Source organism: Xenopus tropicalis, chromosome 8, assembly GCF_000004195.4.
Source record: "Xenopus tropicalis strain Nigerian chromosome 8, UCB_Xtro_10.0, whole genome shotgun sequence".
Lineage (NCBI taxonomy): Eukaryota > Metazoa > Chordata > Amphibia > Anura > Pipidae > Xenopus > Xenopus tropicalis.
In genome coordinates this window covers 39,233,170-39,293,234 of record NC_030684.2, presented here as the reverse complement: position 1 = coordinate 39,293,234, position 60,065 = coordinate 39,233,170, and the positions used below count along the sequence as shown (strand labels likewise).

The following is a 60,065-nucleotide window of genomic DNA, read 5'->3' as shown; positions in this document are numbered from 1 at the left end:
CAATCAGAGGTCTGCTTTCATTGTTATACCTGCAGCTGTCTGGTTGCTATGGGTTACTGACCAGGTGTAACATTTGCCCAGTGTTAATAAATGAGTCAACTAGGTGCTTTATGTGCATGGTTAGTAACACAGGTAAATCAGTAACAGGGGTTTTTCTTATTGTCTCAGGAAAGGTAAAATGGGCTGTTGTGTAAAATTACATTACCTTTTTGGACCAAAGCATTGGAATGTCACCCAGATAAAGACCCAGTTATCACACAGAACTGCTGTTAATGGAAAAGGTGTAAATCAATAAGGGGTGCCAATGTATTTGGGCCTGAACCCTGGACCCCAGGCTGCTGCTACTCTTTGATACTGTTGTGAACTATTGTGTTTTTTTATCATAAAAAATGGACAATCAGTTTATTAACAATCAGGGTGTGCGATACTTTCCAGAGGGGTAACTACTGCTTGCACTGTGCCAGTCATCAATTTGCAGTCTCCTTTTCAACACAGAAGCTGCTTGTGCTCTGTCCATGGGCAAAATTGCACCTTGCAACCTCCGGGTTCTGTGTGACTTAGGTGCAATGCTTCTAATAGCTAGAACAGAGTGCAGAGATATGTGGCACAGACAGTGCATTCTGGATATGCGAGATGCATGAAGGGAGCCCTTTACTTGTTTGTGCCTGTCAGCACTGGCCTCCGTGCCTTGCACCAGATTAAAAATCAAGGCACACAGCATAGCGACACCAGCTATGGACAAAGATGGAAGTGCTAAGTGTATGGGCTCTAAGTAGCACAATTTTATGTCCCAGTTGAACAGCTGAATCACATGGTAAATTAGCCCTAGGATGTGCTGAGTGGCCTGCCCATGGCACCCTCACAAACTTAATGTTACTATTTATCATATTTTAAAAATTGTTTGTTTTTTAATTTTCCACATTGCATCATACACTCACAAAGTATACACAAAGACTAAACAAGATTAGAAATGAAAAAAAAAAAAAACAAGAATATGAAATAAGAATTATACAAAAACTGTACATTCTAATCTTATCTTCTTGACTTTTATTGCAGGTGATGATAAAGTCATACGTTAAAGTCAAACATTAGTCCAATAAAACACAGGGTGAGCATTTTGCTCTCTGCCGGCAGGGGGACAAAACACTCCAATTCAGCCCCTGTGCCATTGGCACAGGGTCAGCAGTTTGTGGGAAGCGCTACTTCTCTTTTATATGGAGGATGTATAGAGGAAATTATGTGATGCAACATGTAACAGGCCTAAAGGATAAAGGGGAGCAACCAAATTACATTTTTACATGCCAAACAGGGCTCATTATTAACAGTAAAGTTAGTAAAGTTTCTGAATGGGAACAAAAGCGAGAGTACATTGATGTCATAAAAACCTATGGCAAGCACCAGTGCACCCGTTTCGCTTGTTCTTATGAATGTGATATACACATGGAAACTGTGGAACTACTAACTAGGCCCCCCAGCAGGTTGCATCTCTGGGCTGACTTGTGTGCCAAGAGTGGTGCATCCCCACTCTAAAACCAAGTACTGCAACTCCATGCAAAGGGGCTGCTGATTTGCTTTTGCATTGGTACATCGTGTGCAAGTTGTAGCAGATGGAACTTAGTTAGTGGGCACCCAAAACTGTGCTGGAATTCTGGGGGGAAATGCTGCAATGAGGTTTAAACAAAATTTGCAATTTTGGATGTAGCACTTTGTACACCACCATACAAGGAAGAAGCACACCAGAATATCCCGGCAAATGCCTTTAACACATTTATTGCAGAAAGATTTGGCACAAGCCTTTGGGGAATACCCCCTTCTTCAGGTGAAATACACACATGTGAACAGGTTATTCATTAAATAACAAATCATGCATTACTGCCATGTGACCCATTAACCCCATCTCGGCCGCACTGTTCGGCCACGGTCCCACGCAACCATCTCACATAAAACATAATTTATAAAAAAAAAAAACATGAGCTAAAACTCTCATTTAAACCCTGAGGAGAAATAGAATCTAATTTTTAATCCAAACTGCCTCCCTTTTTAATAATTGCTGAGTAAGATTTCCACCCCTAGGTAGTTGGAAAAAGATATTGTCAACATAGCCCAATAATACAAAATACGTTCATTCCAAATCTTATTATTTAAAATAAATTTGTTCTCAAGCTCATACATGAATTAATGTGTTAAAGGCATTTGCCGGTATGCCCCTTCCTTGCATGGAGGTCTATGGATTTTGCCTGGAAGCACCTGAGGAATTGAATGCACCCTATGGAATTCTGTAAGGGGTGTGCCGAACTAATTACTGTTGCACTTTGTACAACATTCTGAAATGAGCCCTAACCGTTCTCAATACACAGAGTGAGAAAAAAGCCAAGGTTGTTTCTACTAACGTCTTTATTAATGAGCTAGTCTCCACCCAAACAGACAGTTCTTTAGCATACATTGGATATACTATAGAGTTTTTGAATACATTGAAAATGGATGATTTTATCTGAACATAGAGTATTTTGCTGCTATGTCGGGGGGGGGGGGCAAAACGGCGAATCGACTAAACAACCGTTATCGGAAAAGCTTTGTATATCGGCTGTCTCGTCGATTTTGATCCTTCGCCAATTTTGATTCAGCCCTATATCTGCATTTAGGGCTGAATTGGCAGGTGGACGTAGAATCGCTATTGTTTCTATCTCCATATCTGGCGATTCAGCCCTGAACATCAATGGAGGGAACAAATGATCTTGGTCCACCATTGGTTGCAGAAAAGATCAAAATTGGTACATTCATCTACGGCCATCTTAATTCACCCCATGTTCATACCCCACAACTGTCCCACTTTTCGCGGGACAGTCCCGCTTTTTATGGCGCATCAGGCTGTCCCGGATAGTTCCATGAATGTCCCGCATTGCGGGACATTCATTGAACTATCCATCACAGCAGGATGCGCTGGCTGAAGCCGGACATTCATGCTTCTCCTGTGGCTTCGTTATGCCTCTCCTTGTGCAGCGCGACAGGCCCTTTTATAAGGTTGCGCCTGTGGGTGTGACGTCATTACGTGCGGGGCGCAACCTTATAAAAGGGCCTGTCGCGCTGCACAAGGAGAGGCATAACGAAGCCGCAGACAAAAGCGGAGCACCTATGGGAGGTACTGCGTAAGCTGTATAGGGGGCACTGTGTATGGGGGGGCTACTGTGTATAGGGGACACTGTGTATTGGGGGGTACTGTGTATGGGGGGCTACTGTGTATTGGGGGGTACTGTGTATGGGGGGCTACTGTGTATAGGGGCACTGTGTATGGGGGGCACCTGTATATGGGGGGCTACTGTGTATTGGGGGTACTGTGTATTGGGGGCTACTGTGTATTGGGGGCTACTGTGTATAGGGGCACTGTGTATTGGGGGGCACTGTGTATAGGGGGTACTGTGTATTGGGGGGCTACTGTGTATGGGGGGGCAAAACTGGTACTTAGTTATAACTCACTTATAACTGACTGCCTTCTCTCTATATTTGTATTTTAATGTAGGAGTTGCTATATTGTTTTCCTTAGGTCATTCAGTATGAGGGTATAGCACATTTTCGTCTGCTCCCGCCATTTGATCTATATAAAAGGAGTATTTTTTTTTAATGGGGTGTGGTAATTGGGGCGTGGTCACAAAAGTGGGCGTGGTGAAAAAAATTGCCGCGCTGCGCGCGCGCCAAGCCTTTTTGTCCCTCTTTTCATTTTTCAAATGTTGGGAGGTATGCATGTGCAATTGGCTAAACTCAGATCCAGTATCCAACAGGCTGAATCCCCTGCAGATATCATTTTTGTGGACCACAACCCTATAGATTAGCTCAAGTGAGGCTTTTTCCCTACTAATACCTAGTGCTTACATACAAGGCAGCAATGTAATTAGGGAATTAAGCAGGGTTTGGCAAAACAGCAGGTAATTTAAATAGCTGTCAAATTCAACTGATCAACATGCCAATATGTTGTTTGCTTGTCGGGCATAAGCACAATGCAACTTCCTTGCATAAATGGTTCAGCTGGGATCATTTGAATGGAAGGGAACATACTGGAAGTGATTAACACTAAAAAAATAAAGGTGAAAATGTGCAGAATGAAATAACAGAATGTAAAGAAGAAAGCGGGAAAAAGAAGAAAAACAGAGGAGAAAAGGAACTAGCCATGCTCACTGGATCCCCATTTGGTTTGGGCCACAGTCAATGGTGTGAACACTATAAGGATAAGTTTTTGTTGGGAAATGACTCGCACCCCATTTAATAAGATACCCCATTCGAAACACAGGAAACACTGAAGGCAGGGAAGCACACACTCACCATAATACATGGGGTTTGTAAATGGCACACTACTAACATTAACTCATGGATTTGGTTATTCCTAGCCTACAGCTGGGTACTGTCGTTTTTCTTTTGCAGAACGAATAATTTGTGGTACTGTACATTCATACATTAATTTATTGCTTGGTTCTGTATCTGAGTCCTAAAAACAGAATGCTACAAGTGTTCACTTCCATCTTTTACCACATGGTGTCGCTGTAATTGAAAGAATACTACAGATCTAAGAACAGCCAATTATTACATACAGTAGCTGTGGTTTATAGCAAGCTGAAATTGGGATGATCACTATATATTACCTACTCTGTATCACCTTCTCTGCCAAGTTATAAGCACAGAAAAACTGGCACACAGACAAAACTGTGAGCCATAGTAAAGCTCTGTATATGCAAGAGATGCCCGGGCAGAAGGTTGCTTTGATCAGTTGGTGGATTGGGGCAATTAAAATGGCCATTGTGCATTGAGCTGCATATGTGATATTTATGCAACTTATTTTAGATGTGCTTTGCCAACATTAGTACATTGCCACATAGTAGGAGATAGGGGCTCCATACCTTTATCATGTGGGCACCGGCAGCCTTATTCTTGCTTATTATGGGCATTATTCAATTTCTCAGTGTGGCCTTGGTAACAGCACAGGGATTATATTAATGATTTCTTATGAGTTCAGATACGTAGTTTACATCTACAGTAATCTCTGTGGAGAGATTTCTAAAGTGATCAGCTAATCATCACAATGATGTTCCTGTTAAATGCAAAGTATAGCCCTGAATTCCCTGCTGTAGCTTTGTTGTTCCCATGTTAAGTAATACACTATACAGGTGATGCTATGTTGTGCCTAATCCTGTTCTTCCCCTCACTTTCACCTTGTTATGAACAAAGCTCTCTTCTTGAAGCTATTTAATATATCTGCCACTGAAGAATTCCACTGTATTTTTCACCTAAGAATTTTCCACTGTCAAGAATTATTTTTCACATGGTAAGATGGATCCTCTTTTCTTCTAACTGGAGTGGGTGCTCGTGTGTCTGCTGGAAGGACTCACTGGTAAATTAAGCATTAGAGAGATTATTATATGATCCAGGCAAGCGCATACCAGTTAAAGCACTGGAGACCAAAAGAGCACAGTATATTCTAGATATGGCCTTACCAGCGCTCTGTAAAGAGGAATAAATAGTGTATTAAAGGTATGGGATCTGTTAATCTGAAACCCTTAAGTGTATTGGTTTTTGCACATATTCTGCATTTACAACTGTCTGATTAAAAAGACTGCATTCAACTTGATTCTAATGAGACTAACAGGCACATCATGTGCTACTGATTCGAAAGCCACAAGTCAGCCCGAGAGTAAAACTTAATGGGGCTGGTCCCGTGTCAACTGATTTTAATGCAATTTCATAGATAAATGAGGGATATCATTTGATATGTAACCATGCACAGGTCACCAGCAATATGGTATAACACAGATGGATTGCATGGTATACATGAACATATGCAGTCATCAAAGGAACTTATTAAGGAATTAATGTTTCGTTTTTTTAATTGAAAAATGGAGATTTTATTCTTAATATGGTTTCACTGTGTTCTTAAATGTTATTTATACTCACTTATAAAGTAAGCTAGAATCTCAGCTATAACGTAAGGCAGAACTGCTAAGGAAACTTAATCTGAAACTTAAACTTTCATGTCAGCATGAAATCATTATTTTCAAACTGGAAGTAAATAACCTTCTCTCTAAACCTCGAAACATTAAATTTTTTTCATGGGCAAATATAAGTTCAAGGTTTCCACAGTGATTATATGCCATAAAATACACTTTGACTCCTGTTGACCATGTGGATAGAATTCTACCAGACCATTTTGTCTTGGGTTAGGATCTTCAGGCTTGTCAGTGGCATTAAAAGATGCCTATAAAATCTGTAGCCCTATGTCCATACTCTGTTCTTTATTTATGAACTTGTCTGATAATAGGGCCCCCTTAATATTTAAAGTTATACCTTGTGTGAGTGGTTTAAATAGGGAGGATGCAGTATAAATTATTGGAAGAAATTACTTAAAAAGCTAACATTATGGCATATGTGTCTCTGTAACTTGCAAGCTGCTGATCTGGCTGCTGGTAGCTCACATTACAGCACAGTTGGGAGGGGAAGAGAGAGATGATGGGAGGAGGAGAGAGGAGCAAACTAAGCAAACCGAGGGCAGTGCAGTGCCCTGAAGGATTTTTCTTGAGAAAAGGTATATCTGAGTTTGTTTGGAAGGGAAAAGACTATAAGCTGAAATGCACATGACTGAAGTAGAGTTACACAACAGAGAGTAACACAACAAATGTTCTTGCTTTTTATCAGGAAAGTATGAAGAATGCTGGACAGTCATGATGCAGTAGATGTGCTCTGCTTGGATTTAATGAAGGCTCTTAATACAATCACACATAATTAATAACTGTATAATGTCTATTGATTTTGGGAATTCTCTCTGCTGTTCTCTGTCTCTCTCTATATATTGTATAGGTAGAGATTTAGCTGAAGAATCATGTGCAGAGAGTAGCAGTGTACGACTGTATCAGTAGCCAGTGAAATTCAGTTCAGATAAATGCAAGGTTATCCATTTGCGATTTAAAAAAGTGCCTGCTATTTATATCCTTAACCAGTCAAAGTTCAGTGAATCATTGATGGGGAAGGATCTAATAGCATGTGTAAATAAAAGACTTTATTTCAGCAAGCATTGTTGATTTGCAGCAGCTAGGGCCAGCAAACAATTGCCTTGTAATGAAGGACAAGATCACTTTAAAACAAAATGCAAGTCTTATAGAAGAAATTGTAGAAAATTATAACATATTTATTGGTTTACTGAACACATTCCTACAAAGATCCATCCCATATTTCCCAGCAATTTACAATGGATAATTGGAACAATTTAGGGCACACATTTGATCCATCCAACCATGAATACAGACTTAATCCACCCTTCCCACTTTTAAATAATCACCACACATTTTGGGGTCCCTGATTTAGGTCAGTCTCTTGTATAAAGGAAGGTAAGTGTGGGCAGCTCTCTGGTGCTAGGATCCTCAATACTGGAATTCAGTATTTATTATTACCCACTTGTATACTTCTTGCACATGAGGCTGCCTGGGGTTATAATGCCTTGTATCGATCTTCTCCTTGGATACTGTGATTTGGCTACTTCACTCCCCACTAGCTAATATTTCACTATTGTGTTAGTGTGAGGTGCTCAACTAGGTGTGGCTGACATCTGAGTATAGCAGACTCCCAGAGAGTAAATGCCAGGGCAGCAAAAGCCTTTAAAAGAAAAATGTCTTTTTATTTAGCTGGCAGTAGTAGATGAAAAACAAAAGCAGTTTTCTTCCATAAACAGATCAGAAAAAAAGCTTCCAGCAACAGTAAACAGTTTACAGACCTTATGTTTGACAGCAATGTGCACAGGCTCATAGACTACTGTGTGTTTATTTCATAAACCATTCTTCTGTGTCTGTCTGACCAGCCAGGTTTTTAATGGCTACTGAATAGCCACCTGAGGATAATCTGACCCAACTGGTCAGCCTGTACCGAGCTCTAACACCCTTGCAATTGCAAGCAGGAATGAAAAAATTAAGCAAAAATCTATCGTATAATATAATAAAATAGGGTAGCTATTATTACCAATATAAGGCAGTCAGAAATCTGTCCCTATATAATTGTGAAAACGTCCCCTTTATGCCCCCAGGTTTAGATTTTAAAAATAAAATTTAGGGGGAATAATCAACACTTGATGAGATGTCTTCTTCCTGTCAGCATACAATTATGTGCCTATAAGAGACCATTATAGCACTGGCCTGAAAGGCAAAATAAACTAAATGAGCCAGTTTTAGAATTTCTTTACTATGTGGTTACGGTAGTTAATCAAGCTTGTAAAGTTCTAAATATACAAACAGAAATGTTACTCTAGCTGTGTAGTGCAGCAGTGCATAGCTCCCAAATGTTTTACTTTCACATGAAAGTGCATAATTGCAGCGCTGAATAGGCATGGGGTGTTACCGAATCAATCCTGGGCAGACTGGAATATGTCTAAAATGTCACATGTTTTATATCTTGTACAATAGAAGAGGCTAGCAGCAGACAACAATACAAGAAAAGTACTATGTGCATGTGTCCCCCGACAGACCATGTGGCAATAGAGAATATATGCACCACTACAGAAAAACACACATGCTTGCTCAGCTGGGGGTGGGTGGTTGTGTTATATCACTGACTGATTGATAGGCACTAAATGGGTTCTGCAACTGAACCCACTTAAGCTGGTCACAGATGATTTATGCTGCAGGATAGCTGTCCAATCATTCTACTGGACAACTGTAAATAGGCCACATTAGTTGCACTGATCCAAAGAACTGGCTAGTGTTTGGGTCCGCACAGTTCCAGGCTGATGACCCAATACATTTACCTACAAATGGATCATAAGTCAGTCTGATTTTGATTTCTGGACACTCAACTGTGGTGCAATTGCACCAGTTTTATTGCAAGGATCACTCAGCAGGGCCCCCGGTCGCCCACACTTCAAATCATAAAGTTCTTTTAGAATTTGTGAACGTGTGACCAATGGACTAACTGGGTGCAGTGTTGGTGTGCTAACAGGTGTGCTAGAGTATACCTAGTTACTGTGGAACTCCAAAGGGCACCATCATAAACCAACTTTTGTGAGTGTAACCTTAATCAGCTTGTCATACAGAACATTAGGAAATATTGTCTAATTCTTCCCAGAAATGCCTGGGCTGCCTGCAGTAGATGAGAACACGAGTGGGTATTAGATTTAAAATAGTACATAGTAACTGTTATGTGCACGGTTTTTTATAGTCCAGAAATAGAGCAGAGCAGAAGATTCTTATTAAACCAAGTGAACAAGCAATATAGTGCAATAGGTTGTGTGTATATTACCACAACCAGTAAATCAGTGCCAAACAGGCCTACACTTGCAGTCTGTGGGTTCTGGCAAATTCTGGAGGGGCTTGTGTAAGATGCTGCATAAATTCACTATTTATTAGGCTGGTCATGGGCTGTTTGTGCATCTTTGTACTGGAAAAGCCAGGGCCTTTTTTAAATCCCAGTCCAGACCTGATGCTAAATGTGAAAAATACCTAATGTGTATAATAACCCCAAACAGACCAGCAATACAGTGCTAAAGATATGCTGTAATAAATAATGTCACCTGCTTTCTGGAAACATACTGGCCTTTCTCTTTCTGCAACTTATTGTCAATATTAATACTTTTGGCTAGTAATATACTGGCCAGGGGGTGGCGTTTGTTATAACTAGACAGTTTCCTCACTGTTCACCCCTCTACCTTTCTCTTTCCATCCATGTTTAGAGGGTCTTTGTGAGACATCTGCAAGTAGCCTTGCTTGCTGAAAAGCTGGTGTGTGACTGGCATGTAATGAAGACCCAACTTTTGTCAACTACATGGGTGTCAGATGCCATTTTGTTACTTACAATTCTATTTCCTAACAGGAATGCAGGCTTTATGGAGACCTAATTTTCTCTGCATGGCTAAACCACGATGACAACTTGGAACAATACCATCTGGCCTGAAGCAGGGTCTGTTGACAGGAAAAAGTGACAAGAGTCAAGAACAGGAAGTATATTTTGGTTTGCTTTTAGTAAAACACTAGCAAGACCTTATGTTAAATATGCCGTAGAGTATTGGATTTCTACTCACATAAATGACATTATTAAAGGTCCATATTTGGAACTTAAAAGGAAATATTAAGGGAACAGGCAAACTCTGGGAACCATTCAATAACAGGTCTTCCCAGAGGACACAATGGTATCCTTTGTGATTGGCAGAAAGGAAACAGAATCTCCAGCTGTGAATGGGTCTTTACAGTGAGAGTATTAAAGCAGAGGAATGCACCCCCTAAAGAAGCTACACTGGCCAATCCAGTAGATAGTTTCATGAAAAAGCTGTATGCCTTTTATACAAACAAGCCATAGAAGGCTATTGGTGTTGACACATAGGGGCACATTTACAAAAGCACGAACGCACGAGCGTTCATGCGAGCGTATTTTCGCCGGTTTTTTCGGGCGTCCGCACAACTTTTTCGTACGCCGCACGACTTTTTCGGACGTTTGCACGAAAAAATCGGAAAGGTTTTACCGCTGTTTACAATTGTTCGGTACGAAAATTTCGGGACTTTCGGATCGCCGATACGATATTATCGTGACTAATACGATTTTTTCCTAAGCATTTTCGTGATATTTGCGATCTTACGAAATTTTTTTTTTCCAATACGATTTTTTCCCATTCGTGATTCGGATTCGTGGATTAGTAAATGTGCCCCATAGTGTTGATTTAACCACTTTATAGACAATCTGTGAGAAAAGGGTTGAGGCTACTGTATGTATTCAAACACAGTTACTGTTATTCACTTACCCAGTGGCCAGTACACTAAGCTGGTGTGCCTTTGGGTGGCCATACACGGCCCTTGTAGGGGCAGAAACTGTGGCCATACCCGACCGATATCTGGCCTGAAGATTAAAAGATTCAGATCCCTGTGCCATTGCCGCCATGAGAATTCAATCTTTTGGCCCCAGGGCCAAACTATCGAATTAGCCTACATTTTCCCAATATCGCCCACTCGTAGGTGGGGATATCGGTCGCCAAGCGAGCAGATCTTAACATGTATGTGCACCTTTATGGTCTAAAAAACTGTATTTTTTTTACTATGTACAGTAAAAGACATTTTGCACGTATAAAAAAGGTCAGCACAGTACATCATGTAAGCTCATGTAAGAATATGGCCAATAAAAAGCATGTTTCATGACTGGTTCCACTACAAGTGCCCCCCACAAATAGCAAACTACTAATAGGGTAAAAAACAAATATAATAAAACAGGGTAAATACAGTGGTTCACTCTGGTGCTCTGAATTTGATTCAGGCCTTGGCACTACCTGCAAGGAATTTCCTCTCATAATCCTAAAACAGAAAAAGCAGGTATAATTGACTTTTTCAAAAATATACCCTTTTGTGAATGTGATAGGTCCTTAGATTGTAATCTCTGCTGGAGCAGGGACCGATGTGAATGATAAATAATATCTGTAAAGCACTGTGGTAATATATTGGCATTGCTTAAAAAATGATGACAACCAGGGTTAGGTGAGCTGAGACCCTCCCTTCCAGTATGTCACCGCTAGGGGGAGAACCAAAGGGATTAAGCCATTAACAGAAAAGTGGGAAAGGCTCTGGTATTGGAACCCTCTTTGCAGTTCCCAGTAAGCTGATGCTAGGCACAGGGTGGATAAAAGGGTAGGCTAGACGATGAGATCTTGCATTCCACTGAAAAATCTAGTTTTGCAACTAGAAGGACCCACTTGGGTGAACTGTTGTGAGCTCTCTTAAATTCCCCATTGTCCCTAATGATATGCATGATAATTACATAAGCATATGTCCACTGAGCCACCATCGCATTAAATATCCAAATACAGGGTCAGCCCAGACCCGACCCTTGCCGGCGCACCCCCTCAGAGAATAGGAAAGCAGCCTACAGGAAGGGGAGAGAGATTTCAGTGATGTCACTGTAGTCTTCACACTGCTGTAGGCTGCCAGCACCATATCTCAGAGAAGCAAGCAGGGATCTGGGAATTTAGATATGCAGTAAGTACTTTGAAAGAATGCCTTTAGACTTACTTTTAATTTATATTAACCTTTCATTGTCCTTTAACAACACGTAGTGATGGTAAACCTAAGGAAGATAAGCAGCTGCAGACGAGGCAAAAGTGATACAAACCATTAGGGTCATTGTCACCATTTTGTCATATAATCCCACAGAAAGTCTCAGAGAGTCTCTGTCCAGAATCTGCCATATTTGCACAGACAAGAGGTGAACTTGTGGTGTAGGTCACTGATATTTTCTCCAATATTCCTACCTATAACCGCTGTTTTTTTGGGGTTGGGCCCAGGGCAGTCATCAGGAGTCATGGGGTCCCAATTATTAGCTCACAGGTCACCTAAGCCCCTGTGGTGGAAGACTCATCCAACAATGAGTGCAAATGTGCAAACATGACCAAGCCCCTGACCCACCTGCCCATAACCCACACACTTGGGGCCCCTGACGGCAGTACTGACTGTATCCCCCTGATGGCAGCCTCTGCTTGTAACTGCTTGGGGTGGTAGGAGCTGTACTTCAACAAGAGATCCATTGGTCAGGCACTAGTAAAAAAAATGGTAAAAAGCTAATTCAGGCATTACTGAGAAAAATATGCAAAAGTAAATTTGTGCTTATTATACACATTTTAAAAATCTGTTTAGCTTAGGGCATTTGGCGGAAACTGTTGGGAAGGCATGGTTTACAGCCAATACCTGCCACTTGCTATATTTATTTTTAGTATCTGGTCCCAGACTGAAGCACATTTATTGTGCTTGGTGCTGGAAGAACAAGGCTCCTGAACGAGACTGAACAGAGAGGGGCGAGAGTGCAGTCAAAGCATGACACTCTTTGTTCAACCTGGTTCATAAACCTCATCCAATAAGCACCAAGAATATCAAGCCAGCATTAATAAAGTTAATTATACCTCCTACACTGAGAATGTGCCAATGGTATGTTGGGCACTGAATGACACAGAACTCATATGTGCTCAGAGGACCACCATTCATTTTGAAATTCTGCATCTTGACTAAAAAAGGGGTGGTTAACTTAACTTTTATTATGTTATGGAACGACCAGTTCTAAGCAACTTTTTGACTGTCCTTCAGAAACCCCTTTTCTGTTGTTTTTAATCTTTTGCCTTTTTTGCTGACTCTATGCAGCTTTCAAATGGGGGCCAAAAACTATTGCTCTATGAGGTTACAGTTTTGTTGTTGGTACAAGAAGATCTCCCAGTGGGCCAAGACCTTAGACTATGACAATTCCCAACAGCCCAGCAGGCTCACTCCTGCCAATGAGCGCCCAATTACCAAGGGCAGCAAAAAGCTGGTAACTTTTAGAGCCATGTTTTTTTCAAAAAGGCCAAAAATTAAGATCGGAGCAGATGAGAAAGCGGCATTGGGGCTACTGCCTTAGACAGCCCAACCTTATTTCCACTGTAGGACTTTATAAATACCTATACTATTTGGCATTATATATATATCTGGTTGCTGTAAGAGTGGGCCCAGACTGTCAGGTTTTATAGTGGGACCCTATGAGACTCAGACCCACATTGTAACATGGGGACTTATTTTTTGCAGGCAAGAGCAGCTAAGTGGCTCAAACAAGGACCCATAAACTGCAGTTTTATTCTTCCCACTCCTTCTGAGCAATAAGTGATGTGCAGAGGGGCCAGCAGATCTCAGTACACTGCACTGTAGGATAGGAACCAACCAGCATGTAGGCTGACCTGATAGGGAACTGAAGCCTGCCTGTGCTTGTGTGACTGCAGGGCTGTGATTGGCTATCTTCTGGCACAGACCGTTAGGACACGCCCACCCTTCACTTCAAACATGATCAGAGAACTGAGAGGATCTATAGGGAGCTCCAATAAAGGGGCTATTTTTTAGATAGGATTAATTTTTAGCACAAAGTGAAACCAGCACCGTATATTATTCATAATTGCCTACAAAATTAGGATTTTTCCCATTTATCCAATATGTCTTCTTTAGAAGTTATTAAACGTTAATCCTAAAGTTTGGGGCCCAGTAAGTTCTAGTTAGGCACTGGCATCATGTGACTATTCTCAGAGGGGCCAAGCATTTTTCATTGCCCCCATGATAACCCAGTACCATTATATACTACTAAGGATTCCCACCTAAAACTGCCGGGGCCACAGAACGTTTGGAGCCCCCTTAGCCAGGCTTTGGCCCATGTAAGGCTCCCTGCTTGCTGATGGACAACTTTCTGCTAACCCACAACCGCGCTGGGGATTGCGGGGATGCAGGGAACTGTAATTGAGCTATGGCCTTAATAAGCGGCAGGTTGCACATCCCAGAGCCATAAACCGGTTCGATGCCTTCCGCCCCCGACTGCTCCCCACACAGCCCGAGAGGTGGCCCCAGCAGCGCGGCGCTGACAGCCATCAGGGAGCGGGGTGGAGCCGCAGGGTGTGGTTAGGGAGGAGAGGAGGAGTGTGAGAAAACAGAGAGGAAGGAGAGCAGATAGAGCCGAGCGGGCTGATGAGATGGTATAGAGCGCATAAAACCCCCCGCCGCCCCAAAATACATTTACCCTATAGAGTCCCCCTAACGAGGACTACCGGGGGCGGAAGACCCCACCCCACAACACACCCAGAGAAGGCGGGGGCGCCAGAGCATACACACATTCCCTATACCAGGCACCACATAGGAAGCTAGTGCCGGCGCTAGCCCATATACACTACGTACTGTGTATGCTGAGGGGCCCAGCCCAAGAACACACCCTGTGGGTGCTGCTGCTGCGGAGAGAGACTACAGGAACCTGCCCGCACTATATACCCTGCCCGCACTATATACCCTGCCCGCGTCCCGCAGAGGAAACGCGAATAGAGCACGGAGAAGCGGGGGATGCATACAGAGACCCACTCGGTAAGTACCATCACCTGCAAAGTACCCAAACCCATTCACCCCCCTCTCCCCAATATTTGAGCCCGTCCACTCGCACTGCCCTCATAGTCAGTGAGTATGCGGGGAGACCGAGCGAGGGGCTTTAGTGCAACACCCCCCCCCCCCTCCCTGGTGCATTGGTACAGGCAGAGGTGCCCCCCACTCCTTATAATTTGTATAGGATCTGGGCTTGATCCTACGTAAGACTCCATCTTGCTCCCTCTTAAAGAGACAGTGCTCCCTGAAAAGGAGGGAACTGGCTGCATTGGCTAGACACAGCAGGTAACCAAGGGGGAGGGGTTCACTGCCTCAGAAAATAGATAATACTGGCCTCCTCGAATGAGAAAGTCCTCTGCTATATACACCAACTGCTGCTGATCAGAATAAGCATTCACTTTCTGGATATGAACAATTAATAAGTTTGTTATTAATGTATTAAAATCACATCACTCATGCGTTGGCAGTTCAATGTTAAGCCCCAATATATTTGTAGATATGTGCGTGTATTTCTTGCAACAGTGGTGAAGCGAAAAAGGGCTAGTGTGTATAGAATATTGATAAATAAAGTGTTAAAGGCCAGCTTAAGGCTAAGCCTATCCCTAGATGCACCTATTGCAGTGGGATAGCCTATGGTTCACTTGTACACAGTTCTGCCAAAGCCCCTCCAGGCTTGTTCTTACAGATCACTGAACCCTAGGTGTGTAGCGCCTCCTCTTATGTAAAAATGCGCACACATGCACCGAAACTGCAGTTTTGCAGCTTGCACCTAGGGCACCCACACAGGATGGGTGCTGCAATGCATAGGCGTGTGCTGCCGACACACCCAGAGAAGGGGGAGGAACTAGTATAGTGGGAGTCTGGCTAAGTAAGTACAACTTCAGAGACACCGTTTGAGTTCTGTGCATTGCTTTCATCAGCAGGGTCCTTTGAGAATACTAGTTCCCTATAAGTGCATTAAAGACGTATGTGTGTGTGTATATATATATATATATATATATATATATATATGTGTGTGTATATATATATATATATGTGTATATGTATATATATGTATATATATATATAGCGCGTTGGCACACGGATGCTCATACAACTAACTGAGCTGCATGAGAAGATATGGCATTCACACTGGCAGTATTAAAGGTTACAGCCCAAAGTTCAGTGCATGTAGATGCAGAATAATGTCTCTACCTGCATCATCTGCAAGGAGTCAGCTTGTTGTTACTATCAGACGTAGGTACTGGCATTCTGCTGCATCTATAAACACTTTACATTCAGTCTGAAATATTCAGTGCACGCTTATGCATAGACAGACTTGCGCTGGTATATGTCTATAAGGAGAAACATACTGCGCTTTAGAACTTCCATATGTTTACATATGTGAAAATGACTTAAACAAGGTGCAAACAACATCTGACTACCATTGTCCTCCTGTGCATAATTAAAGTGCTCTGTGGTGACCTGTCAGACATAAGGTGCCCATACACGTGAAGATCCTCTCTCTTGGCGAGGTTGCTAACAAGTGGATCTTCACCCGATATCGGGGAACATGTAGGCTAATTCAGTCGTTTGGCCCTGGGGCCAAACAATTGAATTATAATAGCGGCAATGGGGCAGTCGGTTCGGGGTCCGCATCAACGAGCTGATGTGGCCCCCGACCCGACTAAATCTTTTAACCTGCCCGATCGATATCTGTCCAATTTCAGGCCAGATATCAGTCGGGCATGTCCCTCGTTCCTGCCCCTACACGGGCCAATAATCTGCTGAATCGGTCGAAGGGACCGATATCGGCAGCTACAATCGGCCGGTGTATGGGGACCTTAACTGTTGTTACTGTAATTTGCGCTAGACTGATTATACCTACATTTGGGGTTGGTTACAGTAGGTTGCATGTCCCTAGATGTTTTTTATGGGTTTTAAAACATAATGCATTTTGGCTGTGAGTCTTGGAAGGCATTAAGCATGCTGCAACAATTGTGCAAGTCAAGTTGGATTTGGGTATCCAAACACCTTCATAGAGATGCAGGGCACTCGGGTCCGACTTAGACTCCATGCAACCAAGTGGATCTTGTTTGTGTGCAATCTTTTAATGCCAATGTCAGTTATAACAAAATTTAGACCTGGCTAATCACAAATATAGGCCTGAACAGGCCTGAATGAGCCCCTTAATGTCTGCAGCACTTAATACAATTTTTTGTTAGAACCCATTTGCAGCCATACTTTCAACATTATTGGCAAGGAAAGTGGCACTCTGCCAATTATGTAGAATCTTTATTTCTGACATAAGGGTTATGCTTTGGAAAAAATGCTTTGCCTAGCAATTGCCTTACCTGTAGCACTTCTACTCCTAGTCAAACACTGGCAAGGAATGATTTAAAGGTGCAGTGTCATCATTATTTTGTGCTTGGGGATTCTATTTCCTGCTGCTCACTTGACTATTTCTATTTACTGTCTGTAGAACAACTGAATACTATGTTGCTTTAAGATATACTGACAAAGCAGGATTAAATACCCTTTATCAGAATGTCTCAAACATTTAGGCCACAGCCACATGTGGCGTACTGTCTGCTTCTCTCCGCCTGCGTTTTGTTGGTGGCAAAGAAAAGCGAATGCGATCTTATCAGCTGCTCTGCATATTTGCACTGACAGGCATGTTTGTCTGTGGCCTTACTGTGCTGCTCCTTGAAATGCCTGTGGCTGACATAAAACGATGAATGAAAATGTATATGAAGACTTGGCTGAGGTATTGTAAACAGATGCACTGTAAGAGCAAGGGCACATGAAGCATATGACCCGCTTCTCTCCGCCTGCGTTTTGTAGCTAAGCAGAGAGAAGGGGATCTATACACTTCCAGGTTTAGTTGCACTGAGAGGCAGTACCTGACTGCAACTACACCGAACAGAGTGGAGCAGAGATTGGCCCAAAAAACATGGTTTCACAGTTTTGGGCCAATCTCTGCTCTGTATAGCTGCACTTAGCACAACTATGTGTAGCTAAACCTGGTATAGGAGCTGATCCACTTCTCTCTGGCTGGCTACAAAAGACAGGCAGAAAGAAGTGGGTTATACGATTTTTGCCCTTAGGGCCCTGGCACATGGGATATTTTGTCACCCGCGATAAATCTTCGCTACTGGGGGTGACAAAATGTCCCCAGTTTCCTTACCATTGGCAGTAATGTAAATTGCCGGAGGGAAAACATATATGAGTTGCAAAGTAGGCCAAACTTCCCTCATATGTGGCAACTTTGGAACAGGAAACAATGCATATGTCTTTTCACTGGCGATTTACTTTACTGGTGGTGGGATGGTGAGGGGGACAAAAAGTCCCGCGTGCCTATGCCCTAAACTATAACAGAACTCTTTGAAATCTTGTGTAAAAAAAAAAAAATTAAAATGAATTATTATAAAAGGAATAATTATGTGATTATAATATCCCACTAAACAGTGTACTCATGTTCACAAATTCTATAACACAAGCGGGCAAAAGTTGTGGAACGCACTTACATAGTTAATATGGGTTGAAAAAAGACAAAAGTCTGTCACGTTCAACCCCTCAAAATAAACCCCGGAGGACGTGTATCACATTTGTAAATTCTAAGATCTTTACTTTCTCACATAATTTAGCACTTGCTCAGACCTATGGCATACCTTGGCAGTGGCAGATATTGGGATACCTTGCTTTGGGGTTTCTTATTGGTGTCAGCATCTGCCATATGCAGCCCCTTTCTTGTTCTATTAAATGGAAGACAACTGTTGGTTTTCCTTGAGTAGCCTATAGTGGTCAAAAAGCCATATATACCATAGATCTAAGTGGGTAATCACAATGTTTGATGTGTTTATTACCACTATAAAATATGGAAACAAGGCCACAGTTTAGCATGGTGGTGGTGTTCCTGTGAATCCTCACCCGGCTTTAATTACCAGAGGGATATTTTGGTTTGTTGTATAACATCAGAAGGTCTACAAGTTGGACAACTTTAGTGTAGAACTATTCTAACTGGCTAATATGATAAAGCGAACCTAAAGGCTCATAAACATTAAAATTTTATGCAATTGACATCTATTAGAGGTGCAGGTTTGAGCGCGTAATTCCATATTATTCTGCGAGAATATAACCATAAGCATACAGATCTGCATTTTTGTTTGTTGCATTCACAAACAACAACTAAGAACCTTAAAAAAAACATTTTAACAAAATCTATCTGCATTTTAGTGTGTTCAGCATGTGTTTGAATAGATGCATATTCAGTCATCCATATGTAAATGTACGACCTCTATTATTTGTATAGGGCTGCCTTACCAGCCTGTTGGTACAGAAACCCTGTGACAAAAAATTATTGCCCCATCTGCTGTTTCTTGAAAGGTGGTGGGCCCCCAGCATGTTCTGCTACAGTTGGGCTGACATAGGTTTAGTGATTAGTTGATTAGAGGCATTGCTTGCTTGCATAGCAACTACAAGGTCCCCGAATAGTAACTAGAGGGAAATTAAGAGTAGATAAAATTATGTTTATTAGTATATTATTGGTAGCTTGCCATTTCTTAGTTTCCTAACACACCTCTGTTTGAAGCTACTTCTGCAAACTATCTACATTCTTGGGTAAACTGATCATTGATCTGTGTGCTCATATTTGTAGACCTTGCTCGGCTTGTCTGTGTTTGTGAATATACTATGTATAAAGATGGGTATGTTTTTGAATGTATGTGATGTGCCAAATAACAGTGTTCTTTTAGGGAGATAATAATGCATAAACCAATAATGGCTACATGTGGCACTCCACTTATAAGCTGTCTCACAATTCAGCAAAATCCCTCCTATGTATTTTGTTTTTTATCTGAGGGTTTCCTTGAGGGTGTGATATGACCGTATGAACATGTGCTATGTACAACAGGAACAATATTCTCAATACCCTCAAAAAGGTAGATGGTATTGTCTTAGTGAAATGTTCCCATTTGAAAATTCAAGGTAAAATAACTCCTTAGCGTGTTTAGCTGGCATAGGTCAGTCCAATGATGTCTGTCCAGCTGCAGATGGTCCAAGAGATTTTAAAGGGCAAGTTTAGTAGACTTTTTATTATTTAGACAAAGATAATTTTTAGTGAATTGTCAAATTATTGATAGATTTGTTTGTGGTTTTCAAATTACTTACCCTCAAGCTACAAACGTACAGTTTTTCTGCACTTTTACTTTGCCATTCAACCCACCGTACCACTTATAGCTAGCAACTATTTTTATTCCGGCCTAGATAGAGAGAAAGAGATGCAGAAGAGCTAAACATGGAAAAATACAAATCACAAGCAAACTGAAAAAGTTGGACATTAGGGTAAACTTGCCCAAGTGTGTACTAAACATATAATTCTGTTTGTGAGCAATTCTGTATTAAATCCAAGGCACTAACTAGGCTTGGTCTGGAAGAAACCATAATCTGTGTTCTGTGGGCCCTGATGCCACTAAGAAAGGGAAAGTGACACATTGCCCATATCCTTTATTTTTTTGCACCCACCCTGCTGGTTATATCACTGGCAGTCTGGGGGCAAGAAAGTGACCTCGCGCTTTGGGTCTGTCCAAATGCAGTTGTAAATGGTATATTAGGATTATGATCTATTTTTTTCATACAAATTCTTTCTTTAAATCTTGCCATTTAAACATAGGAATGGGAGGTGCCATAGGTAGTCTGTGAAATTGTTCTTTATAGATATTAAGGATGCACCGATTCCTGGATTTAGTTTGTGATTTGGCCACATGGTAGCACTTTTATTTTAGATGGTTCAGACAAATTCTTATTGTACAACCGATCTGAATCTGAATCACTGACTTGGCACAACAGTTTATTTTTATGGATGATGCCATTTTTGGGGATTTTTTAACTAGAAATGTAAAATGATCTCCTTGAATAGGGAACTGACCCATACAGCAGTAAAGAAGATTGACCGTAAATATAAATTGTGATTATTCCTTACCTTTATAGTTTGGGTTATTCCATGCAAGCAGTTACAATAAACGACAATATGTGTAAGCTAGAATGTAATAAACATATACAGTTATACTAGTGTTACTTTATACTAGGTATACAGTTTAAATCACAGCACTCATTAAGGGTTTTAATTGACAAATTCTACTAAATGAAATACTTAGGAGTAAGTGGTAGTGTTTACATCGATCTGTAGGTCCGGTGATTGTGCCAAAAGAGATTGTAGTATGCAAACAGGAGAAATGGGCACAGTCTAATGTGGCTGAAGGTTGGTGATTTTGGGAACCCGCACAATATCTTAGGCCTCCTTATGGCCCTTAATGCAGAGGTACTGCAACCCAGCGAGCATGTTGAATATGCTTTTAGCAAGCATATGGGGGCAAAAATAATGCCCTCCCAGAACCAGATCTAATCAGGGCTTGATCAGGTATCAGTTAGCTGGAAAGGCTTATTGAATCTCCTGACAGTTCTCCATGGGCCCCAGTGTGATCAGATCTTTGACTTGTAAAGATCAGCCCTATCTACCTGTGCATAGATGTCATTTTCCCAGTTGAGTTATGGAGCAGCACTATCCCTTTCAGTAATGCCATTCTGGGTGTGGAAAGAAAAGAATAAAAACCTCTTCCTGTTCTGCTGAATAAAAAGTCACGTGCTTACAAAAAAATGCTTTCCTAGGAACCCTTTTTCTAAAGATGGGTCAGAGAAATGGGAGAGGCAGAGCTTAACATACCCAGAAAAGTAAAGAACATTCCTTTTCTATATCATATTTATATTTAGGAGCATAGGCAACCAGATTACTTTAGCTAAGGAACACTTATAGACAACACTATACTTCAGATATATCCTCATTCGAACTGATATGATAGCTCTTTATTTTTTTGTATAAAACCATCAAAAAGAAGGATGGCTTTGCAAACATAACTGTCCCGGCTGTTAATGTTTGGTTAAATGGAAGATCATTATTGTATATGAAATATATACTAAATACACCTTAAGTTACATGTATTTATGCTAGCTATAGGTATTAAATGCTTGGCTCCTGGGGTTTTTACAGAACAGGTGTCAAGAATGTGGAGCACCATTCAGACCACCTTATAAATTGGTATGCCCCTGGGTCTCCTGAAATACCATAGCAGAAGCATACAAAAGCTGTTGGGCAGCCTTCCACATCCCCCTAGATTGTGACTGCCATCTTGGAAACCTCATGCCTTGCCTTCTGCCCTTGGTACTCTGTAATCATTTTGGTGGTCTTTATGTTGGACAGACAATTTCATGCAGCGTTAAAAGGAAAGTTCATTAAAAAATCTCTTAAGAGTTCTTACTAATTCTGTTTGGACAGAGGGGGACAAATTACATCCAGTTGCACACAGTACACATACCACCTCCCCTGGTACAGAGAAGAGTGCTACACAAGGGAGCCCTGTTCCTGCCCTTAGCAGGCATTGGGTACAGGGCCTTGAGTTGCCTGCTCGCCTTCACTGAACGAGATTGGCAGGAAACGCCCACATCCCACCCAAGTGCTGCCCCCCTGTATGCAGTGTTGGCAGGCACAGCCTTTTGTGCTCCATTCAGGGAATGTAAAGAGTCCCTGTTAATGGCAAAAGCAACTCAGGTGCCAGGGTACAGTGTGAGCAAAAACCATAGTGCTTTGCATCTGACTTTTTGCATTTTTAGCCCCCCGCCCTTTAGTGTTATATGGGTGAAAACTGGTGACAAACATCCATGCTCTTTTTGAGCTTCAAAAACTTCTCCCAGAATGGTCTACTTAGCTGAGGGAATTATGTAGCTTCAAAATTAGTGAAAATACGTAGTTGGGTTACAGCTCCCATATAGATTGTAAGCTCTACGGGGCAGGGACCTCCATCCTCTTGTGTCTTTGACTCTTAACTTATTGCAACTGTTACTGTATCTTGTATTTATTTGTATTTATTGTTATACTTTGTATTTATCTATTATCTTATTAACCCCCTGTTTGTATTAATGTATTCTACTGTACAGCGCTGCGTACATAAGTAGCCCTTTATAAATAAAAATATACATACATACAGCTCCCATTCTAAGTTGTATAACTTATTATACAGAATAGTACTCTAAACTATATTATTATGACTTCCAGCATCCAGGTAACCGGCATTCTCTATATCCATAAAAGCCCAGGTGTACAAAAATGTAATGAAGGTCTGGTTGCTTTTCAGTGAGATGTTTTGATCTGTACTAATAACTACCTAATCTGAGCGGGCTACTAGTTCAGAATATGTAAGGTGATGTTGGCTGCTGTTAGTTTATGTTCAGCAGGATTCTAGACAGCTCTTCCTGGCTCATTTTGAAGTTGTAGTCTTGCATAGGCAACCACTGGCTTCCTGGCTGCAAGTTTCCTAACCACTGCCCATAGCCCTCCTATAGTATTCTAATCCCCTTTCAAGAAGTTAGAAAGCGTGTTACATAGTGTCATAGGGGCATAACCAGTGGAACAGGGCCTTAATGGCACGCTACATAGCAGGGGAATGCCAAGGGTTATACCTAGACACTGCAACACATACCACAGTAATATATCTGCAGTAGTGATGTGTGGGCTGGCCTGAAACCCGTGGGTCGGGTAGGTTTCGGCTGACACAGCTCCCTATGTGTAGGCTGGGTAGGTGGAGACCCACACATCAATATATTGGTTAGGGGTCCCTGGTCCTTTCTTACAACTATACCAAGTGGCTGAAGTCGCTGTACCCTAAAAGCACCCATGTGCTGATAGCACAGCAAGCATAAAGCCCTTCATTGATGTCTCATAATTTAATGCTTAAAAGCGATTTGTTTATCATAAAGATAAACAAAAAATTCAATTTTTAGCAGCAAGTGTGAGAAAATAAATTAACCCTGTGTGTGCCAGTTGGTCTTTGATTGTGCTGCACCAAACACACCAGATCAAAGAAAAACCCCAAACCATAGAATATACAGGGTCTGTATTATGCTGCTTTAGATTCTACAATGGGCATCATTAAAAAGTGGAAGGGAATGTATCTCCCCCCCCCCCCCTTTTTTAACGACTTATTTGTCCCTACTTGCCTTTTGCTCCCCTTTCTTTTTGCACACTTCCATTGGTCTTGCATCTCCCTGTCCTGTTGGTGTCCCTTCTATTCTCCTTTTGCCTCCCGCACTTCCTCCTCCCCCTCATTCCTTGCGCTGCCTTCCCCACTTTGCCTGCTGTTGGCCCAAACCATTGCCCATCCCCCCCAACCCCCACGGTGGGCACCAAGCTCTGTGGCATGTAGGAGATACTGCTATATTCATGCTTGCATACTATTACTGTTACTGTGTGGGGCTGAGGCGCTAGAGGTGCTTTGTCAGGTGGGGCCTTGGGGGGCCTGCAACACTGCTCCATTATTGGATGCAGACTTTATAAAATGGAAATTGGTTCTTCTTGCCGACCCTTTTCCCTGGCATTTTTCTCTTTTCATGTTGTCTCCCCCTCCCACTCTTCCTCCCTGCCTTCCTTTCTTGCTCTACCCTGCTTCTTTCTGCACACACTCCCCCTGCTCTCTTGTTTATCACACTCCTTCCCAGGTGAGGTTCTCTTTCCACTGGCAGATTTTTTTTCAGGGCGCTAAAAATACTGCCACCTCTCCCACTCCCTCTCTCTCTGCCTGTTATTGGGCCTGTCTCACCATTTTGTGTTAATGGCTGTCTGTGTCTGCAGCTAGCTGTGTATAGCAGCCCTGTCTGTGTCTCACACACACTCTAGAACAGACAGTATCTGCTTAGTGTCTCTGTGTCTCCACCACAGTACATCTCTCACTTCCTGTATTCACAGACAGCCCTCCCCCCACCACACACACACACACACACACACACACACACTGTGACCCAGTAGTGACATGAGGGTGGAGACAGTGCCCTGCAAATCCTGTGCAGAATTGGCTTGATGGCAAGCTCACGGGTGCAGGTTCTGTGTGCATAATGCTTGTGCTTTTTCTTGCACACTTACCCATAGGGATACCTTCCAGACCCAGCCCCCTCCCCTACTATATATAGAATCCTGCAGTCTTGCAGCCTCAGAAGGTGCGGCTCCTTTAAGCTGCAGTGTCACACACACCATGCGATGGGTGGGGGGAGGTCACAGCTGTGACATTAGGCAGGGAGGAGGAGGAGGATGGGACGGCACCTGGGTAGAGACATTTCTGCTTCATTGACATTGTCACCTTGTCACCTTCCGTCCTTAACCCTTGCAGTGCCATGTGGGTCAGTTAAACAAGATTCATTTTTATTTGCTGTACAACTGCTTTAGTGTGCTGTGAGCTGCTTTACTGGGTGCTAATCTTCAAACCAATACACAATATTATGATACGGTTATATTAAGTTTGATAAAATCTGTAGTGAACCCGTATTTGTTGTCGTTAACCTGTATACTTTTGGAACTGCAGCACAGTGACTAGATACAAAAGTATCTTTACATATACGTAACATCGGAGCACAACATTGAAGAGTTTCAGCCTAGAAATATGCAGGGCCCTAGAAAGTTTCATTTTTACATGTTTGTTTTAGGGATGCACTGAATTCTGTATGTATGTATATTTTTATTTATATAATGCTATTTATGTACAAAGAGCTGTACAGCAGAACAATAAATTAGTAAATAGATACAAAGTAAACACAAATAAATAAGTGTGTATAGTAGAATTAAAGATTCTACAGAGCTAAGAGACAAGAGGATAAGTGTTCCTGTCTCGTAGAGCTTACAATCTAAATAGGAGGGTGAATTATGTATTTTGGGACTTTCATTAAATCTTTCATGAAGAATTTGACAGAAACCAAACCTCAAATTAGGGCATGGAAGGGTAAGTAGAACCGTGTGTGCAATTTCCTTCTTTGCATGACCAAAAGTCACGTGATTGAAAGGGTTTGGCTAGGCACTTGGATTTGTCCGAATACTGCTGACAAAGGCTCCAGGATTCAGTGCATTTCTAATTTGTTTGTTGTTGTTTTTTTCATATTAACAAGTGGGAATTCAGTACTTGAAGTTTGTTAAACTAATTCTCGTTTAGAGGCAATCTAGAGCACTTTAAGGAGAAGGAAAGGCTAAAATGTTAAGCACCCCCAAGTGACTTTAATCGCTTACCTTGAACCCCGGGGTACCTGGAGCGATGCGCTTCCGCCTGTGTTTCGCTAAGACATAGGCGCATGCGCAGTAGAACGAAGAGCCGACTTCTCTGTTAAAGTTCGGCTTTTCACTACTGCGCATGCGCGCGCTCGCAAAGCAGGAAGAAGGAAGGGCTGCAGGTACCCCGGGCTGGTGCTGTTCTCTCCGTACAGGGGCACCAGCCCGGGGTAAAAGGTATGCGATTCAAGTCACTTGGGGGTGCCTAACATTTTGGCACCCCCAAGTGACTTTGCCTTTCCTTCTCCTTTAATTTAAATTAAAGGGCGCTCACCAAATCTTTCCAATGGTTCAGGTGCTTAAGCCCTGAACCCTTTGCTTGAAAACAACAGCAATACCTGAAACAGCGGGTCACTCACCGTTCCAAATCAGTGGTCTGGGTGCGATGCCCCGAGCGCACAGCAAGGTGAGAAATAGACCAGCACAGATGAATGAGGCACGCACTCCACAAGCTCACAATTTTCGGTAAAATGGTCCAACTTTATTTTACATTGTTTAAAAAGTCTGACGTGTTTCACGTGTGAAAACACGGAATCATAGACATACCATGATGGCACACACAGGCAGGACCAGCAGAGTTAGGAAGGAGACAGGGAAACTCCCCATGACTTTGCAAGTAACTGCATAGTCACGGCCCTGTATTTGTTTAAACCTGTAAGCCCCTGCATTGTTCACACCTATAAGACCTCAGACTGTAGGTGCATCCATTGTTCACCTGTTCACAGCTCAGACAGACTGTAGGAGCAGTGCTGGCATTGTGTCACTGTATATACTGTAGTACAAACTGTTCATCTTGAAGTGGTCACGATCAGTAACTTGCATAGTCATGGTAGGTTTCCCTGTCTCCTTCCTAACTTTGCCTGCTTGTTTGTGCCATACTCGGCCTACCCTATGCTGCTTGTGTGTGCCATACTCTGCCTGCCCTTTGCTGTCTGTGTGTGCCATACTATGCATCCCCTATGCTGCCTGTGTGTGCCATACTAGCTGGCCTGCCTCTGAACATCGGTTTGGTCTAAAACTGGCTTCCATTATTGACCCTCCAAGACATAAGAAAGAAAAATTCCAGCCCTTGGTACCACAGATGTTGAACAGCACTGTTCTATTCACTACTTTTAAAGGGGATCTATTCAAAAATAAAAAATTAGGCTAATGGCACATGGTCTTCTGGTGGAAGTCAAAAACCCCTGTCACCTAATGTAATGATAATCAATAAATGGCATCCTGTCTGCTGCTCAAGGAGTGTAGACACAAACCTTGACACAAAAAGTCTTAGGTGTCCATGTCCCTAGTAATAATTGGAAACTTAAAGGAACAGTAACACCAAAAAATGAAAGTGTATAAAAGTAACTAAAATATAATGTGCTGCTGCCCTGCACTGGTAAAAGTTGTGTGTTTACTTCAGAAAGTCTACTATAATTTATATCAATAAGCTGCTATGTAGCCATGGGGGCAGCCATTCAAAGGAGAAAAGGCACAGGCACATAGCAGATAACAGATAAAACACTATTGTATTCTACAGAACTTGTCTGTTATCTGCTATGTAACCTGTGCCTTTTCTCCTTTTTTCCAGCTTGAATGGCTGCCCCCATGGCTACACAGCAGCTTATTATATAAATTATAGTAGTGTTACTGTAGCAAACACACCAGTTTTACTGATGCAGGGCTACAGTGCATTATATTTTTATTACTTTAAAGCTCTTTCATTTTTTGGTGTTACTGTTCCTTTAAGGTCTTCAGGGTTACATAGATCAGATAGGATTCTTATTAGCTGCTTCTTGGGAAATTTTCTTGCATTTTCATACAGCTACAAGGCCCGATGAGCTTGAATTTGAGAAAATGTAATCAAGCAATATTGCTTCAAGGTATACAACCTGGATGTTGTTGGTCTGCAGCTGCCACTGTGTTAAAGAAGACACATTATGTAAAAACACAAGAATGTGCCCGAGCATTTCACTCACTTAAAATATAGAAGGAATGTGCTTTAAAAAAGGCTGATTTATTGAAAATTTCTAGTCCCACCCATTTGTTCCACTTCCTGCTGCCTTTTTTCCCAGGCTGTGCAGGTGAGCCAGTCGCATTCAGCACATTGCACTGTAGGAACCAATCAGCAGCTAGGCTGACCTGATAGGGAACTGAAGCCTGTCTTTGCTTGTGTGACTGCAGGGCTGTGATTGGCCATCTCCATCTTACTGTGCTTCTGGCAGGGACCGTTAGAGAATGCACACATCCTTAAAGCAGGGAAACTGAGACCAGAGAGGATTTATAGGGAGCGCCAATGAAGGGGCCATTTTGTAAAGATATTAATCATTTTTACCCCAGTGTGAAACCTCATAATTGGCTACAAAATTAGGGGGTCGGGGAATCACTTATGCTATTTGTTTTCTTCTAGTTGTGCTGGGATTTGTAGTCCAGTAACATTTTGAGTGGTCAAGCAGCAGTACTTAGATGTTACCCCACATTTGCTGCCCTGACCCCAATGCAGAGTCCTGCAGTGGCACATGATAATGCAGTGTATACCTGACAACAGCGCATATAAAGTGTATTTGCATATGTGCTGCCATGTATAACTGACCCACACAATGTTGTGAAATTCTTTGGTGTATTTGTAAAAGTTTCCATAACTTGTTAAGACTAATTGTACCAATTTTATCTTGGCCGGCTTTCCCTTTATGATTTATGTGGTGCCACTGAAAGTTTGCCCTCACATTGTTGTACAGCAGTTTGTCACAACATGCTCTCTGATATGTGAACAAGGCACAATGTACTCACCAACTAGAACATCTTCAGAAACAATGCAGCTTGCTTTTATCCCCCAGAGCGTACTGCAACAAATGCACTGAAACACTGCCCCCCAGATTATTATAATCACCTTAGAGTTAGCATATAGTATGAGGTAAGCATTGATTTTCAGTGACAGTTTGGTCTTTTTTAGACATACTATTCTGGTATAACAGTGATGCCTGAATGTGTGGGTGAGAAATTATATTTATTAGCTTTCTGTTCACTCCCACTCTCATTTATCCAGAAGTCTGCCATTCAAACCACTGACTGGTTGCTAGGGTAAGTGGAACCCTAACAACTGTTTAAATTCTAAACTCGAGAGCTATAGCAGAAAAAAAAAACAAATGACTTTTTGTTAATTGTCTGATCAGTGTCTTCAGTGCCTTTACCCTTTCTGTGCCATGGGGATTTTTTGTATCAGGGCCAAAGAGACTTGTGTGCCAGCACTGTAGGTTCTGCGTTTTCAAGTATCTCTGTGTGCCCTTTGCAGATTCTATCATCCATAGCAAGACTTAAAATAAACAGCCCATTTACTGGGAATATATAAAATGCATTCATGAAACATATTCTATGTTTTTCAAGTTTTTTTGTAAATTCAATTGCTAAGGAAAGCTGTTTATTTCTGTGCACAGCAAGATACGACTCCTGAACTAATGTAGCGGAAGCCAGGTGATTAACAGACCTGGAGGAGAATGGACCCGCATTGTTTCAGTGTCAGTGAGTGAGTACAGAGAAAAAAGTTCAGCAGCAATTACTTTTACAAATAACTTCAAAACTGCTGAAAATGTTAAATGGGAAATTGCTTAGAATTACAGTTTCTTTCACTATGCAGAAATAAAAACGCTTTTGGTAAAGTCCTTAAACTGGACTTCTCATTTTGAATATGGCTGTAAGCAGCTCGAAGCTTTACAGTAGGGTGCTGCTCTGACTGTTTCCTTTTTTAGCCTTATTGTAAGGGTTGCCACCCAACCCATTAGGACTTTCACTTTAAGTATGTACAGTGTAAAATACAGTAATCTATTCTTGGCTTAGGGCATTGTCTCTATATAAGTTTAGGAGGAAGCGGAGTGATGGCATTTTGAATTGCCAGTGCTGCTGGTTGTGTGTGTGCCATTGAATGATGCAGGCTGCTGATAGCAGGGACTTTGTCAAATGCAAAAAAAAAAAAAATCTGAGTTGATTTTTTTAGCTGGAGCTGGAGGGGTTAATGCTGCAAGTTGGCGCAGGGCAGGGTGAGGTTGCTTTGCATGCGACACACCCCGTACTGCCACACCCTACCACTAACCTTCCAGTACCCTCACTGTTAGCAACAAGAGGCCCAGCAATGCAGCGAACTGAGACTCTGTGTTAATGTGGCCCCTCTGCCTGAGCTTCTCTTCTTCTGCCGCCGAATATTTCTTATTATTGTGCCTCTTACAGCTCATTTTTGTGTCTGCTTAAAGGGGTATTTCACCTTCCAAACACTGTTTTTCACTGTACTTGTTTTCAGTTAGTGCACCAGCAATAAAGGCTTTTTTTGTCTTTAAATTTTATATTTTTAACCATTTACATTTAAACAACAATTTTCCTCCCTCATGTAAAGGAGAACTAAACACTCCCATTTTCCAACTGGCAGTCAATGGCTTAACAGTGGTGTGCTGCCCCCCCCCCCCCACCCCCAACAAATATTTTTTGGCACACGCCTACTCAGCCCTCCCTTCACCCGCCCACCCATGTCCCCTGCTCCCTGGCCACTTGCGCTGGGTAGGTAAGATAGAGGCTGAGGAGGGGGGATTTCTTACATCTATAGAAGAAGCAGGCCCCACGTTTCAGGCCCTTCTGCCCCCCAGGCTTCCTCTATAGATAGGCCACTGCTGCCAATTATTGCTGATCATGTGATATGCAAGCTGATCTTGTCTTGGCTTCCACTGTGCATACTCCTGGTCCGTGTTCATTTACGGGAACAAAGAAAAATGTAACGCAGCCAAAGGTAGCACCCACCAACCTTGTGCTATTATGCAGTTGGCGCGAGACCTGCAAGCCTTAATGCAATTGGGGAAGGGGGAATAAGGGCCTCCCTGGGATAGCAATCAGTTTAAATTGGATGGAAAGGGGGCTTAGTTGCCCCTGTAATATCCACATTTAGTATAATGAAGATTACTTTAATTTGCATGAAAATTGTCAGGGCCTTGGCCCTTGTAAACTTATTGGGCCTCTTTTAGTTCATATTCTGTGCATGCAGGAAAAGTAATCCCATAGAGAGCCAGACTTTGTCCCACAGTCGGTCTGTCTGGTATTATGTGAGAGTCCAACACCCATTTCCTGTACATAGCTTCTCCTTCATTTCTGTGCCATTCTAAGAAGGGAGGCGTTCCCTATCACCCATCTACATTGGCCTCACTCTCCTTTTGGGGGCACACCCTATAACTTTGCTTGCCCCACCTATAACTGGAATGTTCCAATGGGATCATTTTTTGGGTGTGACCCAGTCAACCACACTTTCTAAACCTTCTTGTTGCATATATGGAGTGCCAGTATACATGGAGCTGAACACTCATAATCCAGACTTGAGCTTCCGTGAATACATGCATAGATAGGTATTTAGGTAGACAAGAGGGAGAATTTCCTGTGTACATTCTTTTTTTGATAAATGTAAAAAGGTTAATCTTGATGGACATCCTATTTGTTCTTCACTCTTACTATACTTATGGTTCCTGTTCCAAGGAACCTATTGTCAGTTTAGTTGGTGAAATATCAAGATTTTGATGGGGCGCCCAAGCACTCAATGGTCGCACGAAAGATCATTATTGCTACGTGTATGGCCACTTTTTTTTGTTAAAGTTTGGCTTTTCCCTCTACTCTGCAAGCACACAAAGACAGAAGAAGAGGAGACACTCGCTTGCAGTGAACCCGGTCTAACATTTTGCCACCCCCCCAGTGACTTAGCCTTTTCTTCTCCTTTAAAAGCAGTAATCTAATACAGCAGGGATCCCCAACCTTTCGAACTCATGAGCCACAGTCAAATGTAGAAAGACTTGGGGAGCAACACATCATAAAAAATGATGGGGGTGCAGAAAAAAGGGGCTTTGATTAGCTATTTAGTATGCATAATCTCATCTTACAGGAGACCCTGTTGGGTAGTACACCTTGTTTTTATGCAACCAAAATTTGCCACCAAGGCAGGAATTTAAAAAAAAAAACCAAACCATTGTGTTAAGGTCCCCATACACGGGCCGATAGTAGCTGCCGATATCGGTCCCTTGGACTGATTCGGCAGCTAATCGGCCCGTGTATGGGCAGAACCGAGCGGCCTGGCCGACCGATATCTGGCCTGAAATTGGCCAGATCTCGATCGGCCAGGTTAGAATATCGGGGACCGCATCGGCTTGTTGATGCGGTCCCTGAACCGACTGCCCCATGGCCGCAAATGTAATTCGATCATTTGGCCCCAGGGCCAAACGATCGGATTATTATTTTTTTTAGCTATTTGCTACCCGATATCGCCCACCCGTAGGTGGCGATATCGGGGGAAGATCCGCTCGCTTGGCAACATCGCCAAGCGAGCGGATCTTATTGTGTATGGGGAACTTTACTCAGGTGCAACTGGTTGGGATCAATGTAATACAGTATGGGATTTTGCAACAAAGAGTGCAAAATTGGCTTAATGTCTAGTTACCTATAGCAACCAATCACAAGGTAGCATTTAGTAGTCACCTGTGTAAAAGTAAACATGTTATTAGTTGCTATAGGTTACTGCACCTGGGCAAATGTGTGCCTTTTATTACATATAACTTAGATTGTAAGCTCTATGGGACAAGGAATTCCTTCCTCTTGTCTCTTTACACTCTTTATGTAACTGTACTTTGTATATATCATTGTATTGACCCTTGTTTGTTTTATTAATCTTTGTATCTGCTGTGCAGCACTGTGTACAGAAGTAGCTCTTTAAGAATAAAAATGTACTTGCATACATATGGGGTTAAAGAGGAGGCCAGCTTGCTGTATAGGGACGGAGCTTTAAAGGATGAATGTGAGGAAGGCCAGACTCTTTTGAGCTGGCAAACAATGAGGTTGTAAGATTGAGGGTGCTTGCTAGGATACCTTACAGGGGCAGTTCTATGCTGGATGAGAAGGAGGGGATGCAGTGCTGTTGAGGATGAATGTGGGTACAGGTTAGGATACAGTTGTGTTCAGCTTGGTGCGCAGTGTGGGACAGGATGGGTATGTGGGTGGCAGTGTGGTACAGGATGGGTATGTGGGTGCTGTTATAATACTGTGGGGGTGACAGTGTGGTACAGGGTGGGTATGTGGGTGCTATTAAAATACTGTGGGGGTGACAGTGTGGTAAAGGGTAGGTATGTGGGTGCTATTAAAAAACTGTGGGGGTGACAGTATGGTACAGGGTGTGTATGTGGGTGCTTTTATATTACTGTGGGAGCACAGTGTGGTATGGGGTGGGTATGTGGGTGCTGTTAGAATACTGTGGGGGGGGGCAGTGTGGTACAAGGTGTATGTGGGTGTTTTTATATTACTGTGGGGGCACAGTGAGGTATGGGGTGGGTATATGGGTGCTGTAAGAATACTGTGGGGGCGCAGTGTGGTACAGGATAATTAGTGCTGCATACATAACATGTCGGCAGATAAGGAGACACTGGCTGAGGATGACGTAGCACTGTGTTAAAACTGCAGCATGAAGATTCCCTATATGGAGGGATGGTTGGCGATTGAGTTCAATATTTAGAAATTTACCCGATTACATTTCTTTGTTATAGGCCATTTAGGCCTTTTTATGTGGGATTAGAGACAGATGCTACAGAGTAGAGGTGTCTATACTGAGAAGCTTGGATACTGGGGATTGACAGCTTTGATTATGAGTAGAGTGGGGTGCTGCTCTCAGACAGAGCTGTTAGTAGGGTGAGGAGAGGCATGAATGCCGTGGGATGACAGATGAACAGACTGCATATGCTGCTATAGCCTAGGCTGCTGTGTTCTCATGGAAATGGCCTTCCTAATGTGCAGAGCAGAATGCAGCAGTGAAGGGACGGCAGGAGAATGTACAGCTGGGTAATAGCACGTATTCAGGCGCGTATTTCTGAGCTACATGCCAGCTAATCTTCTCTCTCAGAGTGACCCACTTGTCCCCTCGCTTTCTCCCTCTGTTAATCGCTCACACAGGGGCACTGCTTTGCCTCTCCTTCCCCCTCCTTCCACTCTGTGCCTGCCAAATCTCCACCCTGATCCCCTGCAGAGACACATGGGAGGAGAGCAGGATGCTGAGGAGGGGTGCAGAGAGGGAGGAATAGAGGGGGGAAAGCTTCTTTCATTCACTTCTCTTTATTAGGTACAGATGTTGGTTAACTATTTCACTGGCTTCTCACCCTACCTGTACCTGGCCAGTAATGCGTGTCTGTCCTTCTCAGTGCCCATACCCCTGCAGTCACATTTGCTGTGTACAAAACACCGTGTACCCTTCCCTGTAGTTGCATATTCTGCTATCCATAGTGATGTGCAATGTCAGGAAGGTGGGATCTGTCGGAGGCCTCCCCCATTCCATTGTAAACAGGGAGACGCTGACTGCAATTCTACACACTAGTTTCCCTAGTAGCCTGAGAATTCTTCTGATTCCATTGAGTCCCCTGAGCTTCCTCTTCTGTTTTCCCGTCCTCTTGTCCTTTTCCAAAATGCCTCCCATGGTCTTGTTCAGCTTTTGCTAAATACCATTTATCCTTTCTCCCCTAACATTCATTCCTTCTGCATTTTCCTGTGCCAGGTTTATGCACTTTATATCTATGTGAGAGAAATCTCCAGCTAAAGGTGCCATAGCTTTGCTCAGCTCCCTCTCTGCTTTCCCTGCTTATCACAAGGAGCACTGCTTCTTATATTAAAACATCACCTTTATTTTTGTCATTAAGAACATCCATATAATTGAGATTTACTCCATACTCTTGATGCGTTTCATGGCTTCACGCCACCTCATCAGAAGCTTGTGAGCAATAGTGCAGGAAATGTTCTGGTTGGCATCATCTCCATTGCTCTGTGTAAAAATAACAGCTTTGCGTGTGATTCTTAGACGCTGTTCCAATGTGTATTTGAATTTCGGCACCCTGGCTCTTCTACAACCTTAAAAGTGACAGGTGCTCCCGCATCAATGGCCGCACTTGTTCATGTTTTATCCAAACAGATTGGTGCAACTCTTCTCGTACATGCAATTATGCTAGAATTATAGAAACAAAGCTGCATTGCGGGAATTGTGTCCAAAATTGCACTTTGCATGCTGCACTTGTGCTTGTAAATGATGTCTAGAATTTCTGAAATGTGCTCTCACCTGCACCTCTAAACATTTCCCACTCGGATCAATGAGGCCAGGGGAGGCAGAGATGGGCTATCCCCCCAACTCCCATTAAGGAAGGCCCACGATTGCCTCCACCAGCTTCTATTCAGCTAAATACAATGCACTGCATGTGCCATTGGCATATGGTATATGATATCATCTCTTGATTGCTCTCCTTAAATTGCCAGATATAGTCTGGTTATTCCTGCAGTAAAGGCCTTGCCTGTTACCAAGCTGTATACCTGCATTAATGTCTCTGCTTGCATTTCTAGGGCTATAACACACCATACATTTTGTTGCCTAGGAAAATGCAGGAGAGGGCAGTTTCCACCAGTAATTCACACTGATCCCAACTCAGAGGTTTTTTTCTGTTGCTCACAAAGGAGATGGTTAAATGTGGTTGGCAAAGCGTACCGCGCACCATTGACCTTACCTTGCATAGGCTGGTATTAAATGGGTCAGGTGGCAACCCAACACCCATGTAGAGGTCAGAATTTGTCTTAGCTGGGCCAAATACAAGCAGTCTGGACACCCACACAACCTCCAGTCTATTTACTACACTTCTGGAGCATGAAGAACGTTGAAGCAGAAGCCAAGAGAGAATGTAGCAGCAAGCCTTAGGGGAAGTTGCAGCCATGGAGCAGCATGTGAATTTCGTAGCTGTCACCAAAATTTTGTGCAAGGTTTCCTTCTGCTAGTTCTAAGTAGGTCTCTATTTCCTATCCTTCTCAATCCCCTCCCATCTCTTTTGTAACCCTCCTTTTTTTTTTTTTTTTTTTTTTACACTACCTCTTGGGATTCACAGCTGTTCTACTTCACAAAGAGCCCATAGATTACTCCATTTGGCCAGTACACCCCGATACTGTATGGCTGTGCCGGTCTCGTGCTCCTAAAAAGTTGTGTGAAGTGTTACTTGTATCATTAGAACACAATAAAACATATTAAAGGAGCAGTTTATCACTGTGTTTGAATTTCTGTGGATTTTATTTGTTGTGCAAAACCTACAATTGAAAGCATTTTCAGTTTACACTTCAAAAACATCCTTACAATAGTTTGGAAGGAGGAGTTTGTTAAACAAATTATACTTTCCAGTTGAGGCAGAAAATCAGGAATAGGAAGGCCTTGATTATAGAAAGTAATCACCCTTTAAAGGGGTACTATCCCACTCAACCATTAGCTGTTAGCTCCAGGTCATAGCCCCCCCCTGCCTTTACCCTCCACCCACCTGTTCCACATACCAACTTCTGAGGTGCAGGGCTGCGCAGCAATATGGCAGCCACCATCTTTGGCCACATCACCCTTGTTCCAAAGTTCTATGGTGCTGATTGCATCCAAGAGCCTGATCACTGGAAGTTGAACCATGGATCTGGCTCAGACTGCATGCTCCTATCCAGTCACCACATTCAGGTTTGGGAACAATATGGACACAGCAAAATATGGCAGCTGATACGTTTAGCACTGTGCTAAGGTTTGGGAGGAGCAGGGGAGATAGCTGTGAACTATGCTAATCTTCTTATAGCTAGCACAATCGGGTAGTAAGTACAGGGTTATTCTGTACCTTGTGGCCCTCTAGGGCTACTTATACTGTATGTTGTGCAAACTAAGAGGAGTTCCAGGGGACACCCACATGCCTTGGGCCCTCACCACAAGCCCCCTGTTGTAGCACTACTGAACGCATCCATTGTAGGAGTGCAAACATTTCTGCCTTAGGAATCAACAGGACTATGCAAAGTGGGTGTTTTGTGCCCATTTCTTACCCTCTGCACTTTGCCCGATGCTCATTCTGTTGCTCACCATACTATATTATTGTAGTAGCATTATAATGTTTCCAATAGGATTATTATAGTGGCATTTCTCATAGCACTGTCCCGTTAGTTGCTGGAATGGTATGTAAGAATATGGTTATTTATATAGCGCTACTTATGTACAGAGAACAGTGTTGAATGTACATGTCTTGGCCTGCTAAGAATTGCGCACTGTTTATGGATGTTGTTATAGCATCCACTCAGTTTGGCGAGAAGGAATGGTACTAGCAGATTGCAGGTTAGGTAAGACCTGGCGTTAAGGTTAAGGTAATTCATACCCAGATTAGGCCTGGCAGTTTGGGTGTTTTCGGTCATACTGAACAACCATCTGGTCATGTATGTATTTTCACATTGATGACGGTCTGATTATTTAGACTGTCAGCTGAGCAAAAGGAACAATACACATGTATGGCCTCTCGTATGGTAGCCCCCATTTGGCCCGTAGCCGGATTGGCTGACATGGTGCCTGGTTGGCCCCTGTATGGCCACTTTCAAAATGAGTTGTGCTGTGTGTTACGCAATAATGTATTGTATGTAAGGGCTGCAGTGGCAGCAGAATAAGCTGAAACTTTCACTTTAAAGGGCATAGAGTTGCCAGAGTTGAACTCTAAAAATTGTGTAGACATGAGCTGAACTGTGGAGTTAAGTGGTACTGTCTATTCACCCATTGATAAATATCCCCACCAAACCATGGGGCCTACCAGTTGGCACCATTTGCATAACTGCATTAGGACCACAATAAAGTTAGCTGATAAAGGTATTACCTTTATACTACTTTTGTTGTTTTTTATTTCGAAACGATTACCCTGTAAACTTTTTGACTGGCTAGCACGGTACATCACCTTTTCCTGCAACCACAATAGACACACAGGCCCTACTTTGGTAAATCAATTGCCCTAAATTATACTTGGCGCCCCCCCCAAATGAGTAAGCTTCTCACGTCTCTGCAGGAGCTTATAGGTATTCATTTGTTTTTTTTTAACTACAGCTCCCATCATTCTCTGTCACTTAGCCCAGTAGTTTGCATGCTGCGGATTCCAATAAGTCCAATAAGTAAATGTGCCTGAAATGGATTTGATTGGTGTTGCCTATCCAGGAAACAGGTAGGGATGCAGGCCATATTGCCCCCTTCACCCATTGGATTAAATAAGGCTTTTATTAGTTATACTCAGTCCCTGAAAGTTACCCATGGTGCATGGCACACAAGGGAAAATCTGGATCGTTAAACTTAATGGCTGTGTACATACAAGGGATTGGGAAATCATGGAAAAGAAACAAAAATACTACTTCTGTTTCTATATGCTTGTTGTTACATACTGTAGCTATAGTCACCAGTGGAGTGCAACTAAAGGCTGGATTGAACATTAATGTATAGTGATTTCAATGTATTTATGTCCCAATGTGTTGTTTGTGCAGAATAACTGTATTGGCTTTACTAGAAAGCAGCTCAGTCCTGCTGTGAGAGTTAAGCAAGGTTTGTTTGGTGAATGTAGGGGAGATATGAACTCCCTTCCCCACCTCCCAATAATGGTGATGTAAGTTCACCCGATAGCAGAGTCCGCACCCCACCCCCAGCCCACGGGGAGAGGAAGGAGGGTGTGTGAGCAGCAGGCGTTCCCCTAGCCATTTAAAAAAAACCTACCCCACCCTGGGTGTGTCTGATTTCTGCGATCCCCAGATCCCTGAAGTGCAGCTCAAAAGAAGAAACAGGCTGCCATGCAAATACCTTTCATTAGAAGGGAAAGTCATACAATGAGGGGGGACCCTCTCTGCATGTTAATCACAGGGCCAGCTCTTCTGTGTAACCTGTATTCTCATTCTCTTTGCACCCTGCTGTGCCCCTCTGTGCATTCCTACAGCTTACTTTATACTGGGGCTTTAGCTTTAAATGTTACTAAACCTCAGTACCCCACTGCTCAGCTGAAATCTCTTTCTGTGGCACAGGAGCTCACCAAGAAGCCTCAGGGGTGGTATAATATATACAATATATTTATTAAGGAAAAAAAAAACACCCAGAAATATTCATGGAGACATTTTAACTATACTCTACTGTCATGTGCTTTATACCTTTCTAATAAACGTATATCCCGAATGTATCCTTTATAAACAGATGTCAACCGTTATAAATGGTACTTAGTGATGTCACTTTGTATATTATAAGAAATCCTGTACTGTAAAATAGGAAGATGTTAGAAGTCACCTTGGTGGCCTTGTGCCATTGTGTGGTTATGGAACTTCTCAGGGACTCCGTTTAGCCTTATAATACACAAGAAACATGAATAACTTTCCGAATGGCCATGTATCTGTTATATGCTGATAGAAGGCTGGGTATGAGTTTACCATAAAAAGTGCCGAATAAAACTTTCCGAATGGCCATGTATCTGTTATATGCTGATAGAAGGCTGGGTATGAGTTTACCATAAAAAGTGCCCATTTACATAGGAACACGAAGCAGCTGTCTGGATTCAAAATAGGCCCTGGCATTTCAAGTACCCAAACAGCCCACCACCACCATAGATAGTGAGTGTCTATGGCATCTTACAGCAGCCCCTCTGGCATTTGCCAGAACCCACACATTGTCAGTCTGGGCCTGGCAGCTGTTGAAAGAAAAGGGTGTTTTTATTGCATGTGGGCCAAGAGAGAATCCCCTGATCACGAATGCCCGTGTGGCAAGGACAGTATGTCTGATTTTAATAGCACTTATAACCTTTCGATAACCATTCATGCCCTTCTCCGTGTGCCGTTTCCTGTTAGCTCATCTCTAGCTGCCCTTAAGTACAACTGCTGGCATCAAACTGCCCTTTCTGACTGTCAGTCTCTTCTCATTGGTGAAAATGGTGGGCGGTGCACAGATTCTGTGGAAAGTGGAGAGGCTAGTCTCACAGTCCATTGCTTCAACATGAAATGAGATTTGGGTGTGGGGTGAGAAATGGTCCCTGCCTTTATAGGGCTATTTTATTGCTTTGGCCCTCCCTGAGAGAAGTGCTGCCAGGGACAAGTCTCTGTGTATATATTCTTATGTACACATTTTCCATATAATTTGTCATGCTCTTCCCATTTCTCATTGGATCTGGTGGTCCGTTTGCAGGTGCTTGAAAATCTGTTGCAGAGAAGGTTAAGACACTGCCATATGGCCAGTGAAGCATTGCTCTACATACATTGCTTTGTCAGCGTTGCAGTAAACAAGCCATGAATGTACATAGGATTTGCTTGGAACAAATGTTTGTCACTTTGTGTTTACTTTTGATCTGGTCTTCTCTCCGCAGGTCTATAACTCCTCCCCATTGTCATCCCGCTGCAAAATGGCTTCTGAAACACCAACCCCAGCCTTCCTTAGTGATATCAAGTTGGAACCTCCCGAGCAACTCTTGGACAGTGACTGTAGCCTGCCACAAGCTGAGCCTGTGGACCTCTCCATCCATAAGAACCAAAAGACATCTCTACGGCAGTCTTCAAGTCCACCTTCTTCCTCTCCTATGGTCCTGGGAACCCCTCTGTCAGCACCCCCTTCTATTGTCTCGCTCTCGGGCTTAGGTTCAGCTGTCCCTGCAGTGCTCTCCCCAGGCTCCATCTTGGCCTCTACACAAGGCAGTGGAGGACAGCAGATCCTGCATGTTATTCACACAATCCCTTCTGTTAACCTACCAAGCAAGATGGGCAACCTGCAGACCATCCCAGTAGTAGTACAGTCACTGCCTGTTGTGTATACAACATTGCCCACTGATGGAATGACTGCTGCCCTCACTGTACCACTTTTAGGGCCGGATGGAAAAGTCACAGGTGAGAAAAGATTGGGGCTTGGGTGACGCAGAACTGTTTATTGCCATTTTGATATGCCACAAATGCTATTGTGATAACCAATGGCAACAGTTGTCACAGATAATGGTATAACTGGACATGTAATTGTCCCATAACAAAGTCTTCTAGGGCCTTATCATTGCAGGTTTGATATATTTGAATGCTTACATTGAAATTTCTCATCAGTTTAGATGCTTGCGAGGCTCTCTGCACACTTGGGCCCCCATAAAGCCTTAGGATATATTGTTACTGTTGACATATTGCCATCATTTTTCCATAGCAATTTGCCCATGTGTCTATTAGCACATTTTTGGATAACAGTGCATGTTAACACTTATCTGTAGATACCGTCTTAGAGTCACTATACAGTGGGTGTATAATTTCATTATTATCTATAGTCATATGTCCAGCTTTATTGGTAGGGTTCCTACCACCAAACACAGCTCAGGACTCTGCAAGCAGGGCTTAGGCGAATCATCAGGAAAAAATGCCTGTAGGGTATAAATAAATAACTGCAGTACTGTTTAGTAGAGCAGTTTGTATCATTTTGACCAATTAGAATATTTTCCTTTGATAGCTCCTGTAGTATTCAGAGATGCTTCAGGGTCAGGGCCACAGGGGTTAATTCCTGGTATGACCACATATCTCAGTGCAGGGTGGTGCTGTTGGCAATCAAACCAGCGGCTGCTGTGGGAAAGTTGCTCCTTCTGTTCACAGCCCAACACAGCTTATGGCGCAGTCTATGCATGGAGGATTCTAACTAGAGAAGCTTCCTACATAGGAAATTATATGCTTTGTTGCTAGCCCTGCAGCTCCTCAACTCAGACGGCCTTTAGATGGTAAGCTCTTTTGAACAGAACTCTCGTTAACTCCTGTATATTTCTATTATGTATTTTTATTATTCTGCATATTTTTTTATGTAATCTGTATGTTCCATGTATACACCAACCTGTTGTATAGTGATGTGGAATTTATTGGAGCTTTACAAATAAATGTTAATAATAATAATCATAATGGACAAATGACACTGACATTTTTGGGATAGTACTTGGTGCACAGGTACCTTAATTTCTATGGAGGGCTTAAATTTTTTTTCCCCTTTCCCCTCAACACACAGGTAGGTAATATAATGTAACCATGTATTGTGTTTATTTCTGCCTGTTGCATAGTTTTCCCTTTTATGGATTGTGTAGCACTACAGTATGTTATGAGTAAACAATAATAGTGAATGTGTTGAATTATAAACACTTGCCTATACTATAGTTTTTATTACTGTTTACAGCATTTGGAATGGTGTGCTGTTGCCCTCTAATGGATAAAATATAAATTACATGTTCACTTAACTTGTATAGTAAAGAATAAAACATCCTATACAAGTTAATATGTTTGTGCGTATAGATAGATAGATATATAGAGACAGAAAGAGAGAGATAGACAGATTTTTTTGTTATAGTATACATTCAATAAAGGTGGAGTTGTGTACTTGGTTTCTCTCAAATGTAAAAGTGTTGTGTAATTGCAAGCCAACCGCATAAAGCATTGGTCACCCTTGTGGTGAGATGTCATAATGCATAAATGGGTGAAAAGGCAAAAAATAAGCTAAGATGCCAAATATAGCTCTTTCTAAATTATTTCTCTTTTTAGGCCGGTCTCATAATTTGCTGATGAGATCCCAAGCCTCTGAAGTAGAAGATTTTGATTTGAGGGCAGATCAGTCTCCGTGTGACCTTGGCAGTATGAGCTTATCAGCACATTCTTCAGGTACTTGACAAATAAATGTTACAGGACTGAAACTGTAAGGGTTTTTAATTATATCGCAGGTATGAGAGGCTAAGTGTCATTCCATTATAGACTTCTGGGCCTCATTTACTAGCATGGCAAATTTGCATTAGTGCTGTAACCTAGAGAACATTCAGAATGATTTTACTTGTAGAATGATAGTTCGATATTAATGCTGGCTACAGGTTACTGCAGTGGTGCTTATTTTCCCATTGTTGTTAAATAGTACCTTTAGGGCAGAGGTACATGGGGAGTTTACATTCTAGCCAGTGGGGTGGCATTGCAGGGAGATTAGTCGCCAGCAACAACGAAGATTTGTCGCGGCGCGACTAATCTCCCTGTGTACCCCTGCCCATAGGGTAAAGAAACATGGAGCTACCAGTAGCAGCTACTTTTTCACAGCTACTAAACGCCAGAAAATACCCTGCCATAGACAATACTGAGAATTGTCTCTGCTAAAACACATATGGAGACCGATAAATGATCAGCATTGTCTATTTTAGTAGCCACACGCAGTTGCTGCTACTAGTAGATCTGTGTGTCTTCACCCTTAAAGTAAACCTATCCCTGCCACACATGATAGAACCGATGGAGCCGACTCAGTGTGCCATCCCAGTTAATGCAATCCTGCTCTAAAGCTGGCCTAGTTGTGTTCAGACTGAGTCAGCTATTACAAAAACAATGGGTTACTAAATTGTACTTATCTAGTCATAGGCTAACTGGTTGGAGACCTTAAGCTGGCCATACACGTGGCGATCTCACGATGTTTCGTACGACCGTCGGTCGAACGAAACATCGTCAGATCCGCCACACACCATTCAGGGCTGAATCGGCAGGTAAGGAGGTAGAAACAATAGGATTTCTACCTCCTTCTGCCGATTCAGCTCTGAAGGGAGAATTTTGGTCAGGCGCCTTCTATGGCGCCCGATCAAAATTTTCTAACTTGGCCGATCGGCGAGCCGACCGATTTCAGCAGCTTCCTGCGATATCGGTCGGCTCGCTGACATGCCATACACGCACCGATTATCGTACGAAACGAGGTTTCGTACGATAATATCGGTGCGTGTATGGCCACCTTTAGATGATTAATTCCCCAGAGACACAATAGTAGGTATCATTGGCCTGGTTTAGTATTCTAGCCAATCAGCTCTGCTTTACTTTTATCCAGCATACCCAGTATTGGGGCCTACCCAAGTTTCTTTTGGAACTTTTTTTTTTTTTTTTTTAACATGATACACATTTCGTTATATAAAAACCACTCACAAAAATACTTAGTACTGATAAGCCCTTAGACAATTTACACACGTGTCTGCTATTTGTGTGAACATCTGGTTTCCAGCCTGACATGCACATTTGATTAAGATTTATACAGACTGCCGACTACCTGCTATTTCATGCGACAACGCACAAATATTGCCATATTCTCCAGGCCTATGATTCCTTCTGATATGTATCTTCCTTGACTGTACACTAATTCATAAAGAAGATGTGCATCTGATAATTATTGCTACTAAACATGGTCCCACGTTGTGTCTGTTTATTAAAGCTTACATTGCTATTGATAACCAGCACATAGCACATATTTATAGACCCCTGTAGTTTCCTTACTGCTCCTGATCAGTGCTTTAGTCAGTGGATCAATAGCCACCCTTAAAAATGTTTATGTGCTTTCTTTGTTAGTTAAAGCAGAACTTGAATCTCCGGTGGAGATTAACAGCGACAGCGATGATAGCATTGTGGAGGCATCGCCTTCCTTTCCTGACACAGCACATGGGTAAGAGAGAAACTGTTTATGCAAAAACAAACACTATTGTACTATGATCACCTTGCATGGCAGAGGTTTTACTTGAACCCTTTAAAAATAGTTTTTCCCCCCTCCCTATGCTCATCTGTAAATCCATCTGCTCAGGTAGGCATCTGAGATAAGAGGCCAAATATTGTAATAAATGATCTTTTCATGTCCTCGACCATTTTAGCCCAGGTACTCTTGGGTCTGTTTTCTCTATATTCATAATGCTGTAACACTGGTGTAATAAACTTGTTGCCTGCTGCCTATATTTATAACTGTCGTACGCTTTTCTTTGTTCTGAATTGAAGTGAATTTTCATGATCACCAAGCTTTCCCTTTTCTATGCCAGGACACGTTTGATGCGAATGCAGAGAGGTGGAGCTGGTTCTCCTGACATGAGGAAGAGGCGAGTCCATCAATGTGATTTTGAAGGCTGCAACAAAGTATATACAAAAAGTTCTCACTTGAAAGCCCACAGGAGGATACACACAGGTAAGAAGAGAATGCCAGGGTTCAAGCATGCTAGGGGAAATGACAAGGATTAAAACTGTGGGAAGGGGCTGGACAAAGTGACTTTACATGCAGATAATAGGGCAAGAGAATTCTAGTACAGATGAACTTTCCAATTGATGGCCAGGAAATGGGCAGACACAAAAGCTTTGCATATGAAAGCATGTTAAAGGGATATACTGAGCTTTGCCTTAGGCTAAAGGCCCAAGGGAGGGAGACTTTCACCAAAACTGAGGATCTCTACAAAGTAAACTTGTTTATAATGGGAAGCATAATTAACTCAAGCAGTGTGCAATTGTCTTTTAAAAAAAGTCTTTTAAAGTCATAATCACTGTACTAAAGTGTTGCCTCTGTGATCTCACTATGATAGTCACTGTTTCACATGCTATTGGCTGATTATTTGGCACTGACCATTGTTCATCTTAACTTCTGACTTTTAATAATGCTTGGCCACAAGGTAGATTCAGTCACTAAAACTCTCCAACAACTGGCTGGATCAAGGCTGGATTTGTGACTAGTAGCTGAGTGGTGCCCACAAAGCCCATTTGGATTGCTGACCATGTACAGAGACTAATGCAAGAATCAGAAAATTGGACTTGCCAACATGAATAGCTGAAGCCACAGATTCAAATACTTGGCCAGCTTTTAGTTTTTTTTTTGTCACTCAGGTCCAGACTGGCATTCAAAATAGGCCCTGGCATTTCAAGTACAGAGACAAACAGCCTACCACCTGGCCCAAAGAGCCCCCACACACCCAATAGATAGTGACTGTCTATGGCATATTACAGCAGCACCTCTGGCATTTGCCAAAATCACACATGGCCAGTCCGGGCCTGGTCCTGCTTCAGCTGGACTGTGAGAATGACCTATCGTTAAAATGATAGTAGATAGCTTCATGTCAGCTTCTGTCCATGTATTCAGTAGGTAGTATTCACCCCTTCCTTGTATGCTGAGGATTTACCTGCTTTCATAGGGGTGTGTAGGTTTTGGGCCTGCAGTGTAGTGATTGTAAGCTGAACATCTATTAACTTGCATGGTAATTCTGAGTGTTGTAGTTTAGCATCAGATAATCGGGCACTGGTTATAGTTCCATGGCCTAAAGACTAGTTAAGTCCACTGATCTGTTAAATACAGATTTGCTTGAAATGCTTCTACAGGTATGGGGCCTGTTATACAGAATGCTCGGGGGCTGGGGTGTTCCGGATAATGGATCTTTCCATAATTTGGATCTCCATACCTTTAGCCTGCTAAAAACTCGTTTAATCATTAAATAAACCTAATAGGATTGTTTTGCCTCCATTAATGATTAATTATATCTTAATTGGGATCAAGTACATGGTTATGTTTTATTTTTACAAAAAAAATGGAAATCAATTTAAAAATTTGATTTGTCTGATTAATATAGAGTCTATGGGAGATGGCCTTCCCATAATTCAGCACTCTCTGGATATCGAGTTTCTGGATAACGGAACCATACCTGTATTTAAAGTGATATAATGCATTTTTTAGATGAATTACATGGCCAGTTACAGTGCTGCCAGTTACCGGGACGCCTGAATGTTCCTGCTGGTACACAAGTGGGTGTATTGTGTTTAGCTACAAGAAGGGAAAGGGTATTCTGTTTCATAGACACCTGAGAAGTTAAGCAAACAATGGGAAAAGCAGGCACAAACCAGCATTGTGTTTCCTTCACCATAAACATAAAGCTGTATATGATTATGTACAGTCATTTGTTTTTTTTTTGTCAAATATAGCAATATAATTACTTAGGCTGAAACAATGTTTAGTTCAACCACCTATAAATGTTCTTTATGTACTGCCTGGTCCTGAGGGATGCAAACAATAGGGCACATTTTTTTAAAAAAAATCACCATACTAATTAAACTATATAGGTTTATATTGCCTGCAATAAAATTGTAGAGATTAAACAAAATTCTTTATTTGCCTCTCAATTATTCTAGTGCAGTAAAGTGCTAGTTATATGTATGTTTGTGGCCTCAAGGTGTGGCCTTGGCTGAGATCCAGAGGTGATATTTTATCTCTCTACACTAATAAATATTATAGGTTGTTGTAGATACACTGCCACGTTTGGTTAGTTATACCTCCTCTCACTTAAAGGAATAGCCCAATTTTATTGTGTAGGTTTTTGTTTCCCATATACATAATGCTCATCTTATTGTTCCACCTTATCTGTCACTGCCTTATGAAGGCACTTTTTTAAAAAAAAATAAGTTTTATTTTTGCATATCAAACAAGGTACAGTAATACAGGACATAGAAAAGAGAAAGAAGGAAAAGTGAGGTAGAGGTTCAGCTCTTACTTTCTCAGAATAGAAGAAATCGCCCATTCTGTACATATAGCCAGGAGCCTTATATGGCCACAAACTTCTCTGTGTAGACTCTTGCCAAATAGGTCAATTCCTGATTTGCCAGGAAGTCCGTTCCCAATCATTCCCAGAATTGGTGGGCAGGGGCACAAGGGATTTCCAATGCATTAGGGTTTCTTTGGCATTGTACAGTAACCGTAAGTAGCACATCCTCGAGTGAGGCTAAAGTTATAGGCCACCTGTTATTCCTAGCAGGCATGTTTCCTGAAATTTGCCTAGCAGGCACCTGTTATTCCTAGCTGGTTTTCCCATTCGCTTCCTGGAAATCTGCCTGCTAGGAGGCAGATATTTGGGAAGAGAATGGGAAAGCCACCTTCCCCTCTAAGAATCGCACTACTGTATCACAGAACCTCTCAGTCACCGGGAGAGGCAGAAAACATGGAACAGATCCTGTAACATCCGACATTTAGGATGTCAGAGGTCAGATACATTGTCATAAATTTTTGCTAAGCAGCATGAAGTTTAATCTGCCCTATTTAAAAAAATAAAAAAACTTTAAAAATATAGATATTAAAGAAATGGTGGACAGCTCTGGAACCAGCTTAATCTTGCACTTCTCATCCAAATCTGGAATTTCTCTCTGACACTTAAAAAGGCAATTTTCTATTTAGGAGTACCCAGTAGCACATACTACTAAAAAAAAAGTATATTTTTATGAAAATGGGTTATTTAGATGAAGTAAGGTTTTACATATAAGAAGGTTTAATATGGTTTTCTCAAGAAAATGCTAACCAAAACAAATGGCAACCACGCCAGTAACCATTGGCTCAGGGTGATATTGGGAGTATAGTGCAGACGTGTGACTTCTTTATATAACTTGTAACTGTTTCTCACTGGTAGAGAAAGGGGCTTAGGGACGAAGTGCATGCAGATAGCAATGTGGAGTAGTGAGCCACTACATAAAAGAAATTGATTACATGAAAGAAGTTGAGAACATAGAGTATACTCCATATGTGCAAGCACTGCAGGTTGTGGGAAGTCCAGTGCTTGCGAGCGTATTCACATTGAAATGTTCATAAATGTTTAACTCAAGCTCATTTATACTTGTTCCAACAAATGATAACCTGTTGTCCTAGCTGTGCATATACACTGGAGACTACAATGTAATAATGGCATATCACTTTTACTCATGGGGGTGGAAACTCAGTTGTGACCGATGGTACCGTTCCACAAGTATTAGTGAAAAAATTATGACTTGTGACCAGAACTGAGCCGTACTTGCACCGTGGTTACTCCCTTTCTGATGAAACAAAGTACCCTTTAAGCCAGTCTCCCACAGAGGGTGGGGGGAAGAAAGGGTGGAAGAATTGTATTCCTGATCTACTGTCCATCCTGTTGCAGGAGAGAAGCCATACAAGTGCACATGGGAGGGCTGCACATGGAAATTTGCCCGGTCAGATGAGCTGACGCGACACTTCCGGAAACATACAGGGATCAAACCATTTCTGTGCTCGGACTGCGACCGAAGTTTCTCCCGCTCAGATCACCTGGCTCTTCACCGCAGGAGGCACATCATGATGTGATGAGAGACCCTAAAAGAGCCACGCGGACAAAGGCTTCTGCTTCTGAGGCTGAGATGCACTTCAGTTTATTCTCTGCTTCACTGGTGGATGACACTTTGGTCTCATCTCTCCATCTTGTCTGAACTAATCCCTCATTTCTCATCTTGTCCTTTGCATCCTAGTTTGTTTCCGCTGATTGTTTTTTTTTTTTTTTTCTATAGTTCTTAATTCTGTGTAGTGTTTCCCCCTTTTTATCTTCTAATCTATCTCTGCTCTTGATTCTATATAGTTGTTCTTGGCCTCTTACAAGAGCACAATAAGCACAGTATTGGTCTTACCTCTCCACCAGCATCTGCCCTACCCCGGCAAGGAGCATAATGGACAATCGACTGGCAAACGATGAAGTGAAACATATGAGCCTCTTTTTCTAGGACTCTGCTGCACAGTGGATGAGGGAGAAAAGAACCGTCACTTTAAATAGGATCCTTCCTGATTATAGTCGGCATTGATGCTCCCGTTCCCGTGAACTGTTGGATGAAACAGAAATTTTATAGAAGAGTTGTTTCGTTGTATATTAACACTGAGTGTTTTATACTCTGAAACCTAAAAATACTGTGATTAATTCTGAAGCTTAATTCTAATTGAAATGTCATCGCCTGAGGATCACTTTATTACTACCTGGGACTGAGCTATTATTTAACCTGTAACACATTCGTTGTTCACCGTTTATAAATTAAGTTTTGTTTTAAACTGAAACCCCTCTATTTTATACTGAATTATCAGCTTGTTCTGACATGCACTGACACACCGGTCTTGGTTAACCACATGCAAGCTAGATGTGATAGAAATCAATAGTCTGGCTTGCCACCATCTCTCTCTCTCTCTCTTGGGTGATTAACCTCTTTCTCATCAAATAAGCAGTGAAAGAATTTAATGAGTATTACCCATCATGTCCTTGGAGTTATCAGTAGGAGTGGGGAGAATTTTACTCCTAGTCTCTCTAAAATATCAATGCAGTTTTCTCCTGTGTTTCCTCCCACAACTGTGAATCTCCTAATGGAAGAAAGGGACAAATCTTGCGGAACATGTTACTGTGACAAGGCCTCGCCAGCCTTGGAAGGGAGGGAGTTGGCATGAAGGGGGTTAAAACGGACATTATTACGGAAATGTTGACTCACGTGTCGTCGTTTTGGATTTATTTTATAGATTAAAGAAGGATACAATACTAAATGAGTGTGTTTTTGTGTTCACTTTGCTGTTGGTTGCATATGTAATGGTGACAAGTTCTAGTTTAAAGGGGTTGTTCACATTTGGGTTAACTTTTAGTATGATGTAGAGCAATTATCCTCAACCAGTGGCTCGGGGGCCACATGTTGCTCACCAGCCCCTATGATGTTGCTCCCAGTGGATTCAAAGTAGGTGCCATTTTTACATTTCTGGCTTGGAGACAAGTTTTGGATTCACACAGACACAGTTTTACTCCAATCAGAGCCTTCTGCAGGCCAGCAGTCCCCATGGGGATACCAAATAGCCAATCACAGCCCTTATTTGGCATCCACAAAAAACTTTTTCATGCTTGTGTGACTCACCAACACTTTTTACATCTGAGTGTGGCTCACAAGTAATAAAAGTTGGGGATCCCTGATGTAGAGAGTAATATACTGAGACAATCAGCAATTGATCTTCATTTGTTATTATTTGTAGTGTTTTTAGTTAGTTTATTTTCAATTAAGGAACTTTCCAGTTTGGAGTTTCGCCAGCTATTTGGTTGCTAGGGTCCACGTTACCTTAGCAAGCAGGGAGTGGTTTGGATGTAAGACTGGTATATGAATAGGAGAGGGGCTAAATAAAAACATAAGTAATACAAACTAACAATACGATTGTAGTCTTAAAGAGTAATAGTTTTATGGCTGCCTGGGTCAGTGACCCCTGTTTGCAAGCTGGAAAGAGTCAGAAGAAGGTGGCATAATTCAATAACTAATAATAATTCAAAAACTATAACAAATGAATAATGAAGACTAATTAAAAAGTTAGAATTGGCCGTTCTATAACATGCTAAAAGTTAACTTAGAGGTGAATTGCCCCTTTAATGGATTTGTTTAACACAAACCCCACAATGTCCCTTTTTCTATTTGTATTTATCTAATGGAAATGTTAAAAGAAAACTATACCCCCAAACAATGTCGGTCTCTATCAAAATATATCGCATGAACCAGCTCATGTAAATCCCTGCTTTATCTTTATAAACCATTTTCATAAAAATATACTTTTTGTATGTCATGGAGTACTCCTAAATAGAAAAATGCCATTTTAAAAACACATAAAAATCATATGATTTACAGTGTATGCAAACAAACCAAGGGCACACATACATGTTAGGTCACATGAGCCAATTAATGGACAAAGTTCTGTCTTGTACTCACACACTTCTTCCTGTTACAGTTAGAGCTGCATTATTTCCTGTCATGTGATCGGTTGGTTCTGTATTGATTCTGGGGGTATAGTTTCCCTTTAAGAGCGGAAGGTAAAATGAGATACAGGTATGGAGTCCCTTTCTATTACAGAAAGCTCTGAATTATGGGAAGGCCATCTCCCATAGAGTCCATTGTAATCAAATTTCAAAAAATTTCCTTTTTCTTTGTAGTAATAAAACAGTACAGGTATGGGATCCCTTACCTGGAAACCTGATATCCAGAGGCTCCGTTTTAATCAAATAATGACATTCTTTAAAAATGTATTTTCTTTTTCTCTGTAATAATAAAACAGTACCTTGTACTTGATCCCAACTAAGATATAATTAATCCTTATTGGAGGCAAAACAATCATGTTGGGTTTATTTAATGTTTAAATTATTTTTTAGTAAAAAATGATATAGAAATCCAAAGTACAGAAAGACCCCTTATTTGGAAAACCCCAGGTCCCAAGCATTCTGGATAACAGGTCTCATACCTGTACCATGTACCTGTACCTTGTCCTTTTGGCTTTATTTAATGTTTAAATACCATAGTTTGTGGTGTAGTGACCCTTTAATCCTTTCTGAGTGTTAGATTTTCATACTAACCAAAGATTAACTAGGCAATGTTTGGGTGTTTGACAATAACTTGACAATACTGTCAAGTTAAAACATATACCACAACCTTGTTGAAAGAAGTACACAACTGATGAACCCTTGAGTTTCCATTTCACTGGATTAAATGCAGACTAAGAAGGGTAGCCTCTTGGAAAATGTTACTTTCCGTGCTGAAAACATTCTGGAGTTATTGGTTCCTGGTCTAGCGTAACTATAAACATCAGTTGTAACATGTAGGCAGTATTTTAACTGAACTAGAGAAAACTCTGTTGATCTTGACAAATATTCTCTATGACGCAGTTTATATGCACTGCTGTTAAGCTGTAGGTATGTTGTGCCTTCACTGATTTATTTATTTTGATGCTTTCAGACCAAATGAATAATTAATTAATTCGTTTATGGTGCTAAAGATTTAATCATTGAGGGATCTGGTTCTTTAACTCTTTATGAGGATAAATGACAACAGTGTGATATAGGGTGACAAAACACTACAAGTGTGGAATGGGAATTGCAGTGTTAGAATCTTGTTGAGAAGGGAATGAATGATTGGTGAGTAGAGGAATACACATGACATTTTGCTTATTCTTCTGTACTGCATGGGAGAAGCAATAAGGACAGAAAGCTGCGACTCAGGATCTTCCTGTGAGAAGTTCGTTGAATCACAAGTGGACTTCTGACTTCTACATACTGTAATGGGTGGAGGGCAAAAGTTTTAGAGGTAGAACTCATCCATTAGTTTCTTTTTGTTTTTAAAAGAATAGGCAGAACACTTTTATTCAAGCCCTATTTATTTGGCTCAGGCTGAACTTTTTTTTTTTTACCTATTTTTAGCTCATCTTAAAGGAGACATATAGGATAAATGGGAAAACCCTAATATTGTAGGCAATTATGAATAATATCCGGTGCTGGTTTCATTTTGTGCTAAAAATTAATCCTCTCTGTAACAATGGCCCCTTTATTGGAGCTCCCTATAGATCCTCTCAGGTCCCTGTCTGGGTTTCACATGAGGGGTGGGCGTGTCCTAACGGTCCCTGCCAGAAGCACAGTAGGAGGGGGAGAGCCAATCACAGCCCTGCACTCACACAAGCACAGACAGGCTTCAGTTCCCTATCAGGTCAGCCTAGCTGCTGATTGGTTCCTATCCTACATTGCAGGGTACGGAGGGCCGCCGGCTCCCCAGCTCATCCAGAGAATTCAGCCAGCAGGAAGTGGCACAGATGGGCGGGGCTAGTGGGGTTTGGGGGAATTTCTCAATAAATCAGTGAGAAACACAACTTTTTAAGCACAATCCTTCTATATCTAGAGGATTATAATTCCCTGGTACATTCATAATTTTTATAGGATATGTCTGCTTTAACATTTGTCAGGCTATGAAGACCTCATTTGTTCTTTGGTCAAGAAGCGTCTGGTCAGCTAGTGGCCATATCCTGAAAGGAATGTAATTGACATTGTGGGCAACATAAACCCACATGCCTATCTTAGGTAACACTCAGTTGAGCAGCTAATCCCATTTTAGGTAACACTCAGTTGAGCAGCTAATCTTCCCCTTTGATGTCTGTTCTTCTGCAGGAGAGAAGCCGTACAAATGCACGTGGGAGGGTTGCACGTGGAAGTTTGCACGATCGGACGAGCTGACCCGACATTTTCGCAAACACACGGGCCTCAAGCCTTTTATGTGCATGGATTGCAACCGAAGTTTCTCTCGCTCAGACCATTTGGGCCTGCACCGCCGGAGGCACATTACAATGTGACACGGACTCGGATTACGGATGCACAGTGGTGGATGCAATTCCTTCATTGTCTTTCTGATGCTTTTAGTCTATCCCTACTTGTTTGTATTATTTCTTCCCTCTTTCTTATTTTCACTTACACTCTTTCCTCCTTTCCCCTATCTTTTTTGTTGTTAATTACTATCCCCTGCCCCTCACTAGCACAAAACACAGTATTCACCCTTTTTCACCAGGATCAGCATCCACCATGCTGTACTCACCATCCAAAGTAATGACGAACATTGTCTTACCCATCATAGCACAGTGACCCATAAAGATAGTCTTGTTTTGTGATTTTGCAATGCTGGAGGTATGATTGGGATGGGAATTGGGGGAGGGAGGGGCATTTTTTAGAAATTGAATGGTATTGGATTTTCAGCCTGCCCACTTACCAACCCTTTACACAATTTAAATGAGAAGAAATGAGAGATGGAGAGAACATGCTGCACTGTATAGCAACACAATGAACATATCAATGCCGCAGGGTCAATGAAATTCTGCAACAGACTTCTTATTTAACCTATTAATTATGGGCTTCAATTATGTTTTTTTTCTTACTTTATGTTAAATGTAGTGCTTGATTCTTTTAATATTCCTTGTAATATTCGTGTGGAAATGTCTAAATATATGTATATATTTACATGTCACCTCCGGGTTTTCTTTGTCAGTCTGTAAAACTGTAAAAATCCCAGTATTCTATATGTAAATGTATTTGAAAGGGCCAGATCCCAAAGTACCTTGGCCAGGTTTGCTATGGTGCTTTGTGTTTAGGGCCCTTTGGCTTTTAGATAAAGATGCTAAAGGAAAGTGGAGTGAGCAGCAATACCAGCAGTAACCATAGCAGAAGCACCAGCTAAAATAGTGCCGCTATAGAAGATCAATGTTTGGCTTATGTGAGGCTTTCTATTTCCTTTTTTGATGCAGGGCCCCTTCTTATATCCATGTTATATTCTAAAGAACAGTCATTTAGGGGCGTATTTATTATGCTGTGTAAAACTAGCTGAGAAACGGAGTAAAAAGCTGTGTAAAATAAATGGAAAAGATTGGCCTCTGAACACCAGATATTACGCTGTTATTTTCCATAAGTTCCGGTGGAAGAAAAACCACAAAAAAAATTACACAGATTGTACTCCGTTTTTATACGGCGAAGCCTGGCGATGTGTGGGGAATTTTCACACTGTTTTTTACACAGAGTAATAATATGCCCCTTAATTTCACCCCCCCCATCCCCCTGGGCATCATTGCATCTGTTGCACATTATGTAAAAGGCATAAATCCAGCACTAGAGACACCAACCCCCATATGTAGTAAAAGGCACTAAGTTTGCCCAGGAACAGTAACCCTTAGCAGGTAGCATTTACTAGTCAGCTGTTTAGAAGCATACATCTTATTGGTTGCTATGGGTTACTGCTCCTGGGCAAACTTAGTGCCTTTTATTCCATAACCCCCCTGTAGACACCTCCTGTACCTACAGCAATAGGTTTGTTACATGCAAGATGTTAAAGGGGTGTAGGCAGGTTTGGCTTCATTTAGTAAATGAGGCCTTTAGTGTTCTGGATAAAAGCAAAAAATAAACTGCCACGAGGGGCAGAGGGGCAGTGTAGGACTGAGGCATCAAGGGCCCACTAGAGAAACTGATATCAAGGTCCTACTAGCTGGAGCTCTAAAACTTCTTGCTCAGAAGAACACAGGTATCAATATATATGAGAGGCTGGCACTAGGGAATATAAAGTTAATCAATTTTTTTGTGATCATGAATTTTCTTCTATTCTCAGGACCAGTGGCGAAACATACTATAAATGACCACTAGAGGGCCCCAGGCCCTAAATGGGAACTCTGGCTTCTGAACCAAAATTTGCTAAAGACCCCACGCAACAAAGAAATCTCTAACATTTGCTCCTTCAAAAAGTACATGCAGCCGAGCAATCCTCTTCCTTCTGCCTTTGGCCAGCTTGTACATGGGCAGTATAGTGAAAAGCCAAACTTAAACAAGAATTTGGGCCCTTTCATGCTACTGCTCATGCGCCGGCACTGGCAATCTGAAGGTAGACGAGGGAAGAAAGAGGATTGTCAGTTGCATGAACCCCAGGTTGGTGCAGTTTTCTGCTAACGGGCACCGGCCTGGGGTATCGGGTAAGTGAGTTTAATTACTGGGGGTGACTAACATTCGGCAACCCTTCAGGGATTGTAACTTTCCTTCTTATTTAAATCAGCCAGTGAGCACATACTGTGGGCAGATTGGCCAGCAGGAATGGGACACAACCTAGCCTTGACATTGTCAGTCTTTAAGGGTTTGAATTTCCCACCAAAGGCAACATCATATCTGGGATTTCTGGGGTCTAGTGTAGTGTGCATGCACAGATACTCTGCCAAAGCGCTGTGCTCCTTACACCATCCTCCCAAAATACTCTGTTTAATGCCTTTTGTGAGGAGGGACACAAGTAAGAGTATGCACAGCTGCTATAATTCTACCCAAGGCTCCTTTAAATGACTTCTTAGTACAAAGTTGAATCAAGGGTTGGTCCTATAGGTTTTTTTTAGATGCAGAAAGGAAATGTTTACCCCCTTGTTTGTTTATTTTGCTGTCCTGTGGATCAACTAGCAGGTCCAGTTTCACTGTGTTTATTGGATTTCACTTTCCTGTGTTTATCTATGAAGTGGTACATAGATCAGCCAGCTCATTATTCCATGTATTTAGAGGCATGCTTGAAGTTTTTGGCTAGGTTTATAATATAATACAATATTCATGGGGCACGAAAGAAATATAAACTACACTACAACTATAAATACAAATGCGGAATGGATTTATTTACCTGCTTAAAGGAGAAGGAAAGGCTAATAAAGAGTTAATCTCCAGCTGCAGGCATACCTTCAGTTGTCTCAATAGTGCCCTTAAGTCTCCCCATATTTCTCCCGTTCAGATGATCAGAAGCCTCATTGGAAAAAAAACACTGAGCTGTGTAAAGAAAATTTCCCATGATGCCTCACTCCTGCACCAAGACCAAGACCCCTGTACATGCTCAGTTAGTAAGACTATGAGGAAGCTTCCTGCTGATTGGCTCAGATCACACATTCCTACGGGGGGGAGGGAGCGGGAGAGAGCTGCGCAGACTCTGGCCACAGGAAAAAAAGAAGACAAGAAATCCTGTGTTTCTTTTGACAGAGAAGTCAGTGCAGCATTCCTGTGAGTGCTTATGGCTGTATTAACATAGACCTTTCTGATAAAGCCTACTTAGTTTTTACCTTTCCTTTTTCTATAAGACTTATGCCGCACATGGTGGGTTCTACAAACTGAAAATCTGCCCCTATGCTCTCCTGTGTCTGCGCTCGGAGATACTGTGTCGGCCTGGATACAAGTACATGGAGTGGATTTCAGCTCAGAAACACGTGAATATGCATTTCATGAAATCCGCTCCGTTAGCCTGTGCCCAGGCCGACGCACTGGCTCCGGATGCAGGCACAGAAGCTCTTATTTCTAAAGGCAGTGATGCCCAACCAGTGGCTCTGGGGCATCATGTTGCTCCCCACCCTCTTTGGTGTTGCTCCCAGTGGCCTCAAAGTAGGTGCCATTTCTGGCTTGGAGACAAGTTTTGGAAGCCCAGAGTCACAGTTTTACTCCAAGCAGAGCCTCCTGCAGGCCAGCAGTCCCCATGGGGCTACCAACTAAAGAATGCTTTTGTGGCTCAACAACATTTTTTAAATCTGAGTGTGGCTCACAAATAAAAAAGGTTGGGGATCCCTGCCAGCCGGGGGTTTCAGGTAATCCACCCCAGTGATTTAGCCTTTCCTTCTCCTTTAAGAAGTTTTATTACATACGCTGCGCACTTGCGCAAACTAAAAAATCACAATCGCAAACCTACTGTCAAAATAAATTGGAAAGGGTTTGCAAATGTTTTTTTTTTTTGTTGCACAAAGACAAACTTTGTTGCAAATGAAAACATAGTGGGTCTCTATCCCGTATTGCCCATTGTCACGTTCATGGTGGTCACAAATTGCACTCCTATTTGATGAATTTTTGGCTAGGTAGAAATTTATTTGGTTTTATTTCACACAGTTTGGGTCTCTGAAAACATGAAAGCGCTGGTAAGGCCCCATCTAGAATATGCTCAGCAGTTTTGGTCTCCAGCGCCCAAACTAGATATTAATGAATTACAAAGGGTCCAAAAAAGGGCAACTAAGCTGGTAAAGGGTATGGAAAGTCTCAGTTATGGAGAAAGACTGGGCAAGTTGGCATTGTTTACACTGGAGAAGAGGCGCTTATGGGGTGAAATAAGTACGTATAAATATATAAGGAGTGGTTATGTGTGAGTTGAAAAATACAGTAGTTGATCCTATCTCACCAACTCCCAACCTGCCTGACTCAGCCCACGGATCCATGTCCACTTACTGTATATACTTGTGCCTGCTTGACCATGCAATTAACTCTCTAATGCTTTGTTTACCGGTAGGTCCTTCCAGCAAACACAAGGGCATCCCTTCTGATGAGAAGAAAGTTCCATCCATTAAAAAAGAGTATTTTTTACAGTGAGGGCTGTGTTTCTTTCCTCACAGGTCAAAAAATCCTGTAATCTTAAAAATATTCTGTCATTTGTATGGTGTAGTTTTTGTCACTAAATTACACCGTATACATTGTAAGTAATTTATTCTACCATTTAATATTTTATTCTTGAACCAATAAATTTATTTTTTTTAGTCATTTTACTGGTGTGTAGGCAGCCATCTTAGCTCATTGTGCCTGATCCTGTGCCTTCAGTAACACTAAATGATGGTACTACTTTGAGACAGCTATTGTTTCTCCTATTCAAAGTTATTTCCCAAGTCATGTCTGTACTTATCTTTTGATCCTTTTTCCTGCTTGGGTGCTATTTTAATATACACCACTAGGTGGAGTGTGTGGGTCATGATTTTTATGGTATACTTTTTATTTCTAAATTACACTGTTTACATAGCAAATAATTCACCATTTAAACTTTTATTCTTGAACCAACAAATGTATTTTTTTAGCTGTAATATTGGTGTGTAGGTGCCATCTCAGTGCATTGTGCCTGAGTCTGAGCTTTCAGAAGGAGCCAGCGCTACACATTAGAACTGCTTTCAGGTAACCTATTGTTTCTCCTACTCCCATGTAACTGGAGGAGTCCCAAGCTGGACTTGGATTTCTTACTATGAGTGCTATTCTGATACCTACTGGGAGCTGCTATCTTGCTCCATTCCCATTGTTCTGCTGATCGGCTGTTAGGGGGAAGGCTGATATCACTTCAACTTGCAGCGCAGCAGTAAAGTGTGACTGAAGTTTATCAGAGCACAGGTCACATGGCTGTGGCACCCTGGGAAATTTATATGGCTTGCCCCATTTGAAATTTCAAAATTAAATATAAAAAAATATGTGTTTTTGAAAAGCAGATTTCAGTGCAGGATTCTGGCTGGAGACGTGAAAAAAAACAAGTTTTCCCATGCCTGTAAGCTGTATTTTGTATTTATTGTGATGACACAGTTTTTAACAATGTGCACATAAATTATTTATTTTGGGTACATAGCCAAGAAGTAATTAGAGGGAACACTTGGGTGTGGGTGACAGGCGCATTACATGTGCTTTCCTTACTAAAATGACTTACTGAGGCTACAAACGTGTCAGGGTTAGGGCTTCTCTTCTGGCTGAAAACTGAGGAATCTGAAGTTAAACGTGGGTTGATTTCTTTAATTGGGGTTTATATAAAGTATGGTAAGTGCAGGGACAAGAGCGTGAGTAATATATATTAGTTAGGATTATCTCATGATTAATGAAATGTGGAGTGGTTAATGAATTATGGATTGGTTAATAAACTGTGGGCTGTAAGATGATTAATGACCTCTTAGTAACATATCTAATATTTACATGTACTTTTGACTGGCCCCAGATAATGAATAAGAAATGGCACTAGAGTTTGTCACGAGAAACTGCGCTGATCCTTGCAGAACATTTAGTTGTATCTTATTTGCTAATGGTTTGATGGATTAGTGAATTCTAGGAGTAAAAAATCACTTAATCTGAGCGTGTTTGTGGCACCGCACTGTGTGCAGGGCAATACATTCCTTCTTTCGGGCTAACTAGAAGCTTACAAACCCTCAGAGCTGCCATTTGTATTGCTGCTGTCGGGCTGTGCTTTTCTTGCTTTTTGCGGCTGAAAGGTCCACGGAGCCCTCGGTGTAACCTTCCATTTGCTTGATCAGTGGAGGGAGAGCAGCGTAGCAGGGGGAAATATAAAGAATTAGGAACCTGGAATTCGCCGTGTGTACTAAGGATGCCCATACTTAGTGATGAGCGAATCTGTTCCGTTTCGCTTCGCCAAAAAATTCGCAAATCTTTCAAAAGATCCGCGAAACAGTGAAAAATTTGTGAAACAGCGAAAATACTGTGCGACTATTCTTTTGTCGCCCGCGGCTATTATTTTGTCGCCCACGGGCAATATTTCGTTGCGCGGCTATGATTTCATTGCGCGGCTATTATTTTGTCGCACGGCTATTCTTTTGACGCCCGCGACTATTCTTTTTTGACGCCGGCGAAATTTTTGGACGTGCTGCGAATTTTTCCGCGGCAAATTTT

At 42.0% G+C, this 60,065-nt stretch overlaps 1 protein-coding gene across 3 annotated transcripts; it reads left to right on the top strand.

Annotated features, from left to right (window-relative positions):
* The first annotated feature begins 14,292 nt into the window (after nucleotides 1-14,292).
* klf8 (Kruppel-like factor 8) lies at nucleotides 14,293-54,129 on the top strand. 3 transcript variants are annotated; one of them, XM_012967978.3, is made up of 6 exons: nucleotides 14,293-14,852; nucleotides 40,146-40,659; nucleotides 42,322-42,438; nucleotides 44,137-44,230; nucleotides 44,595-44,737; nucleotides 53,283-54,129. In XM_012967978.3, the coding sequence occupies exons 1-6, from the start codon at nucleotides 14,832-14,834 to the stop codon at nucleotides 53,462-53,464; spliced, it is 1,071 nt and encodes a 356-aa protein (XP_012823432.1). In that variant the 5' UTR covers nucleotides 14,293-14,831; the 3' UTR covers nucleotides 53,465-54,129.
* Nucleotides 54,130-60,065: the final 5,936 nt, after the last annotated feature.

Excerpts from the sequence above, each read along its gene's own strand:
- klf8 (XM_012967978.3), top strand. The coding sequence starts at position 14,832 with ATGCATACAGAGACCCACTCG. Across the intron at positions 40,660-42,321 it reads GCCGGATGGAAAAGTCACAG|GCCGGTCTCATAATTTGCTG; the intron begins GTGAGAAAAGAT and ends TTCTCTTTTTAG. Across the intron at positions 44,738-53,282 it reads CCACAGGAGGATACACACAG|GAGAGAAGCCGTACAAATGC; the intron begins GTAAGAAGAGAA and ends GTTCTTCTGCAG.